This window comes from Mya arenaria, chromosome 5 (assembly GCF_026914265.1).
Source record: "Mya arenaria isolate MELC-2E11 chromosome 5, ASM2691426v1".
NCBI lineage: Eukaryota > Metazoa > Mollusca > Bivalvia > Myida > Myidae > Mya > Mya arenaria.
Window position 1 is genome coordinate 80,569,956 of NC_069126.1, and position 54,371 is coordinate 80,624,326.

A 54,371-nucleotide genomic window follows, 5' to 3' on the forward strand; every position below is an offset into this window, starting at 1 on the left:
CTACACGACCTCCTGTTACTACACCATCTCCTGTCCCTACAAGACCACCTGTTACTACACCATATCCTGCCCCTACACGACCACCTGTTACTACACCATATCCTGTCCCTACACGACCACCTGTTACTACACCATCTCCTGTCCCTACAAGACCACCTGTTACTACACCATATCCTGCCCCTACACGACCACCTGTTACTACACCATATCCTGCCCCTACACTACCTCCTGCTACTACACCATCTCCTGCCTCTACACGACCTCCTGTTTCTACACCTTCTCCTGTCCCTACACGACCTCCTGTTACTACACCATCCCTTGCCCCTACACGACCTCCTGTTACTACACCATCTCCTGCCCCTACACGACCTCCTGTTACTACACCATCTCCTGCCCCTACACGACCTCCTGCTTCTACACCATATCATAACCCTACACGACCTCCAGCTACTACACCATATCATGCCCCTACACCACCTCCTGTTACAACACCATATCATGGCCCTACACGACCTTCTGTTACTACACCATCTCCTGCCTCTACACGACCTCCTGTTACTACATCATCTTCTGCCCTTACACGACCTCCTGTTACTACACCATCTCCTGTCCCTACACGACCTCCTGTTACTACACCATCTTCTGCCCTTACATAACCTCCTGTTACCAAATCATCTCCTGCCCCTAAACGACCTCCTGTTTGCGTTTTTTTTTTCGAATTATTCACAGTAATAAATGTGTGGAATCTAAAACTGAATACAGTCGCTTGACTCGAACTAGATGTAAAGGACCAATTTCTTTATACCAAAGGTAAACAATCCCGCTTGGCTCGATTTTCCGAGGCTCGAGGTATTTTCGCCGGGCCCTGGGAGTTCGAGCCAACGGGGATTGACTGTATTATCCAACGTATCGGGAATAACGGCTTGTATGCATTTCGCTGCTGGCATGTTCTACACTAGGCTATGCTAACTGAATTATGGAAACAGTGTATATATTGGTGAAATGTTAATACATGTACTGAGTTTTGTTATGTTACAAGTGATATTTTGCTTAAGCTTTTAGAAAAGACATCAGTGTGTCTGTGATTTGAATTCAAATTTGTTAAAAGTTCTACAACCGGAGAAAATACCATTTATTCCGGTATAGCGCATATGTCTGGTAATGGACCGATTTTTCAGAACTTTGTTTAAGTTAACAATGTTTTTAAAGTCGTCTCTGTTATCTATCAAAACTTTACTGCACTTGGAGTTTAATAGGTACACTTGTGATCTGCAGAATTTCTGACAAGATTTGTTATACTGTCGAACCCCGTCGTCTCGAAATCCCAGGGACTGGCGAAAATACCTCGAGCCTCGGGAAATTCGAGCCAAGCGGCAATGCTTACGTTCAATATAAAGTAATCGGTCCTTTACATACATTTCGAGCCAATTAAGAATTCGAGCCAAGCGAATTCGAGCCAACGGGTTTCGACTGTATTGAAATATTTGAGCAAACCATAAAATGATTCACCTTTTTAAGTTTACAACGAAGTCGTTAACAACGTTGTTAACTTAACAAAGTTCTAAACAGTCGACCCATTGGCTCCTAACTTGTATACACACAAATTAATAGAATCATTTATTTACTATATGGGATGGCTTTGGTTCAATAACAGCAACGATGTCGGCTCTTTCAAAAAACCTGTAACCTGAACATCTAAACATGATAGTGCTGTATAGAATCGACTTCGGCAAATATCAGGTTGATATTTTAAATAATTGAATGCAATATTATATAACTAAAACATTTGTTAGATATTCAATGACCAGGTGCTGGCTTGTCGGAAACAAGACACCTTAACAAATAGGTACATAATAAGAAGCGTTCATACAGCTAAAGAAGGCCTTCTTGTTTCTGCAGAACTTTAGAAGTATATTATATCATGTCTTTTTGATGCAATTATTTGTGAATAATGATGGTGTATAATTCAAAATTCTTTGTCACGGCATACTTCCGGGCAAATGACGTCAGAAGGACATTTGAGCAAGCTTATCATCAGTAGATACTACCATGTGGAATACATTTTGTCTGTTATAGATTGGAACCACATCAAACTTTATACATTGTGTCTTTAAATTATTAAGTAGAAATGTTGTCAGTCATTTCGTTTTACGAACTACAGTCAGCGACCAGGCGTTTGATTAAATATTAAAACAGGCGAAAATATGAATGATTATCAATACGCATTGGACAACAAATAGTCTTATACGTATAACTTGCAATTTTTCAACGTGGTACGGCGTTTTTCAACGTAGTACGGCGTTCCAAAAAGTACCAATTTCTTGCACAGTCTAAAATTTCCTTATAAAACTATCAAGCTAATATCACTATTTTTATTTCGATAAAACATCTGTTTATTGTTTTGCTATGTTGCATAGAATTCTCATTTTGAAGAGTTTTTGAAGTATTCAATAAACAACATAGATTTAACTTATATTTAAGATTTGAATCTGGGTGTTTTGATTGGCCTGTATATTTAGCTGACCAATAGGCTGAGCGGAATCACTGAGGCATGTCTAAGAGTAAGGATAAGATCAATATTGAATACTGGCTTGAAATGAAATTACTTTTATTATAACCACTTTAGACTCTATGCTAGTTTAAGTCTTCCGAACACAATACTTTTTTCCACTATTTTCAACTAGTATGTTAAAAATCTAATAATTTGCAACTATAAATTACCAAATTCACAGATTCAGACCATATTACTAGTAATTCATTTTACTTTAAGGCAGATTGAAAGTGTGACCATCAAAGTAACACTGACATAAGGTTTTGACATTTTGAAATTCCAAGCTTTCAACTTTGGAAGTTTTCTTCAAAATTATGGAAGTTTTTGTACTTCCAAAAGATCAATTTCGAATGATTTAACCCATTTCTATGGAGTAAAATACTTCCTTTCATGGAATCTCTGACTAAATGAAACACGATACTGAAGCTATAAATGCTGACGATAGTTTGAGAAACTAGGACTTAGTGTCATTTTTACAAACAGTAAGGCCATACCAAATCGTTTCTATGTTTAGCGTTCGCGGACGGATAACTTTGGGCTTCCTGATAGAAAGAACCCATTTAATATGAACAATGATCTTGCCGAATAGATTAAATTTCCTTTTACTATAGTTCCGACTACAATACGCAAGAGTAAAAAAGCAGGCTTCATACTCTGTACTTGTATTCTTTGCTTATACGCACGCACGCAGACACGCACGCACGAACACACGCACACTCACACACACACACACACACACACGCACACGCACACGCACACGCACGCGCACGCACACGCGAACACGCACACGCACGTACACTTACACAAACACGCACGCACGTACGCGCGCACACTCGCACGCACACACACACACACACATACAGACAAATTGCTTCATGACATCCTATGAATATGATATGAAAATCTTTTTTCCAAATCTTGTCGAAGTTGTCGCCAAAGTGCGGAACCATGACGATAACGAAAGCGCCCAGCCCAAAGTACAGATGACAAATGGCTGTCTTGTCGCGACTCAAGTTTAAATGCTACTTGTCATAATAAATATTCTAAATGAAAAGAAATTTCATAATAACAACACCTATTTATGACACTAATTAGCATTTCTCTTATGAATTAAATACGCATCTGAGGTAGAGATATAAGAGAACATGAATTGTTAGCGCAAATATATTGTCTGTTGCCTGAACGTCATACTTGTGGATAACGTCAAACAAGCAAAGGACGAATGCAAAGTTTTGTGAATTTTTTAGGTTTTAATACGTACTTAATTTTACTGTCATTTTAGTTGTTTCGAATGTCTTGTATTCTAGGAGCATGTACACATGTCTTTCTTGCAGTCACATCGAATACGTTTAAAAACATCATGGAGAGGGAAGTATACATTTAAATCGGGATTTGAGGATAGGTGAGCGATTTAGGTCCTTAATTGCACTCTTGGGGAAAAAAGTAAAATCATATGTCATATAACCTGACACATAAATCCGAATTAGAAATGTATTACCAAAAATATTTCAAACTCAGATATATTAAACATATGCAATATATAGACGTCGATAACCATGCAACATTATACAGGTATTGCTATTCTAAATATCTAAACATTTTTGTCAAAACTGTTATTTTGTAACTTGATAACTGCATGCACTTTGTATGGAATATTACTGTTTTTGAATGTTGTAAGGTCCCATGGGGATGGCCCCGACCCCATGGTCCCTATCACGGGGCGAATAAAAGGGGTCCTCGAGATCTCAAAAAGAAAGAAGGAAGGAAATAAAAGCAAAAAATAAGAAAAAGAAATGTATTACCATTGAAAACACATGCAGTGTGGTTGAGTCCCAAATCTCTTGAAACTGTAATACAGTCGAACCCCGATGGCTCGAACTCACAGGGACCGCCGGCGAAAATACCTCGAGCCTCGGAAAAATCGAGCCAAGCGGGAATGCTCTATATTCAGTATAAAGAAATCAATCCATAACATTCAGTTCGAGCCAACGAGGAAATCGAGCCAAGCGAGTGTGATTAAGTCCCAAATCTTCTGAAACTGTAATACAGTCGAACCCCGATGGCTCGAACTCACAGGGACCGCCGGCGAAAATACCTCGAGCCTCGGAAAAATCGAGCCAAGCGGGAATGCTCTATATTCAGTATTAAGAAATCAATCCATAACATTCAGTTCGAGCCAACGAGGAAATCGAGCCAAGCGAGTGTGATTAAGTCCCAAATCTTCTGAAACTGTAATACAGTCGAACCCCGATGGCTCGAACTCACAGGGACCGCCGGCGAAAATACCTCGAGCCTCGGAGAAATTGAGCCAAGCGGGAATGCTCTATATTCAGTATAAAGAAATCAATCCATAACATTCAGTTCGAGCCAACTAGGAAATCGAGCCAAGCGAGTTTGAGCCATCGGAGTGCGACTGTAAGCGTAAAGTGATGAAACTTCCATATACACTATAAGTAACCTCAGTTTAACTGACAGCTGTTGTGATAAAATGGACATATCCAATCCTTTTGTTTTTGTTTCCAACAATTTTCATTGATCAGGATATTTGAACCATCACGGAGACTGATGTCGATTTTTTAGTGGGTGGGTAAGCTTATTCATACTTTCACTCGGGCAAGGCCCATTCGGCGAGTCCTCTGATAAGATTGTTAGTCATATTAGGTTTTTGAAAATAATGCACAGATACAATGTAGTAACTTAGGTTAGAGCTACCCTGGTTCTTTAACGTACACCAGTGTATAGCACTGCCATACGGGACCCTATTTATCATACTCCCCGGCAGACGTTAAGTATGTTTTAGTGGTGCGGCGGGGAATCGAGCCTCCGACCCTGGATTGACGGAAAAGTGTGTAACCACAAGACCAAGGATCCGCCACACATGTCGATTGCACTTGTGTGACAGGCTTTTGATGATATTGAACAAAGAAGTTATGGTTTTGAGCTTAAATTGGTCATTTGATTAAAACCTCCAGTACACGGAATTTCATCACTTCACACATAACACAGCACCAAAAGGTTTAGGAGTTTGGACAAAAATGAAATTGCTTGTTTTTTTCGACCTTTATGTATTTCTATTTCTGATTGATGTTTCAGTGGAAATAAAATATTATTTAAGTTTTTTTCCAAGAGTTAGACTAAGGCCCTAAATAGCTCACCTATTCTCGATCTACTGTAATTCGCACACTGAACGACCAGCATCTAAATATTGTATGAAGTAATTATATTCCAGCACTTACTTCAGTAATAATGTAGGTCGCAATTATATTATGCGCACAACCGTGTACGACAAGGAAGTCGCGTTTACGAAAAATTGATGGAGGACAACATTACCCCAATCAGTTTTCCATAAACGGACCTTCACCCAAACTGCGCCATCTTCACGAACATGTTCGACAACATAAAATTATATAAAAATAAAATACTCAACAACTTTGAAGTTGAAGTTAATATTCATATAGATTGATCCGCCTATGCAAGATGATGGTGGTGTAAAGTTGGGCTGGGGGGTTGGCAGCGAGAGGGTGCCTGAGGGTTTTATGTTCGTCACCCATACACAATTGCAAAGCTGCGAAGAGTCAAACACCTTGTACCATTATGTGGATTTATAGATACTTTGATATTACTTTCTTTTGCAACTAATACCATCCTATGGAAATAGGATGGTATTAGTTACAATAGAAAGTAAAATCAAAGTAAAGACGCTAAATGCAAATGATGTTAAGTGGTTCTGAACTCTCATTTTTTGGACCATTCTAGCCGGACAATCCTTTTTGCAAATGATCACATGGATATCATAACCAGCTTCTTTCTCTTTCATGGTTATTTATAACTGACAGATTAGTTTTCTCTTTCTTTTGATGTAGCTTCCCGGATGCGAGTTTCTATGAATTTTGACAGATTTATGTATCAATGTTTGCACCATAGCGGTAAAAATGGCGACTCTCTCGTCTTATACGGTCGTTATACTCTAATGAAGCGTTTAAATGCAACGGGAGCATTCGCCCGGCCAAAAGGAATTTGCGTAAATCGAATAAATCCTTATAATGACGTTTAACTGCGCGGAATTGTAAATGAAGATGATGCTATTATATCCATGGAAAGTGGTTTCGCGTTGTCATGTAAATAAAAAGCTTGATAAAGGACAAACGCAGCTTAATCACGGAGAAATGATAACAGAATATCGCAGGCTAGTATCAATTGTTCTTTAATAGCGTCATCAAAGAAAAACATCCTGACCGCAATCTGTTTACAACGGCGAGAGAAAGGCACAATGGGTTTAATCATATTTGAACGTTTTATAATACATGTTGTCGTAAAGATGTGTTAAGGAATGACCTGTTTGAATGAAGCCGATCTCATAATGTAACGAGCACGTACCACCAAGGTTGATATAATGCCTGTTGTAGAACGGAAACTTATGCGGTAGAAGAACAGCAGAAATAAAGATGCTGTTGTTGAATGTTCTGCCAATAATTATCATGATAATCACCTTCTCCACCACAACCACAACCACAAACACCATCAAAACAACCTCCACCTCGCCACGACCACCACCAACAATACCTCAATCATCATCATCATCATCGACATAATCATCATCTTCACCACCCACATCATCATCATTACCACCACCACCACCACCACCACCAAACCCACCACCACACCCACCACCACCACCACCACCACCAACACCACCACCACCAACAACAACAACAACAACAACACCAACAACAACAAAAACAATCACAACAACGATAGCAACAACAACAACAACAACAACAATATAAGAACAATCAACATCATCGCCATTATTGTCATCAACATCGTCATCATCATCATCATCATCATCATCATCATCATCATCATCATCATCATCATCATCATCATCATCGACAATTAGAATATTAATTTCTTATTGTAAATAACCAATTTCATATTTGAATTTTAGACGAATGACTTATGCATTGTTTATTTATTGTCCTCGATGTTCTTCGATAAGACTATATAACACGAATCATAAACAACATGAATTACTTTTTGGCGTTCAAATGGCGTTTGTATTCAAGTTATGAATATGTAATGTCGTTTGTCGGCCTGCGAGATATTCAAGGTGGAACAACGTTTGTCTCGCCAGCGCAAGCCTCAATGTCGAACGCGGTTTGTCGAACCATACGACATATCTTTTGTCAGGCAATCGCGGCATGTCGTGTATCTGGCCGGGCGACATGTCGTTTGTAATGCCAGGGCGACATTTCGTGTGTCATGCCAGGGCGACATTTCGTGTGTCAGGCCAGTGCGACATGTCGTTTGTCAGGTCAGTGCGACACGTCGTGTGTCAGGCCATGGCGACATGTCGTGCGTTATGCCAGGGCGACATGTCGTGTGTCAGGTCAGTGCGACACGTCGTGTGTCAGGCCATGGCGACATGTCGTGTGTCAGGCCATGGCGACATGTCATGTGTTTGGCCAGGGCGACATGTCGTTTGTAATGCCAGGGCGATATGTCGTGTGATAGACCAGGTCGCCATGTCGCGTGTAATGCCAGGGCGACATATTGTTTGTCAGGCCAGGGCGACATGTCGTGTGACAGACCAGGGCGACATATCGTGTGACAGACCAGGGTGCCATGTCGTGTGTCAGGCCAGTGCCATATGTCGTGTGTCAGGCCAGGGCGACATGTCATGTGACAGACCAGGGCGACATTCCACGCATAAGGCCCGGGCGACATGTCGTGTGTCAGGCCAGGGCGACATGTCGTGTGTCAGGCCAGGGCGACATGTCGTGTGTCAGGCCAGGGCGACATATCGTGTGTCAGTGTAGGGCGACATGTCGTGTGTCAGGCCAGGGTGACATGTCGTGTGTCAGGCCAGAGCGACATGTCGTGTGTCAGGCCACGGCGACATGTCGTGTGTCAGGCCAGGGCGACATGTCGTTTGTAATGCCAAGGCGACATGTCGTGTGTCAGACCAGGGCGACATGTCGTTTGTAATGTTAGTGCGACATTTCGTGTCTCAGGCCAGAGCGACATGTCGTTTGTTATGCCAGGGCGACATATCGTGTGTCATTCTAGGACGACATGTCGTGTGTCAGGCCAGGGCGACATGTCGTGTGTCAGGCCAGAGCGACATGTCGTGTGTCAGGCCAGAGCGACATGTCGTTTGTAATGCCAAGGCGACATGTCGTTTGTCAGGTCAGTGCGACATGACGATTATCAGGTTAGCGAAAAATGTTGTGTTTCAGGCCAGCGCCACGTGTCGTTTGAAAGTTCAGAGCGATTTGTCGTTTGGTAAGCCAGTGTAACATATCGTATATCTGACCATCGCCACATGTCAATTTTCAGGTGACATGTCGTATGTCAGGCGAGCACCATATTTTGTTTGTCAGGCAACATGTCGCTTCTCCGTACACAGCAACATCTCGTTTGTCAGGCCAGGGCGACACATCGTTTGTTGAGAATAATTCACACAACAAAACAGAAAAACGCAAGTTAGTCGAATCCTGAATCCTGAAACTTTGCTGACAATGCAAGGGAAACAACTCGCAATTATGGAATAAAACGTTTGCCATAAATTGACTTTGCTTCGGGTAAAGGGAGGCAACTACGACAGCACCTGTGTTTTGGCTGGAAACCCAAATAACAATCATTATGCATTCATTATTTATTCATAATGGCAATATATATATATATATATATATATATATATATATATATATATATATATATATATATATATATATATATATATATATATATATATAATCATTGTTATTCAAATTGTTTAAAGAAGCTAAAAAAGCAAAACAATAATACAAACAAACGAAATATATCAATGTTCTGAAATCATAATCCTTCTGTGAATCTGCAGTTACCGCTCGTAATCATAGCTATTTTACATGCATTTGCCAATTTCACTAATTGAAAATATCTCAGTAAAACAAAGCCTGGTTAAAGACCGTGTCTAAACACCGCAGATATAAACAAAACGTATCCAAAAGAGTGTCAAATGACTTTGAATGAATGGATAGTGTGTCAAACTATAATTACACTGTATGGAAATAATGAAAGGAATAAATTCATGTTAAATGGACGACAAACGAAAACAAAATAAGATATTGAATTGCTAAAACAATGATGTGCGAATTTAAACACTTTGATTTGTATGTTAGTATATCGACATGCCATTTCAGATGGATACATTCTAAAGTATTATAACAGAGTGCTATGATTCATAATTCGATACGGTAGAACATATAAAAAGAAAATGCCCTGACGGAATTGACAGCATAGATTAAACATTACCGCTTCCAAACATGGATCATATAAGAACCAGTCGCCCTCCGCGTGTGTCTTCACATAAGACGGACAAATCTCGTGTGTCCGTTAAAAGTCTGCCAGCCATCAAGACAACCTCACTTCACGAGACGCGGGCCCTCGGGCTTTCGTTGGGCGGCCGACACAGCACTACCGGGACCCCTCAATCTATAGGCATGGCTACATACAAGCAAGATCGTTCCAAGCGTGTCAAAGCCGTGTCTTTCAACGAGTCTTTGAATACCGTGGACGATCTGAGTGAAGAAAAATGGACAAAACATTTTAGCGATGTCACATCCAATGTTTCTAGTGAAACATTTGCTAAAGATAAACAAAGAACGCCAGGAAGTCAAACCGAGCGTCCGTGGTTGCACAACCCGGATGTAGAAGTATATAGCATGCCGCTCAGTACAGCGAGATCAGTTCCGGTGGTCCAGTGGCGTAAAATCAGTTCCGTACCGGAAGCGGATGTTCTACGTGACACGGATGACGTTGGTGGCGGAGGAGGGGGCGCTTCCGGTGACATTGACCTCACGCGTTGTTTGAGTTGCGGGGAGGGCGGCCGAATACTGAAGCTGCTGCCCTGTCTACACTCAGTCTGTCAAGAATGCCTGGAGGTTAAACTTCAGGAGCATCCAAGGTTCGTTTCAAAACAATACTTTGCTTTTATTTTATTTTGAAGCTGCACTCTCACAGATAGACAGTTTTGACATTGTTTTTGTTTTTATCTCAGAATCAGCCGATCTTGTCATCAATACCTTCAATTCAGTCATAAGAGATAGCTCACAATAGAACAGATTTCAATTGTTTGAAAAAACGGCCGAAATCTTCAATTTTCGTAACGCGTTAGTAAGGCTTTTAGCCACAAAATAACTTTTCGATAAATATGAAGTACTACTATCCAAGCTTTAGTCAGCCTTCTTATAGCACTGGTGTCCAGACATTTACGCAAAAAAAAAGTTTATTCCAAGACAAACAAATAAAAAATGGGGAAAATGGGAAAACTGTGAGAGTGCAACTTTAAATCATAATTACCAATATTGTGTTTATTAATGATGGTTCAACCAATGGTGTAATTTTAATAAAGAATAAAATATAATTTGTTTTTATCAACCTTAAAATAATAATTGAAAAGTTAATACATCATAATAAAACTAAGAAGGGGATTAGTATATAGGAAAACATTGATTTTCTGTAATAAGAAATGGGCAAGATATATAACGAATATTTAAATAAATAAGATTCTGATTAAACATATTTCTCATTCCTCCTGGTTTCAAGAAATCTATTTATAGATGAACTTTTCAGCCGCTCGTGGTTCAAGTGTGACCTCTGTTCTCGTCAGATTCACATCCCTAGCAACGGCCTCGACGGTTTCCGTGACAACAACTACTTTAACATATCCGACCAATCAGTGACCGAGAATGATCGCTGTGACGTGTGCAAAAGTTGGGTACCGAGTTGTCGTTGCGTGGAGTGCAAAAGTGACCTTTGCACTGATTGTGTCAACGACCATCTTTCGAACGACCTTTCTAAGGAACATTATATAGTAAACGTTACCAAAGAAATGGTGGGGATGTCCGCCAAGGAGACATTTTGCGAGGAACACCATCCTTTTACCCTTGACCTTTACTGCATTTCCTGCTCAGAACCGATTTGTGGTCGCTGTGCAATTGGCAAGCATACCAATCATATTTGTGAAGATATCCAAACGACAGCTTTAAACAGACGGAATGAACTCTTGCAAACCACTCGCCATTCATCAACACGAACGCTACGTGATTTAAGGGACTTCGTGAACGCTTGTAAGAAGGAGAAGGGGAGTGTACAGGATTGCTCAGCGAAAGCTGTAAAAGCTATCCAAAGTCATATACAGCGCTTAAAGGATGAAATGGATGTGATAGGTCAGAAACTGGTTCAGGGTGTTTTAGAAACTGAAGCTGACGTTGTGGCAAGTTTGGGGAGAAAGATGGACGACGGTGAAAAGAAACAAAAATCAGTGCGGACGTCAATAGAAACTGTGAAGAAAATAGCCGAGAAGACCAGGGATCTAGACCTGATTAATTTGTTTCAAGAATTAAAGACAGCCGTTGAAGATGTCAGGAGTTCTAGTAAGCCAACCCCTGTTCAGTGTGTAAGAATGAAATACAAACCAATGTTTCAATCTATCGGAATCTCTATGGGTGGCGTGCGAACGCATACTTATCTAAAGAGGACTTTAGATTATGCGGAAGCTTGTTCACTAAGTTTCCAAAAATTCATCAGCTCTATATGTCCCATAGATGACTCCAAAGCCTGGATAGGCTTCCGGAAGTATGCTCAGATTTGCTGCAAGGACGGAACTCTGGGAATTCGTGTTGACATGGAAGAACCTCTCGTTGCCATAGATACCACCACCTCCGATGCTGTTTTGGTTGCCTGCAAGTCAAGCGTCAAGGCCATAACTTCTAAACACACCCCAAGGTTCCTATTTCGACTTACACAAGAACCGAGTGATATGAAAATTAACGAAGGTGACAATCTCATCATATGTTTCAAGGACGCTAGGCGTGTTGCCATGTACTCTACCCGAGGCAAGCCGTTACATGATTTCGACGTCCGTAACCTTGGATACCGATTTGGTCTCCGCCTGAACGATCCGTGGAAACTTGCAACTGACGAAAACCAGAACACTTACGTAACGGATTTCACTTCTGAAACGGTCGGTGTTTATGACCGACATGGTGAAATTAAGTCGGCCATTTCTACGAACGTGTATCGGAATGCGTCAATGTGTTGTAACCGGGGACTACTTTTTGTCGCGGATTTTAAGCGCGATTGTGTACAAGTGCTTGCAGAGACTGGGGAACTACTTCAGACCTGCCAGACCCTCGGTATAGGGTCCCCTTGTAGTATTGCTGTTGATAAGGCCGGCTGTCTTTGGCTTGGGTCATGGACAGGTCAGATCAAAGTCTACAGCCCGAGATAATGGCAAAACCAAGCCTTTAATTCATATAATATAAATTTGTGCAAAAAAACCCAGTTTATTTTCCTTTCGATGCATTATAATGTTTAACTGATTTGACTTTAATGATGAATAAGCATATGGTTTGTGTACAGATAATTATAAGCGATATTTGGTGTTTATTTAACTAGTGAATTTGTGGCCACGTAGCTGTTAATTATTATTTTTTCTATACAGACTCATAACATTTATCGGCTCGGATCATGTTTTTGTTTTGGTTTTATCTTTAAAAACAAATGTGTTGAACATAATAATGCATAAAAAACAACATCAACTTTTTGGCATTAACCTATAGATAGATTATAAGTATCTTCCATGGCCGAGAGTGTAAGATAGGTTCATTCCGATCCGAGCGTAGGGTGTTTTGCGGAAACGAGGTTTACACGAGCGGCTATGGTATTTGACAGCGGTTATTCACAACTCTACAAACAGTACTTTTATGTCTCCCATGTGTGTCCCAAACAACCTGCATAAATGAACCTGAAGCGTAGTACCTCAGCGCTATACAGACTTGTTCCTCGACTGACAGGCTACAACTTCTGTCTGTTTCCCTAGCTAGGTCCTCTCTCAGCAAATCGGCCAAATACTCTATTCCTCTTCTTCCAAACCTGAACCTTCTTCTCAATTCTTCATCATTTAGGCTTTCATTTAAGTTTATTACTCTAAATTCTCTATTTTTCCGTGGTATATTTACTAAACAGCCAATTACGGCAGCCATTTTGGTTTTCGTTAACTGATTCGTTAAAATTTAAAGTACCTTTTTCGTTAACTTAACGACTAATCTGCCGAGTTAGCGGTCACGCAGCGTGCCCGAGGGTCGGATTTTTCGATCCGGACCGGAAAAACATGATTGATATTTTTTCTTGCATACCTAAAATTATGAATTTATGGAAAAAATGACGTAGAAAACGAACTTTCGTACAATTACACCAAAAAGCGCGTGCTTACTGACGTCATAGAGCGCAGTAATTTTGAATAACTAAAAATAGCTTTTTTTACGATGAATTATTTTCAATTTTAATTTAAAGTCTTGCAAACATATATATTTGATTGCGCTTTATTGAAATGGCATTCTATATCTTTCATAAACCATACAATAGATAAAATAAGAAGTGGCGCGTTGTTGCGCGTGACTCATCTTACATGGGGTATGTAAGATGGGTTTTTCCAGCACTGGTCACATGACCGGAAACACACGTCCGGTATGCAAGAATCTGTTATTCAAATAAGTTATGGATTGATTGCAATGAAGACGAGGATGCTGATCATGATATATTTCGGTTAAAAATCTTCAGAAACACACGACAATTTCATCCACTTGTACTCATTTGCGTGCTTTATGTTATTGCAATAAATACCACAAATGCATTACAGGTTGTTGCTGTTGTTGTTGTTGTTGTTGTTGTTGTTGTACAAATAAACTGCTATTCGGTGTGGGCAATCTTACCACAGTTCAACGTTTGATAAAGCCTATCCGACCACTTGCACCAAATTTTCAAACTCAAATTATTGTTGTTTTTTTAAATAAAAAAAATGTTATAATTTCAAACTAAAAATAATAATGCCAGAAACGTGAAAAAATATGGAAACGGTATGGATTTTTTTTATTAATTTAAAAAAACAACAATAATTTAAGTTTGAAAATCCGTTGCCGGTCTTCCCAACGTTTAACAATTGGTATCAGCAGCTCATCATCTCTCGATCTTTTTTTACCTCAATCGCTTCTTTCTCTACAACTTCTAGTTGTTTATGTTTCCACTAGAAAAATGCAATTAGAGACTGAAGCTGACGTTGTTGCTTGTTATTTTTGCTTACAGTTCACCTTCGTTTGATACAGTAAAAACTCGCTATGTCGAAATCGTTGGGAACTCGGCAAATACTTGGAAATAACGAACAATCGATATAACCGAAATACAAAGCATGTCTAACTCAATCAAACATTGAAAACATCGAGATAACAGAATTCGATTTATCGAGTTTCGACTGTATATAATGTGACATATCGGAAGAGGTGGCATAACTCGTGGCCCTATCCCCTTGCATGTTTGATTGCATAATGTTTATTTCAAGAGTTGTGTTAAACATTGCATTGATATTCTCATTGTTATATTTTGTTTGATATCAATAAACTTTTTTTTTAAATAAAATAATGTGAGTTTTGGGTGCCTGGTGACTCATATCATTCAGGTTTTATTCGAAACTGTCACATGATGTGCACACGTGGTATGTATACAATTACCTTAACGAAAATAAAATTATAAACACGCCTTTTTGGCCTTAAAAAATCTCAACATAGGCTGTTCTTATAGAGTATTTTCAGTAATCTTATTTACATTTTAGTAATCACCCAGCATATACCAAATTTAATAGTTCAGTTTTCGTTTATTGGCAAATAATACTTATCTCTAGTCAAAACAAACATCATCATAGATACACGTATGGACATAAAAAAGAAAAAAGAAAAAACAATCAGATTAATATCTGACAAGTATAAGGTGTAGCTTCACAACATACATATATATCACATATATACAGCAATACATTACATCAAAGGGGTTCATACCGCTTCGACTTTGATTACCATCAAAGATATGTGATAATAGTCTTAATATTAAGAATACTTTTAAGTAATTCGTTTCTATAATAGAATAGTAAATTATTTTATAAACGTAATTCTTGCTCGTCATGTTTAATTATGAATATAAATGGTTATATTTTTACTGGAAAAAAGACATCAATGCATATGGTAATTAATAGTGCTTCACGCGCTTAATTCCTAATTATAATTATATATAGGTTACAACTGGTTTAGATTGTGATGCATGTCTACCGATATTGTATTATATTTACTGCATCGTATACATATCGAATTATTTTATTAAAGGTCATGTTGACCTTATCGAAACGTATTTTGTATAATATTGATAAAAGTTATTCTTCTACTAAGTAAAACCGATGTATTTTTTTAACGCAATAGGTTACGGAAAATATGTAAGGGAAGCTACTCAATAAGATCGTGTTGACAATTGATGTGTGAGTTACCGTTCTTATAATGAGGAAAGCTATTTTATTTAGTGCAGTCATGGTAATGATTTTAAAAGAAGAATACATTGCGGTACAATTGTCCAATATAAAACAAGAAATTAAACTAATATGTTCATCAATTGGAATAGATTAAATGTTATGTTGAATAGTAGCTCAAAGCATAATAATTTATAACATTTAACATTATCATTATGGTTAAGCTGTAATAAGGCAAATCCAAATTACATGAATGATTCATAATTATACACCTTTAATAATAGCTTATGGACACAATAAGACAGTGAAACACATTCTTACTCAGTTTAGTTATAGTCTTAAACATTTCGTTTATTTATCAGCAATAGTATGGCATTATATAGAAGCGTATATCGTATACACTGATGCTGTCTATGATCATTTAGTATGGTCGACTTTTTCTATGGAAGCGTATATCGTATAAACTGATGTTGTGATCATGCGGTCTCGCTGACTTGTTCTATGAGAGCGTATATCGTATATACTGATGTTGTGATCATGCGGTCTCGCCGACTTGTTCTATGGAAGCGTATATCGTACATACTGATGTTGTGATCATGTAGTCTCGTCGACTTGTTCTATGGAAGCGTATATCGTATATACTGATGTTGTGATCATGCTGTCTCGTCGACTTGTTCTATGGAAGCGTATATCGTATATACTGATGTTGTGATCATGCGGTCTCGCCGACTTGTTCTATGGAAGCGTATATCGTATATACTGATGTTGTGATCATGCTGTCTCGTCGACTTGTTCTATGGAAGCGTATATTGTATTTACTGATGCTGTGATCATATAGTCTTATCGACTTGTTCTATGGGAGCATATATCGTATACACTGATGCTGTGATCATGTAATATTGTCATCTGTTCTATGGAAGCGTATATCGTATACACTAATGCTTTGATCATGTAGTCTTGTCAACTTGTTCTATGGAAGCGTATATCGTATATACTGAAGCTGTGACCATGTAATATTGTCGACTTGTTTATGGAAGCGTGTATCGTATACACTGATGGTGTGATCATGTAGTCTTGTCGACTTGTTCTATGGAAGCGTGTATTGTATACACTGATGCTGTGATCATGTAATATTGTCGACTTGTTCTATGGAAGCGTATACCGTATACACTGATGCTGTGATCATGTAGTCTTGTCGGCATGTTTTAAGTCCATTTGACGTGATATATCAAGGTATGTTGTCAATTTTGTGTCGCCTTGTTCACTTATGAGATATTATATCAGACCGTAAGCACGGAATCTTGATATGTAAGGGAAGCAACTTAAAAACGTCGTGTTGACAATGGATGCGTTAGTTATCGTTCTTATAATGAAGAAAATTATAAGATTTACTGCAGTATTACGAAAATATCTTTACGTATCAATAGTCAAATATAAAACAAAAACTTTAGCAAATACGTTCATCAAAGGTTGTATAGTGGATAATTAAACAAAATAGGGGGTTTCTACAATGACTTGGAATTACCCATGTGATCTTTATGTTGCTTTCGGCAAATACAAATGTTCACACAGCTTAACCCCGTTGACTCGAACTCGCTTGGCTCGAATTCCTCGTTGGCTCGAACTTGATGTTAAGGACCGATTTCTTTAAACTAAAGGTAAGCACATGATCACAGCATCGGTGTATAAGGTATATGCTTTCATATATTGCTATATTGCTGCTGATAAATAAACAACACAATCAAACAATTAATCTTGATAACTTAAGACTGTGTTCTTCTGCCTTATTATGTATGTAAGATCCAAGGAGGGACTATAGGCTCCGGGCATGCACATGCTTGTCGAAGTGATATTTTTGTTCAAAAATAAAAACATGCATTTAAAACTGAAGGTGTATGGGGAACGTGTTTCAGGTAAAATTATTCGCCAGTCTTTCTTTTTTTCAAGAGGAAAACACGCATTTAAGCGCAACCAGCATTAACAAAACTCGCGGGAGAGCATGACCCCGAATCCCCCTAGCAAACCGTCCCTGTACATGTATTCTGATGCTACGCCCCTGTTTACGCTTTGTAATCGATGAACGATTCGTTGTAAATCGATATAGAGTGATAGCCTATATTGATCGAATGGTAAGCGAGCCACACAAACAATTCACCGACTTCGGTTTGGTCCCCGACACCGGTGGAAATGTTTCGTTGTGAAATGCAAATGTTGTACATAAAAATGTCACCCTCATATTCATGTTATGATTAGTTACGCATTTGTATTCACTCGACGTATTTAGAACTATATCATTTTAAAATGTTCTGTCCAGACCGCCCGCTTCCCCGACATCTTCATCGTCCCACGATTTACACGATGTACCCCCTAGCACACAAAATAGTTTGAACCCAAGACCCCACCCCCCCCCCCCCCCCTTGCCCCCCTCCCCCGTACTCAATATTGTATATTTTAAGTGTCAAGTAATTCGGTTTTCCGGTAATTCCACCGACCATCCTTTCTATTGCACGTTATGTGGAAATACGTGTTATAAAATATTGGAAGGAACCAAATGACTCCAGCTTATTAAATACATTGTATTATACAAATGCGGCGAACTCAACTATAATCCATCAATGAAGTGTAAATGAAGGTTGTCCACGTATTGTGAAACACGTTGCAAATCTTGTATTTGATATAACAAATCCTGTATTTGTCCTTTCACAAAAAACCTGGATCAAAATATTGACCGCTTTAGTGGGTATAATTCTAGCCATACATTCGTCAATAGTTGTGTGCGCCATATTGCATTTCCGGATTATCGTGCGCATGCGCACAGTTACACAAACCGACATCCATTCCAATAATCAAAATGGCGTGGGTTATAGGATTAAATACGTTACAAATAGTTTTAATACAGTGTTCCTTTCAGGAAATATTTTGTTTGAGAAGTCAAGAAGTGGACAGTTGTAAGTACCTATTACTAAGTATTTCTTATATATAGTTTTATCCTATATTAGGCCTATCGCTCAGAACTTTTATAAAGTTAACGGCGTGATAAACGCCATCGATGTTAACTTTTAAACGTGAACTATTTGCTGATATCTTAACATATTTAATATAAACAAGTAAAGCGGAAACAGAAGTCTAACATCTTTTTAGAAACATAGCAAATCACAAGTTAATCCATTAAATATTCAGAGCAGTAACGATTTGAAAGTTAACAACAATAGCGTTAACAAAGGGGTTAACTTTAACAAAGTTCTGAACACACGACCAGATGTTAACTTTTACTTAAGGTAAGGCATCCGATGTACAAATAAGCTTAAGTATTAACTTTCATTAAGGCCTTTATAAATTAATTGCTAGATTTTCATCCATTTCATTAAATGGGGTGGGGGGTGGGGGGGGGGTAACATTTTACTTTTTATTTCTGAGATGACTGTTTCACGGTTGAATATGTTCTCATGCTCTTTCTTATTGCATATGGGAAAATGAACATGAGTTTCTAGACGAACCACGAACACCTTTGTAACAATTATCTATTTTACATGTGAATGTTTATATCGACACTCTCTGGTATGAATTTCCCTGTCACTCAAGAGGATGTGGATTAGATGACAACAAGGATGAGACTGTTTAGTGGCATATGTATCCGCCTATCACCCAAGATGATATGTGTAAGATCTCCACAAGGATGAGAGTGTTCTAGTGGCATAGGTATCCGCCTATCACCCAAGATGATATGTGTAAGATCTCCACAAGGATGAGAGTGTCTAGTGGCATAGGTATCCGCCTATCACCCAAGATGATATGTGTAAGGTCTCCACAAGGATGAGAGTGTTCTAGTGGCATAGGTATCCGCCTATCACCCAAGATGATATGTGTAAGGTCTCCACAAGGATGAGAGTGTTCTAGTGGCATAGGTATCCGCCTATCACCCAAGAGGATATGTGTAAGATCTCCACAAGGATGAGAGTGTCTAGTGGCATAGGTATCCGCCTATCACCCAAGATGATATGTGTAAGATCTCCACAAGGATGAGAGTGTCTAGTGGCATAGGTATCCGCCTATCACCCAAGATGATATGTGTAAGGTCTCCACAAGGATGAGAGTGTTCTAGTGGCATAGGTATCCGCCTATCACCCAAGATGATATGTGTAAGGTCTCCACAAGGATGAGAGTGTTCTAGTGGCATAGGTATCCGCCTATAACCCAAGATGATATGTGTAAGATCTCCACAAGGATGAGAGTGTCCTAGTGGCATAGGTATCCGCCTATCACCCAAGATGATATGTGTAAGATCTCCACAAGGATGAGAGTGTCTAGTGGCATAGGTATCCGCCTATCACCCAAGATGATATGTGTAAGATCTCCACAAGGATGAGAGTGTCTAGTGGCATAGGTATCCGCCTATCACCCAAGATGATATGTGTAAGATCTCCACAAGGATGAGAGTGTTCTAGTGGCATAGGTATCCGCCTATCACCCAAGATGATATGTGTAAGATCTCCACAAGGATGAGAGTGTTCTAGTGGCATAGGTATCCGCCTATCACCCAAGATGATATGTGTAAGATCTCCACAAGGATGAGAGTGTTCTAGTGGCATAGGTATCCGCCTATCACCCAAGAGGATATGTGTTAGATCTCCACAAGGATGAGAGTGTTCTAGTGGCATAGGTATCCGCCTATCACCCAAGATGATATGTGTAAGATCTCCACAAGGATGAGAGTGTCTAGTGGCATAGGTATCCGCCTATCACCCAAGATGATATGTGTAAGATCTCCACAAGGATGAGAGTGTCTAGTGGCATAGGTATCCGCCTATCACCCAAGATGATATGTGTAAGATCTCCACAAGGATGAGAGTGTTCTAGTGGCATAGGTATCCGCCTATCACCCAAGATGATATGTGTAAGATCTCCACAAGGATGAGAGTGTTCTAGTGGCATAGGTATCCGCCTATCACCCAAGATGATATGTGTAAGATCTCCACAAGGATGAGAGTGTTCTAGTGGCATAGGTATCCGCCTATAACCCAAGATGATATGTGTAAGATCTCCACAAGGATGAGAGTGTTCTAGTGGCATAGGTATCCGCCTATCACCCAAGATGATATGTGTAAGATCTCCACAAGGATGAGAGTGTCTAGTGGCATAGGTATCCGCCTATCACCCAAGAGGATATGTGTAAGATCCCCACAAGGATGAGAGTGTTCTAGTGGCATAGGTATCCGCCTATCACCCAAGATGATATGCGTAAGATCTCCACAAGGATGAGAGTGTCCTAGTGGCATAGGTATCCGCCTATCACCCAAGATGATATGCGTAAGATCTCCACAAGGATTAGAGTGTCCCAGTGCCATATGTATCCGCCTATTACCCAAGATGATATGTGTAAGATCCCCACAAGGATGAGAGTGTTCTAGTGGCATAGGTATCCGCCTATCACCCAAGATGATATGTGTAAGATCCCCACAAGGATGAGGGTGTCTAGTGGCATAGGTATCCGCCTATCACCCAAGAGGATATGTGTAAGATCCCCACAAGGATTAGAGTGTCCTAGTGGCATATGTATCCGCCTATCACCCAAGAGGATGTGGGTTAGATAACTACTTGGGTGAGAGTGTTCTAGTGGCATAGGTATCCGCCTATCACCCAAGATGAAATGTGTAAGATCTCCACAAGGATGAGAGTGTCTAGTGGCATAGGTATCCGCCTATCACCCAAGATGATATGTGTAAGATCTCCACAAGGATGAGAGTGTTCTAGTGGCATAGGTATCCGCCTATCACCCAATATGATATGTGTAAGATCTCCACAAGGATGAGAGTGTCTAGTGGCATAGGTATCCGCCTATCACCCAAGATGATATGTGTAAGATCTCCACAAGGATGAGAGTGTTCTAGTGGCATAGGTATCCGCCTATCACCCAAGAGGATATGTGTAAGATCTCCACAAGGATGAGAGTGTTCTAGTGGCATAGGTATCCGCCTATCACCCAAGATGATATGTGTAAGATCTCCACAAGGATGAGAGTGTCTAGTGGCATAGGTATCCGCCTATCACCCAAGATGATATGTGTAAGATCTCCACAAGGATGAGAGTGTCTAGTGGCATAGGTATCCGCCTATCACCCAAGAGGATATGTGTAAGATCTCCACAAGGATGAGAGTGTCCTAGTGGCATAGGTATCCGCCTATCACCCAAGATGATATGTGTAAGATCTCCACAAGGATGAGAGTGTCTAGTGGCATAGGTATCCGCCTATCACCCAAGATGATATGTGTAAGGTCTCCACAAGGATGAGAGTGTCTAGTGGCATAGGTATCCGCCTATCGCCCAAGAGGATATGTGTAAGATCCCCACAAGGATTAGAGTGTCCTAGTGGCATATGTATCCGCCTATCACCCAAGAGGATGTGGGTTAGATAACTACTTGGGTGAGAGTGTTCTAGTGGCATAGGTATCCGCCAATCACTCAAGATGAAATGTGTAAGATCTCCACAAGGATGAGAGTGTCTAGTGGCATAGGTATCCGCCTATCACCCAAGATGATATGTGTAAGATCTCCACAAGGATGAGAGTGTTCTAGTGGCATAGGTATCCGCCTATCACCCAAGATGATATGTGTAAGATCTCCACAAGGATGAGAGTGTCTAGTGGCATAGGTATCCGCCTATCACCCAAGATGATATGTGTAAGATCTCCACAAGGATGAGAGTGTCTAGTGGCATAGGTATCCGCCTATCACCCAAGATGATATGTGTAAGATCTCCACAAGGATGAGAGTGTCTAGTGGCATAGGTATCCGCCTATCACCCAAGAGGATATGTGTAAGATCTCCACAAGGATGAGAGTGTTCTAGTGGCATAGGCATCCGCCTATAACCCAAGATGATATGTGTAAGATCTCCACAAGGATGAGAGTGTTCTAGTGGCATAGGTATCCGCCTATAACCCAAGATGATATGTGTAAGATCTCCACAAGGATGAGAGTGTCTAGTGGCATAGGTATCCGCCTATCACCCAAGATGATATGTGTAAGATCTCCACAAGGATGAGAGTGTTCTAGTGGCATAGGTATCCGCCTATCACCCAAGATGATATGTGTAAGATCTCCACAAGGATTAGAGTGTTCTAGTGGCATATGTATCCGCCTATCACCCAAGAGGATGTGGGTTAGATCACCACTAGGGTGAGAGTGTTCTAGTGGCATAGGATTCCGCCTATCACCCAAGAGGATATGTGTAAGATCCCCACTATGGGCTAATTTAAAATATAGATTTAAACGGGCCATAGTTCTTCATGGCCTCCCATTAAGGGTAGATAAAATTGGTTTCCTTACTCGAGGCTGATTCACAACAGCTATCATATGTATCAACTTCATATCACTAGCTTATACACAATTCAAAACTAAAATATAACTAAATAAAGATGTTTATTATAAAATCAATACATTGGAAATATGAAACAAAATTATAGAGGAAAATTGTGTGTTTTAGAGTAAGATCGTAATATATATTTCACCGAGTGAGCATTAAAATTTATATTTCACGAGTGGCGTATATAGCCAATAGTGAAATATTCACTCTTGGTGTTCACGAGGTGAAATATATTGCTATCTTACACTGAAAGAAACAATTTTATTTTTCTTTGTACAATATGCCTAAAATAGGAATCAAAAGTCATTTAATTACCTGTGTGCGATGACTTTTGATTTGGAACCGAGTGTGGTCTTAAATTTTAAAACAGTGAAAAAAAAGTTGATATTTTCACTATTTGAAAAAGGGAAATATCAATTTTATTTAACTGATAAACCGGAAAGCATATAATAAAATGTTTTATTTGTCCAATATAACTTAACTGAGTTGCTTGTATTTCATATTTCGCAAGTGATAGAGCGAGGCTATAACCTGAAGGATTCTATGAGGCAGCAGCTAGGAGGAAAGTTTACCATTGGTAGGTATATTAAAAACTATATTATTCATTCGGAACACCTCGGCCATTTTCTCGAGCTTCCCTCTCACCGATATTGTTTCCTTTGCCCGGTATATCCCATATTGGGTCACCTACTAACCACGTAAATTATGATATGCATAGTAAAATTTCATTTAAATATCATGAACGGTTTTTGAATTGTGGGCAAGGTTCATAGCTTATTGTACAACGACGCCGAGGACATATTCACCAAGGCTTAGCAATAACGTGACATTTTTTATAACAACAACAACAACAGCAACAACAACAACAACAACAACACTTCTACTTCTACTACTACTACTACTACTACTACTACTACTACTGCTGCTGCTGCTGCTGCTGCTGCTGCTGCTGCTGCTGCTGCTGCTGCTGCTGCTGCTGCTGCTGCTGCTGCTGCTGCTGCTGCTACTACTACTACTACTACTACTACTACTACTACTACTACTACTACTACTACTACTACTACTACTACTACAAATAATAATAATAACAACACCACCACCACCACCACCACCAACAGCAGCAGCAACAACAGCAGCAACAACAACAACAACACTACAAACAACAACAACATATATGACTTGATATTTATTTAGGTATCAATGACCCCAAATCTGACACGGGCGAGTACCCGGTTCGCAAGACGGAAGTGAAACCTTTCTACATGGACATCTATCCAGTAACAAACGCCCAGTTCTGGTATGTCATGTTTGTATGTCACCTACATATTGGATAATAATCATGCCCAAATTTCTAGAAACATCTTAAGTCCCTTATAGCCGGAAGAAGCTTAGCTCACTATTTATGTTTTGGTTTTATTTGTGTATTATTCACTATTATTAAAAAAAATCAATACATACACATTCATAACAAACATACTTTTGATAAACCATTAACTTGAAAATTCAATAATGGAAAATATTAATTACTGATAACAAGATTCTAAAAGTGTATTTAATGGCTGAAAACGTACAAATATTAAATGATTGGTGAGTGCTAAAAGATTTACAGTGATCTACTATTGTCGCATAAGGAATACTGTGTTTTCTGAACTTTTTTTTGAAATTTTGCTCAATATCCTTTAAAAGAACCATAATTCTTTTTTATATTTATTCACGCTTTTTCTGTAAATTAAACAATTGTATTATGTGTCGTAAATCTTTCTTGGGAGTACGAGTGCATCTTTTATGAAATATTTTATTTAATTGTTTTGATCTTTATGAAAATCACGATACACTTATTTAGTAACATTTTAAGATTAAGTAAAAAAATATAGCTTAATGAGATAACTTCTTAAGATTGTTGCAATTTAGACTTTTCAGGGAATTTCGGGCGATATGAATAAAGATGTCACCGATGTTTTATGATATATGCATACTTGGATATATTTTTACTGATGTATTGGCTTGCAACTATATCCGGCGTGTTTTTGGTTATAACGATTTCAAATTCTGGATACTTAAAGTTGTGCCTACATGTTATTTCAAGAATCTGTAAGCTTTGCCCTTTAGCATTGTGCCTTTCTGCTCTTTGCTTGCAACAGGAAGTACAAGATGTCAAAGAAAAAGTACCGCACTTCTGCCGAGAAGGCCGGCTTCAGCTGGGCGCTTATGTCCTTCTTAAGCGACTCGGTCTTGGACAAATGGACCTCAGCGTCCGCTGACCCGTGGTGGGTTGCCGTGAAAGGGGCTCAGTGGGATAGGGTATGTTTCTTATACATGTCATAATTTCATATGCTTTTAAAAGTACCACTATCATTCAGAATAAAGACTAACTATGATTGGAATATAACCTACATTTACAGCCATTTACAGCTAATGGAATTGCAGATAGGCAATCATTAATTATTAGTCAAGTACAAGGCCTATTCAGTATTAAGAATTTCAACTTAAGCGGGTCCGCGTCACTTATCCGATACACAATCCCTGCGTCAGAGTCTGTGTTGATATTGTGTCAGCCAATGAGGTTGTATTCTTAGTCAGTATGATTACCTTAATTGAGACTTTTCATTGGCTGTTAATGTCTTCGTTGGATATTGGCTACTTAAGTTTCCATTTAATTATTAATACAATTGAAATGTAATATTTACCTATCCTTAGCCCGAAGGACCAGGAACACAGATCCGAAACAAGCTCGACTACCCAGTTGTCCATGTGAGTTACCAGGACGCCAAGGCATACTGCCAGTGGGTGGGGAAACGGTTACCAAATGAAGAAGAGTGGGAATTCGCCGCGAGAGGGAGTTTGAAAGGTATTTGTTTCTGTTGCTCGATGTAAAGCACTGATAAACGGAATACAACTTTCCTGGGTTGAGCCAGTACTAAGTTCATGTACACCATTTTCCCTAAACTTCCCTATAAATGCAGAACACTGGCTAAGGGAGCTACTGGTACAGTGTTTTAACATCTTTCGGTTTGACGCGGCCGGGGAAGTCCCCATGTTTATACAGACCTTTGCAATTTTTAGGATTGACAATTATCAGTTTTTAGATCTCATAATTTACACATAATGTTCCACAAAGTAATATATATATATAGCGTATTCATGAAGTGTCAAGCATCAGTACGGACATACCACGTGGTTTGTGACGTCAAATTTGGTTATACCGTGAAGCAAAAGACAGCTCGATTTGGAAAGGATTATCTCTGTAAGTTTGTTATTTTCATATCAATTTTTATAAAAAATAGCGGAGGCTAAGCGGAAAAATGTACACTATTTTCGGTTACTGAGCGATATGTTAAGAAATTTATATTTTTTTTTCAAAATCGTGGGCAAATGCTGAGCATGTACAAAATATTGTTTGTTATAACGAAAAGCAAATTACGTTTCTGGTCCAAAAAGTTGTTTATATATATATTCACCATGTTTGCCTTAAAACGAAACTCTCGAAATGCATATTCTATCCTCAGGGTATATTCATACTTACAAATGAGGCATACACTATATAGAAATATTAAATGTTTGTATTTTGTTATGACCCATTTGCAACCTATCTCTGATATACTCAAATCAAAAGATTCTAAACCTAATACGTAATAGGCATTACGATTCTCCTATATTATTCAACACATTTTCTTCAACTACTGAGCTTAATAAAGCCAATGGTCAAAAGACAGAAATATAACTTTTCTATTTGTCACTTAAGTGATCACAAATTATCCTGTCTGCTGCCATACTGGTGCTCGTCGAGCTTTTTTGTGGACCTCCAAGGGAGGTCACCTGGTTGACCTGCCTGTCGCCGATGTAGATGGCGGTAGAAACCAGCACTTATGTCACTATTAGATCTGCTGGAGAGTATGACACAATGACTACTGGACTCTGTATCTGGCGGCGGTGTAGGCGAGTCACCATCTGATTCCGCACTGCCCGATGTTCCAATTGGTTAATGTGGAGTTGTGAGTAAAAGCTTCCTTGTAGTGTTTTTAGTGGCACCCTTCTTGTCCTCACGACACACACGGAATACAGGAACATCTGCATGTGGCTGCGCTTTAACCCTGTACACGAATTAGCCCCAAACAGCGGCAAGTTTGTGCTTTCCTGAAATCCAACATTCTACACCAACACATGGTCGCCAGAACAATACTTAAGTGAAAAACTACAAAAACGAGCTCAGTAGCAAAACATTCACAAACAAAAAACATGGAACAACAACACAAAACTCCACAAACAGCACAGTGCAGATATACTATATAAAACAACTAGGTATGTTTATCAAGAATTGTTAGGTAGCGCCTTGGAACGGTCAGTAAAATGTTAATTTACTGGGGGTTTAAAATAGTTTACGTGCACAAACCTTATTCTTATCCCAACAAACCTGAATAAAGAAAAATCGTAAAAGTTAAATCTTATCGAAGTAATTATTTACTTGAGGAAAGTTAATAATAAATCAAATAATAATAAACTAATAGGTTAACCCCAAGTACTTCAATGATTAGAAATTCAAACTCTTATCTGCAGACGGAGGTTTTCAGTTCAGATTACCTTATCCAAAAACTTTTCAAAGATACGATGCAGTCATTGTTTGAATTTATGAGACAATAAAAGGTTTAAAACTGTGTTATCACAGAGTTTCATAATAAAAAAGCATCATTGTACTAAAACAAACTAAAAAAAATAGAAGCGTCATATATTAGCTGATCTTTTCTTCAATGACTCCTATGTAATACATTTTTTGAAGAAAATGACGTCACATGCCAAAACATTCCGAGCCAGCCAAAGACGGTTTTAAAGATAGCATAATCTGCAAAAATTTCATAAAATCAAGGGACTGAAAGTTTAGTAGAGTCAGCCAAGGCCGGTTTTAAAGTTAACATGAATCTGCATTTTTCCCATAAAATCAAAGGACTGAAAGCTTTGTTATGTAAGGATGCTATATTCAACCCAATATTTAGTTTCAGGAATTCACCTTAAAAACAAGAAGGCAAGTACTCTTCAAAGTATTGCCATTATATTCACGGTTTAAATAACATCCAAGTAATTCATTGAGTCTATCTCCCCAAATACCTGCTGGAAACATTTTAATTTTACGAATTTTCTTTACAACATCACCATAAAAAGCGAGATAAGCAATTCTAATAGCAATCAGAGATTTAAGACTTCTTTTGTACTTTGATCATTGGCACCCATTTGAATGCCAACTGTTTGCTTATATAAAGATTTACCGAATTTTAGAAAATAATTATGAAGTACAAAATTTAAAACTTCAATTACATCTGTGCATGTCCAATAGATATATTTACCTGAATCTTAATCTTAATCTTTTTTTCTCTAACTCTGTGGTCATACTAATGCTTGGCTTTGTGAGCGCTATTTAGAGCAGACTCATTGGTATCTTTATACGAGGTTGAAGCCCGAACATGAGCTGAACTGTTGATAAACCATAGACTCGTGCACGGTTGCATTACTAAATGCGGGATAGCGTCTTTCCATGCACCATTCTTGTCATTCGGAAGAGTACCAAACATGTTTATTAGTGTCTCGTTATACCGCTCGCACTGTCCGTTGCCCTGTGGATGAGTAGTCCGCGTCTACCGTATTCCAGCGCTGTATGAACATGTAAAGAAGTTCGTACCCCTGTTACTATGCAGCTTTATTGGAAAGCTTAAAAAAGCACAAATAACTTGTCAAGTAAGACTCTCGCAGTTGTCTCGCCGTTTGATTACGCGAGGGAATGGCCTGCCCGAGCGCGTAAAATGATCACTGATTATGAGTAAGTTCTCGTAACCACCTTTTAAGACCTCAAACGACAATCAATGCACAGCATCTCTAAAGGACTCCACGACTTGATGTTCATTAGATCTGCTGCTATCGGTTGAAATTGTCTTCCGGCGAACATAATTCGCGCTGTTTGACCCATTTCGAAGCGTCGGTGTCCGTGCCAGGCTAATAAAACTATTCTATATGAAGAGCGAGAGTTCTGTCACGGCCCTGCTGGCGAACTGACTCTGGTAAAACAACTTGCTTTACTTTCTCACCCTTTTGAGTGGTGATATGTACAAGAATACCTTCCTGAAGTGACAGACGTTAACAAACACGCATGCATTTCAATCTTCCAGGCGAAACATGTTTTCCGGCCACAACATGACCAAGACAAACAAGATAGCGGACCTCCGAAAGGACAATATCTGCTTTTTGACCCTTGACCCAATCTTTAGAAAACCTGAGGAAATACAGGGTTATCTAAACTTTCGTCGTTTATAAGAGATGATGCAATGGAGAGCGATGTACCGACAGAATGCAAATTTCCAAAAGCTATGACGACATGTACATCAATACTTTGAGCCATATACATGTATAGTCACTGTCGTCGCTAGAGGAAGTTCGTTGCCTATATAACGTGTTAGCGTCAAAGTTTCTCCTGTCGGGCCGGTAAAATATCTTGAAGTCATACACAGCAAGCGCAGTGATCCACTTTTGGCAATAGGCATCAAGCTTCGCAGCAGTCTGGACATAAGTGAGTGGGTTGTTGTCCGTAAAAACCTCGAATCGATCGATCACCATACCAGCAGTCGTGGAACTTGTCACAGAGGGCCATTTTCACTGCCGAGAATTCCAGCTTACTTGAATGACAGTTTCGCGCAAGTGGTTTGCTGATCATCTCACCAGCTAAGGACTAGTTTCTTTGATTTCTGATTGGCATCGGAGTTTCAATCGAGGAGGTTATTTGCTCTATAAACTTCCGGTAGTATCCGACAAAAACAAGAAAACTGCGAACCTCATTAATTGTCTTAGAGATAGGCCTGTTTCGCATTGTTGCTGTCTTTGCGGTATCTGTCTTCATGCCTTCCTCGGAGACAACATGTCCAAGATAAGTAACTTTCTTTCTTAGGATCTCTCACTTGGAGGCATTGAGTTTTAACTTGTGCGATCTCAACTGCTGTAATACAGACTAAAACCGTTCCAGATGTTCGTCGAACGTGGAAGAAACGTTATCGAGGTATATAAAGCAATGTTTTAGGTTCAACGTAGCCATGCAACGTTCCATCAGCCTCTGAAAAGTTGCTGGAGCGTTGGAAATGCCAAAAGGCATACGATCGCCTCAAAAAAGCCTAAATTACTAATCTGAAACGCCGTTTTCAGCTTCATACATATCAACCTGCCAGTATCCACCCTTGAGGTCCAACTTGGTGAACTATTTGGAACCAACAAGAAGATTCAGAGTAACGTCCTTTTGTGTCCTCGAATTCAATTTCCGTTAGGCAATACAGAAAAAGATGGTTCCATTTTTCTTGCAAACGATCACAACATTTTAAGCAAACGGCTTTTGGAAGATCGTATGGCTTCAATGGACAGCATCTACTGCAGATGTTCACGTATTTATCTATCAGTCCTGGAGGTACTAGCCTATTGAATTCTTTGAAGGGCTCCGGGGTGTCAAGATTGATATGGCCTAAGTCTAGAGGTCCTAGGGATAATACCCTTTTCCATTACAATAAGATAATTATTATCTTCAACTTGTCTCTTCTTAGTGTTATCCATATGCCCTAAATCTACCATAATGAATTCCTGATTCCTTTGGCAGGTGGATTGTCTTCTGAAAACTTATTTGAAGGCTCGGGCAACCACGAACTCAACACTTTTGCTTCCTGAAGAACGCAGAGATTAGAACTAGGTCTAATATCCATCACCTTGCAGACATGTGGTATACGAGATAAGGTACTTTACATGAAGAAGTTTTACCCAGTCTCACTACTCTCGGAGATACACCAATCCTAGTTGATGCCGTGGGAGATTGTTTAGTTACTGCCGTAACACGACCAGAATTCTTCCTGATTATACCCGAAATAGTTATTGTTTCAAAAGGCTAAACCTGTAAAGGCCTTCTATTTGTATTTCTCACCGTCCCAACCGGAATATGGGCAGCAATAGCCATATCAGCAATGAGCCTTTCAATGGGAAGGGTATTACGTTCAACATTAGACAATAGGAGTATAAAGTTGGTATCAATAATCACAGGTACAGTCAAGTTGTATTCCGTGTTATTTACAACCAAGACTGTGGCAACGCTTCCTTAGTGATATGAGGAACTTCATTATCCGCTTCAACATAACCCAATTATGGTATATCATTACCATCTGCCCCCGTCATACGTAACTTGTATATAGTATGAAGTTCAGACAAAGGTATCATCTCTTCAAAGAAAACTTCACTGACTGTTGTACTCATTGACACGCTATCATTCAAACCCCTTAACATGAATACCATTCCATTTCTGAGGGCTTTTATTCAAGTTGTCACCATTCTGCCCCTTGATAGGGACACCTTCATCTTCAAAACATTCTCTCTGGTTACTTTCTTTAAATCAGCTGCTTTTTCTTCCTTTATTTTTTTTATTTTTTCGGTCTCTATTATTTTCCCGAACTCCTGAATTCTTATAGTCTTCATATTGGCTGATGTTTAATGAACTTTCTGATAGTAAATAATGGTATGTTGTTTCAATTCTTGATTCCCCAATTCCCGCCCAAACCCATTTTCAATCTGACTTTCTTCTCGCTCTAAGTCACTGTTGATGTTCTATATACCTGCAACACAATTCATCTAACACCAAACCCCCATTTAATGATCGTCTCATTCTGTCCCACCTCATCTGATAGAAATTTACAAGATACTATCCTCACTCGCTCCTTTTCAAAACCTTGCCTATAACAGTTTCATAAAGTCAGACACCCTGATTTCTGTTCCCAAGTGTAACAAAGTTATCCTAGCTTGATCTTTCAATGGTTTTTGTAGCCCCTGTTTTATAACTTCGAATTTAAGTATATCGTACTCTTTGAACTCTTCAAACGTCGATTCTTTTTTGAGAACTGGATCTCTTCCCGAAAATGGTTCAAAAGTAAATTTCACATTCTGAATCTGAATGATACGTTGTAGAGTCCAATACTGGCTTAAACACCATATTCAGATTTATGTTATCTTTAACAAGGGGCTTACCTGCTCAATTCGCGCTATATATATCATCCGTGATCTTGGTTTTTCCATAGATCTTGTCGTCTTTTTGCGTTTTGTCAAAATCCACGACAATGTGAGTCGTTCTGCTGGATGCAGACACATAACGCTCTAAACTAGATGAGTATACTTGAAGATACACATTCTCCTCTTATTTTTGCAAACTATCTTCTAGTTGATTCCATGTGTATCTTAAAACTGTGTACTCTTTATTCACTTCTAATTCTTGTATCTTATCTTCCAACTTTCTAGTCTCAAGTACGAAGTGAGGTACAACTAGTTCGTCAATTGTCACTAATGACGTGTCTTTCTTAGTGCGGGAATAGATTGCTATAGCTCCTGATGTCGAGTATGAATAGCAATTGCTCTTTGCCTTTATTCGAATATGAACTCTTACTCTTTATTCCGTCTCTTTTTTCTTGCAATTTAAGAAGTTCAGCCTGAACTCGTTCCTCTTCTGGACGATTTCTTTCTCTCATCACATCCATCATTGAGTCCCTTAAGCTGTAGGGTAAACCACCTTCAGCAAAATAAAAAAAAAACTTCCATGTTCACTAGCACTGTTTTAATAACACACTTTCAGGAATACTTTACAAATTTAACGCTTTCTTATTTCAATGTTTGAATGTTAAAGCACGTTAAATGTCCACTTTTTTATCACAAATCACCATTCAACAGTTTATTTAGATCACCACTAATCACAATCACTTCCGTTAGCAGCATCGACATGAACACCCTGCATATCAATCATAACAATAGTGTAAAAGCAAGTAACACAACAACAATCACCAAAGTCTATCAAATGTAAAAAAAAATAAAAAATAACAAAATATACAAAGACATGGGCACACAATGAGTTTATTGCTTGAACTTGATGTGTTCCTTTTTACTTTCAGCAATTTCAGGTCAGGATTACTTCTTGCGTAGCCCAAATTTGTAATTCCGTTTTATTTCCAGTATTTTCAGGTCAGGATTACTTTCTTTTACAGCTCTAGATTTAATTCTGTTTTCATTTTGAGCATTTCCTGGTCAGTATTACTTATTAGTTCAGCCCTCAATTTGTTATTATTTTTTTTATATTAGCATTTTTAAGGTCAGGATTACCTTTTTTGGGAGCTTGAGCTTTGTTTCTCTTTGCATCTTCTGTTTTTCTGAACTCATTATCTCGACGTTAAATGCGACGATTTTCATTTCCAGCAAATTTTAGAGCAGGATTGCTCCTTTTCTTTTATTTCTACACTTTAAGATATCCCAGTTTGGAAAGACATGCTTGTTTTTACATTTCACTCCACTACAACGACTATTGCCTGTGCTCTGTGATGAACAATGTCCAACAATAATAACTGCATCCAAGTGATATGCAGTGTGATGATCTATATAATTATATTATTTTCATTCAAACTTGGTTGAATTCTGTTGTCTACAAGGCGAGCTGAATGTTTCACCCCCGGATTCTAACTCTACATCTGGAGTATAATTTTCAGTTTTTAATACAAGTACCACGCAATAAAATTCAGTTTGAGTAGCCCAAGTATTATTGTCCGCCCTTTTAGACTGAGCTATACATAGTGTCATAGTTGTATTGGGAGGCAGGCGTAAAATCAAAAGTTGTGAATATCTACACATATGTAGCACGCACTTGTCTAATGTGGTTGAAAAAAGACTCGTCACCACACACAAAATATAATATACAACGAAAAAACAGTTGCCATCCGCTCGGACTGTTGCACAATTAGCTGGCTGGTCTATTGCACATGGTTGATTGGTGTTTCTAAGGTTTTTAATTACGTTGAGTCCTGCATTAAACAATTCATTAATTTATAAAAAAACATTTATTTTGCCAGTTAATATCAACACTGTTGAAAACTATTTTTGTTCATCATCAATGCATGCTATCTTACCCTGTGAACTACTATCACACATTTTATGTAAGTGACTGAAACATGGCTGCACAGTTTTATCGATATTTTTATTACGGAAATTCTTTACACTTTCTGTAACGTTTTCAGGATAATCATATGATATGCTCGTGTCCTTTTCTAAGGAATGAATGGGTAATTTTCATGGGTTATGTTCCAGACTTGCTAACAGACTTTTAGTGGAATTCCTTGGATTATAGTTTAATTTCTTCCATCTTTCACTGTTTTTCTTGTTGTCACTGTACGTACAGGTTTTCGAATTCAATGCGTAGATGACCGTCTTCGTGTCCTCTGATTATCAATTCGTTTATCATAGTATTGAGTTTTTAATAGTGGCATTTTTATGTCCTGATATTAATATATTTATAAACATTTACATATATGTTTCATACAAATTCAAATAGCTGTGGCTTTTAATACTTGAAAAGTGATGTACATAAATGTTTAAGAGGAAAAGCAACTTGGAAAATGAATTGTATATGGTTAAGGTTAATGGAAAGTAAGGAAAGGAATTGCGAAAGGTTTTATGGAAAACAGTCATAATGAATAAAAAATGATTCCAAGTTGGTTCGTGATATGAAATGCAACGCAATAGTGCTGCTATAAAGGATTAACCTTCAAGCGATTTATTGCACAATTTTCTGCAGAGATAGCCTTTATAATAATCTTAAAATTGTTGAATAGAATATGGTCTGTACTTTTCAGTGACTTGAACATACAGACAATGGTAAAATTAAGATAGTACAAACTGAACACGTTTGTGGTAAACATGATGATTTCAAGCAAAAAAAAAACAACAATTATAACATAGAAATGTGAACAGCAATATTAAATGAATATTTGGTTATCGTAGTTTTAAAAGAACTATAAGTACAAGTTTTATTTATTTAATTGTCAATTTGGACTTTTTTATGAACTGAAAAGAGAAAAGACAACCTCCGAGGAAATAAAAGCGCTCTCTCTCTCTCTCTCTCTCTCTCTCTCTCTCTCAAATCTACAAACCATGGTTCCGCCTGGCCTCATTGGTAATAACATTAAATATAAAGTAAAACAATTCTATAGATAACACTGTTCACCATCTGGAAATTTAAACTGTCAATATAGTGTATGTGCTAATGATATTGGAAACATTTGGCATTCACTTCACAAAGTAATTAACTACAATATATTATACATGTATATGGTACTACTTATACTAGGTCCAAAACTCGATTGAACAACTATTTGTTTGCTAAAAACAATGCATAACAATATTATGATTTTAAATTTATTGGATCCATTATTTGCATGAACACATTGTTCCCTTCAACACAATATTTCCCTATGGCAAGTACATTTAACTTTTAACGCCCACTTCTTTGTTAAAGAATTGCAAAATACCAAACACACCTGAAAGAGAAGACTATTAAGCTTAAACCATGATTCGATCTATATACAATCTAAACACATTTTAGAATTTTACAACACTCACTGAAACTAATGTGAAAGTAATACTGTTCGTGATTGACACATGCAGGATTATTACAGTACAACACCACATATGTTACTTGTTTTAGGACAGTCACATGCAAAACCCAAAGCCAAATGAGAATACATAACATGTAATCAGGAAGCCTGATGGCAAAAGCTATTACGTACATGTTAGATATTTTGACCCATTTCCAATTGCATTTTATTTGCAAGAATCATGCATATGCATTTTTGACAAGTTACCTCTAGATTTTTCATTGCAAAATGAAAAGTTTTTTAGTTTTTTCGCAAATATTGGTCCAAATATATTTTGGTCATTCCGCACTAAGGCTTCAGGATAATGGTTTAGTTTCCAGTGCCCGTTTATAGGAGACAGAGTCTTCTATGCAACATTGATAAAAAACTGATAAATAAAAGGCTAAAACGGACGACATGTTCTACTGGCTACATATATATATATTTAAGCATAAAACTATTGGAAAATTTGCAATCAATTTTGTATTCAATATTGTATTGTAAATCAACTATATTGCAAGGACACCGAAACATAAGGAAAATATGCAACATACTGTGGTAAAAAAATCTGAATAGCCAGATGAGCCCACCATTAGATTAATGTAACATTTCTATAGCCTTAGACTGGTTGGAAAATCTGATTAAGTAGAAAACATGTTTCTATTTTACGAACAGTTATACCCATTTTACAAATCTCAATAATATTTAATAAACTGTTATTTAGATTTCAATTGATTTTCTATTTTAGGTTACAGTGACTTTGACCTTAAGGGCCCCAAAAGAAATTCCATAAAAAGTCTCGATAAATGATTTCTATAGGCTAAGTTTGGTTACAATATGACAATTGTATATTCCGTTTTAACTGTTTTTACATATAAAGTTAGGTCAAGATATGTCAACCCTTACTAGGGTTTAGTCAAAACCAATAAATATGGAAGGCAGCCAATGGTCTGAGATGGTATAACCATGAGTCACTGTTATGTGTTCATTTAACGATATTAGGCAAGTAACAATGAGTAGGCACTTCCAAACTGGTGCAATTTGCCCTTTAAGATAACCCTTTAGTTTTCGTATTACCGGCAGCCCTCGTCACATTTTCGTAGGTCTTAAAGCCTATTTACAACATCTATCCGGAAGCTTGCCGGTGATAGCCGAGTTGTTACGATTGTCAAGTGCTTGTGTCCATAGCTCTGAGATGTTCTAGTTAAACGATACATTAAGGTGTACTTTATCTTAAATGTCTACAAGTGTACATCTTAGCCGATAAGGAATGTGGCCTTAATTAGTATGCCTAGTTATTTCGGCTATGTCAGACAACCTTTAAAACTTGTTTACTTACTTGCGGGTAGGGTTGGTTAAATAACTTAATTGTATCATATTAGGCCGATTGTTCAGAGCTTTGTTAACATTAGCAAAGTGATTAACGATATCACTGTAAACGTTAACGTTTTGATGATGTGCTCACATATTTAGATATAAATAACTAGAGCTGAAACAGTTTAGGAATACAACAGATCACAAGTGTATCCGTCCTGAACAATCGGCTCACTCTCATATTGCTCTGTATGGTACGTAGTGTGCGTGTATTGAAACAGCATTGATGTTTTCTAAATGCAGCTTATCGCAGCGTAAACTGGCTAACGTTCTTAATTAGAATTAAAAACATAAACGGAAACATAAAAATACTATATAAATATTGATTGCCTTGAAGGTGGCACTGCATACTGTCTGTCTGAGGTAAATACTTTCGCCCTAAGCGAAGCCGAGGTTGACAGTGTGTTCCGAAGGTTGATAATATGCTTTCACTTCAAGACAGTCAATATTTTTTTTATTATAACGAACAAACACTCACATGACGTCAGAGCGTAACAGTGCGACAGAGGATTATAATGGGGGATGTAGTCGAAAATATTGACCTTGCGTTCTTACTATATGTTCTATAGAAATCAGGTTTTATAATCACGATTCACCGAGATAAAGTCTGGATTGGGACACTTAAACATAAACAATGTTAAAGGATGGTCTTAGATTTATACTAGTAGATAACAGCCTTATATTCGGTTCAGTGTTCTGATAAAGTAACTGTCGCATTCATTGTTATGGATAATTTTATTACCAACATGATGTTCCACACTGTAATTTTCTTCCTTGCGTCAACTGTTACATACGCGTTTGTGTTGGATGACGTATCGCCAACCGGAAGCAACGGGTATGTGTTTTGTAAAATGTCAATTTTTTTTCGTTCAGGTCATTTTATGACCTTATATAACATTGAATTTTACAAATCAGGTTCAAAATCAAAATGTTAAATAATAATTATGATAGTGCCTGTATGCCATTTTGGACATCCTTTTTGTAAAATCAACTTGATTTTATTTAAATATTATTAATATGCTTTTCAGAGGCTCAAAGATATTTTATTTTCATTTAAAAAAAAATACATAAGCTTTTTCAGGTCTAACTGAGTACGATTCTGAATATGTTGTCTCATTTGTGAACAGTCTGCCGGCACTGGCAGAGCCACCGTTACGGATTGGATCTTTCAACATCCAGGTGTTCGGTATTACAAAGTTCTCCAACAAACCTGTCGTGGACATTCTTGTTCAGGTAATTTTTACAGAAATAGTGTGCGTAGATATTTTAAAAGATAAAACTTGTTTGCATGTATGTAGGTCTAAACCAAGAAGGAACGGTGCATTCGAATAAGGAAATGGGTGGCATTATCGCTTGCTTCTGTCCCCCATCGATGCCATTTGCTTGACGGGATTCAAGGACGTAAGTTTACGAAGGCTCATATTTTGCACGTCACGTTCAACTTAAATAAAAAGGCATTGTTGAAATGTCGTTTATCAAGAATGTAAACCTGAAATATTACAAAAAATATTCATGGAAAATAGGTATATAAATTGTTAAATAATAAGTGATAATTTTTAAACTGTTTACTTTTCTCTTTTTGAATTTTCGGAGAGGCCGCATCCTTCACTAGTGCTTATTTCTTTTTCTATCCACATACAAGGAATGTGGTTACAAAATCTTTAATGCTAAGATATGCGGTCGTATTATTTTTTTCTATGAAAGTCATGACGAAATGCCGAACAATGTGGAAAATCGCAATATTTCACATTGTAAATCTATCTTTATCCAGAATGATGAATTTTGGGGTGCTATAGAATATGTTTGGAATATATTTGCATTATATTTGGATCGTATCTTATCATTACATATTATTTTTTTAACCTAACCTTTTCGTCCTGAGTCTGAGCTTGAACTGGTGAAACTATTACATATAACTTGAATATCTTTTGTCAAAAATATAGTTAAAGAAAACAAATTTTGTAGCTTTTTATAAATTTGCTCGTCTTAAGTCCGAGCCTTAAGCTCAAACTCAGTGACGTTAGTTTATGAATCATAGTCCGTTGACTACGAATTTTAAATTCAGATTCTAAGCAGATACGACATAGTTCAAATACTTGAAATCCGGGACTCCCATCAAACGGCGTTCGAGGGACTGCGGGTGGAGTTGAACAAATATGTATCTGGGTAAGTCGGGATTTCATTCCAAGATTTTCTTTTAAGAGTAATATGAAAAACAATGCCAGTGCAAATGAATATAAGCGTTACAAGTAAATATGAGAGGAACCACTCAAGATCGCAGTTAATCCTCGCAAAAAGACAAATCTTTAAAATTAAATTTAAAAAAATGAAATAAAGAAAACAACAATAGTTTAAAAAAGCTAATGCGCTCTTACGCCGTTTCAACTTACGTTAGTATTAGTTATCGTCCCTATTTTGAATGGAATATATCAAAAGCAAGTGTAGCTAGCCATTATATTCAAAATACGAACGATAACAATTTACTATTTGACATATTTTGTCGCACTGCGCTCCTTACTGAGTCTGATTATGTAGACCGTACTGACTTATTTTATCAATATCAAGGCGTCTGGACATTTTTAAAAGAAATAATTTTGAAATTTCAAACGCGAAACAGCGATTTCATTGGCGAACAAAGAAGGACAAACCATAAGTACATTTTCGTGAAACCGTCATGCCTACAATTAGTTTGGTTTATTTACACATCTAAAGGATACCATATGCAACTTACAGAAGGTTCGGACCCAGCGCAGTGTACGAGAAGGTGGTCAGCGAAAGGTTAGGTCGAACCGCAAGCAAGGAGCAGTATGGCTTTCTGTACAGGTATGGTGCTTAAGTAAAACGGTAACCTGATGGAGAACTTTGAACGTTTTCTCAAATGTGACTTCAATATCATTGCTTTCACCCATAAAATTGATGTTCGAAACTATGCAATACTTCTACAAGTGTTAGTAATACGCATGCATCAAGTTAATCATGTATTCTATTTCTTTCCATGCGTTATGGTTTGAATGCAGATATATTTGTATACCAAATATTGGAATGATAAATTTAGAAATGCAACTTACTAAAATATAGTAAAGGTAAATTATACACTACAAAAGCAAATCACATAATCATGTGATCACAGTTAATATATCTAACAGCGTACAGTATTTAATGACGTCAGGTTTACCCGTTTATACATGATAAATATTCCCCTTAATTTTATTCTTTCAAACATGAATCATCCTTACCCTTGTCCTTCCATATACATGTGCATGTATCATGACTTTGATAGCGTAGTTCAAAGCAGCGTTATGTTCGCCATCATCTTGGCTTCATATGTTTCCATGTGACTCGTCACCTATGTACGAGTATTTTCGTACATTTCTAGGCCGTCTCGGGTGACGGTTACAGATACGTACCAGTATCACGACATTCATGACCTTTTTGAACGGGAACCATTCTCAGTCAAGTTCAATTCGCCGACAACAGGTTAGTCGCATTTTTGAGTGGGAACCATTTTCAGTCGGGTTCAATTCGCCAACAACAGGTAAGTCCTGTTTTTGTGCTCAAACCAATATCGGTCAAGTTTCATTCGCCAACAGCAGCTTAGTCCTATTTTCGAGTGGGAACCATTTCGGTCAAGTTTCATTCGCCAACAACAGGTTTGTCCTTTTTGCGAGTGGGAACCATTCTCGGTCAGGTCTCATTCGCCAGCAACGGGTTAGTCTCGTTGTTTCAGTGCTGTAGCCAGACTTAAAAAAACACCGAGGCAGAATGGTCTACGGGGGTCCGGGGGCATCCCCCCGGAAAGTTTTATTTTGCAAGAAGCGATTTCCTGCATTCTGGAGTATCTTTGGTCGATGGTTTGTTTACATTCAGGCAACAGAAGTAAGTCGAAAAGAGTTATTTTTAGAGCTATAGAAATTGTAGCTACGGCACTGTGTTTTAGCGGGAACCATTCGCGGTCAGGTTACATTCGCCAACAACAGGCCAGTCTCGTTTTTGAGCGGGTACTATCCCGGTCAGGTTTTATTCGCCAACAATAGGCCAGTCTCGTTTTTGAGCGGGTACTATCCCGGTCAGGTTTTATTCGCCAACAAAAGGCCAGTCTCGTTTTTGAGCGGGTACTATCCCGGTCAGGTTACATTCGCCAACAACAGGCCAGTCTCGTTTTTGAGCGGGTACTATCCCGGTCAGGTTACATTCGGCAACAACAAGTTAGTCCTGTTTTTGAGCGGGAACCATTTACAGCCAGGCTCCATGTGCCCACTACAGGTTTTCTCTTGGTATATTTAGCTTATAATACTGCGGTTCTCTTAGCCGAGATATAGACCTCGGTTTTATTCTCACAATAGACCGTCTAAATTCAATGGTTAAAACATAATTATAACACTTTTTAATGCATGTATTTTTCAATATTTTTATTATCTTCCTGTAGGTGTTTCTTTACATTGCTCAGTCTTTGACATATGTTTGGTCAATCAACATTTTGACCTTGGTCAAGTTAATCTAACATTGTGGAGACTTTCTTTTTTCACCAGTGTATGAGGACACCATGTTGAGTGCCGCAATTGCTTTGTGCGCTTTCTTTAGCCTCCGGGGGTTCTCCCATAAAAAAATATTTTGAATAAGTTATCTAAACTGTTATCCGACAAACTCACTCGCACGGTTCAGGCATTCAGGATTTCGCTGTGTTTGCCAACCAACTTTATTTCAGTCATTCATAATTTCTCTGTGTTTGCAAACCATATTCATTTCATTCATTCACGATTTCGCTACTGTTGCCAACCAACTTTATTTCAGTCATTCAGAATTTCTCTGTGTTTGCCAACCATATTCATTTCTTTCATTCACGATTTCGCTACTGTTGCCAACCAACTTTATTTCAGTCATTAAGGATTTCGTTATGGTTGCCAACCACATTCAACCTTCAGCTGCCCGTGAAGAAATGGACAACTTGACCAAAGTCTACACTGCACTTCTGCGGCATTGGCATTTGGAGGTAAGATCAATTCACTTTGGATATTGTCAAACTTACCGTGCAGTGAATAATTTACGTTAATTGAATTATCGTTGTAATATATTCGCACACTCTTAATGCACGATACTCCTGGTTTCCGGTTTGATATTAAATTTAATGCTTTACCAACATAGCCAACATAGCAACCGTTTTTCATGTATTTTGTCAAACAAGTTCAATATAATCCAAGTTCCTTGAAACGTTCGGTTTAATGAGGGAAAAAACAAAAACATGCATCAACGAAAATACCTTTTCAATGAACAATTACCTAGCATCATATTTTGCTTGTTAACATTTCAATGCGGTTTATTCTTGAAAACCACATACTCTTCTATGGCTAATTTCCAAATATCGCTTTTGATTTAAAATCGACTTTGAATCGCTACTCGCAAGTCAAACAACATGTATTTCTGGCAGTGTCTGATAAGACGACAATGGCGTTTTGAAATATACGACTATGACTGTCTTTTTCTGGCATAACAGAGTCTTTTTCATGATTGTTTATTACTTTCAAAAAAATTATAACAAGTATGTAGCAACATGGAGTGTCAACAACATATGGTCCATCAGTGCTTGTAGTGTTTTAATGGTGAGAAAATTGGATGTCAGTAGTGAAACCAAATATGGTTTCGCATATCCTTATCTAGGCGTAAACGAATTTAGAATAAGGGTGCGGGGGTGCACCCGCCCCTCACCCCTTAGAATTGTCAAACGTTTACATGTCAATATCGAAATACAGTATTAAAAAACACCATTTCAGACAAACAATAGGTAACTTTTTCACAGACAGAACACATATCACCTTAACTATTGTTGAACTATATTTTTATTTCGGTTTGGGGAGACGGGTTCACGTCAAAAGTTGCACCATTAAGTTGCACACCCTCAAATGCTTTATCACTCAACCGCCCAGCCCTGCTAGCCTAAGAATGGTATATTCTGTATCTGTTTTTGCAATATGGGTTGATATATAAAAGTCAGATTGCGTTATACACTTTTATTCAACATTTTCTACAAGCAAATCGATTTGTATACATATACAGCACATAGTAACAACCTGCACTGCAGGTAAAACAGAATAGTGAATAGCACAAATTTACATAGAGGTACAAACATGTACATACGATAGCACTATTATACTTATCAGCAGCATATCACATATTCACTAATATTAAAATTTATACTATCACTTTTAAGTTTTCATTCTGAAACTAAGTGGGATAATGTACCCATAAATGCTCAACACAGAATAACAAAAATTCAGTGAAACTTGAGATATAATAAATGAAAAATGCGCTTAAACATAAGTCATCCAGAATTGCGCCTCTTTATCAAACCTTTTCACATTTGTCTAGTTCTTTTTTTTAGATTGCATATATACTGTAGCTATCGTACCAAAAACATAATATAAATAACTTGTACATAACAATGAGATTCTAACGTGATGGTACAATAACTTAAACAACAGCACCACTGGCCGATGCCAACGCTTGTCTGGTGTTTCTTAATGCGTAACTCAATAATTAACAATTAACTTTACCAGAGTTATTGGCCTTGTTACGCATATGTGTATTTGTACTGAGAACATTTGTACCAAGTTCCATTTGACACTCTTGGTTGAAAAAGCTTTTTGACACGGATTCCAACGACTACAACCCCATTCGACACAACGGCTATCACAAAAACTATGACTTTTATTCTAAACAAAACAGTTGAGCTAACAACGACATTAAACGTTCTGTTTGCACTTAATGGATACGAGTTTCCAATAAACATTCACTCGACGGACATCTTTCTGATGATGTCAGATATTTTTTGGTACATCGTATTAACCACCATGGTGCCTCGGTGGCCGCTGAGGAATGGTCATGGTCGTCGCCGTAGGACAGATCTTACGCAGCGTTTCTAGCTTACACTGCTTGCTACTGACCTTCTTCACGTCTACCAGCGTTTCAAGTTTACACTGCCTGCTACAGACCTTCTCCACGTCTACAAGCTTTGCTTCAGAGAGCTCAAGGATCTTAGAAGAAATGAAGCAATCAGCTTGTGGCTCGTTCGAAGATAGCACTGGGTCACTCTTGCATTTGTATACGTTCATTTCAAAGAGATGTCGCCTGTCCCGCACCGTGGCTTTTGTCATCGACGGTAAAAAGGCGTGATCCACCATTTCAGACTGGGCGTCGGACACATACCTTTCCCTTCCCTTCTGCGACAGGTTCTTCGTTATCTTCACAATGGTGTCGTAATCAATGGCCATTTCACCCCCGATGAAAACTGCCTTTTCGGTTGACAATGCAAGCCTTTGACAAAACACAATCAGACTCTCAAGGGTCCTTGTCTTGTCCCTAGATTGAGAAAACATCGTGTATTTCCAGGACACGAGTGAAAATTCTTTCACAACGGACCTGTCATTCGATGGCATCAGGGATAATACCTGCACACTGGGGAGCACCATTTTGTATGTGTCAAGTTCCGGCAGCGGGCCAAATCTGTTCACATTAACCTGTTGTTCATTCATTCTAATCCTATTATTGTCATACAAAAGAACTGTCCCGTCGGCCGAAGGGACATAATACTGCCCATAACCCCTCACAGCGTTCATTGTCATCGCCTTATCATCACCGGGGAGTAGACAAATGTCGGGCGAAGAACCCTCGATGATTCTCTCTAGATATGGGCTCCTTTCAGATGTCTTCAACGAATTGAGCCCTCTGCGTGACGAGTTGAAACTAACGATGGACAAATTATCACGTCCCATTATCTCTGTAAAAGAATAAAACTTATCTAATTATGAAGCTCTATTAAAATGTATTATGGACTGATGTCACATACATTGTAATAAATAATGAATACACAAGAAATGCGCAAAACGGGGATTTCCATTTTTCTGGGTTTATTGAGATGTACCCAGATATCAAGTGCACATATTGCTAAATTGATGTTCAGTCATAAGTGATATCCTTTTATTACAAGCGGTCAATCCGGTATACTGCATTCTTTTACAAACAAAAATCGTCCATATAAAATTATATAATTACTTACAGCGAAATTAAACGAACTTAGTATGAATAATAAACCACAAATACCTGTATATATGATCGTCTGTAGTTCTCCAACACTTTCACTATCTAATAATTACAGCTTATGTATCGATTTTTCTGTAATTGATTTTTATATTAACTTATATATATTTTGTAATTTATTTTACACAGATATATCATCCATCCGCCTGTTCTCGCCTTAATGCGTAACGCACGCCGCTCACTTCTCATTAAATACTTTTTTAAAACCTACGTCATAATTCGTTCTAGAAGGTTTGGAAATAAAATCTCCAATGGAAATACCGTTAGAAACCCATTTAGGAAAACCAGCATTTCGCTGTGCAAAAAAAAACCCACAACGTAATCATCTATTGGACCATTGCATGTTTTACTGCAGTCGATTCTGTGGGATCCCAGCTAAGCTATATTTTACTTATCTGTAATCGTTCGTCACGTATTGCTTTAGTAACAATGATACGGTTATAAAATATCGGTGTTATAATAGCCATATGATTAATTTTCTTTGCCGTTTGTTTGCACATGTATACAGGCATTATTGATAACTATATTATAAATTTGGATATTTTCTCAGGCTTGTTTGTTTCTCATTTATTCACAATTTATTTTATATATTATCTAAATGACTGAAATTCTATAAATAAAACTATTTTTATGTATGCAGTATATTTCAAATAGTTGGCATGATCTTTTCTTACACTAAGAACAGATGATTATCATAAAGTTTAACAAGGAATGCTAGTATTTTGAGAAACGTATTTAAAAGAAATGAATATACAAGTTTTCTGTCATCCACAAGATCTAAAATATGTAATATCTTATAGGAATAAATATTGTTTATCGGGCTTACATACTGGAGATAAATGCATGTCTAAAACGAAAGTATGAAATGGGAATTTCCGAGAGATGTGCTCAGATAGTTTGTAACCTGAGGTAAGAACAGTTTTCTGTCACTTGAGAGTCCCATTTTTTAAACAGTCCAGTGGCGGTTCTAGCAGGCGGGGGGGGGGGGGCGGGTTGCCATGCGCCCCCCCCCCCCTTAAATCGGTACGTTAACAATAAAAACGCTCAGACATATACAAAATACATATAAAATATATATATCATTAATAACTTTATATTATATATGATTGATACTACAAATAATGTATTTATATAGTGTTTCGTTACGGTTGTGCCACTCAGTTATGTATTATTGGACATGCCATCGCTTCTTTACGGTTTCAATTATTTGTAAGGTAATTGGTGGTATTCAGTATAGGTCTTAATTGGATTGAAGAACGATGGGGCTTATCGGATTGTGTGATAAAAATTAAGAACATAAACATTGTATGAAGTCAATAGTGTATATCGTTATGATTGACATGCGTGGCAGATTGAATAACTCCCATGGAGCTTATAATTATAATATTGTTAAAATAAGGTTAAAATAGTAATTCCATGTCAGTACACTCTAAGAATGAACCCTCTTCCATAATGGCATAGCTCCATGTAGGCCCGGAATCTCAAAAAAATGTATTTTAATATGTTTGAAACCCACATATTGCATTAAACACATTCACCGGTGGAGCATTCCTCGAAAAACACATCTAACAATCCGGGCTCATGTACATCTATGACCACTAATAAACCTGGCCTGCACATCAATTATGGTCTATCTACGCCCCCCTAACGAACCATGCCTACGCACCAATCTAGTCTATGTACGACCACTAGCAAACATGGCCGGCACATCAATTACGGTCTATCTACGGCCCCCTAACAAACCTTGCCTACGCACCAATTCTAGCCTGTCTCTAACCAATAGCAAACCTGGCCTGCACATCAGTTATAGTCTATATACGCCCCTCTAACAATCCTTGCCTACGCACCAATTGTAGCCTTTCTACAACCACTAGAAAACCTGGCTTGCACATCAATTATGGTATATTTATGCCCCCCTAAACAACCTTGCCTACGCACAAATTCTAGCCTATCTACGCCCCCCAAATAAACCGGGCCTACGCACCAATTCTAGCCTATCTACGACCACTGGCAAACCGGGCCTACTTATCAATTCTGGTCTATCTACGACCACTAACAAACCGGGCCTGAACATCAATTATGGTCTATCAACGTCCCTTGTCAAACCGGGGTTGCAAATCAACCCTTGTCTTTCTACGCTCCCTAATAAACCGGGAATGTACATCGATTCTTGTCTTTCTACGCCCTCTAGCGTACAGGGCTTGCACATAAATTCTGGTCTTTTAACGCCCCTATCAAACCGGGCATGCACATCGATTCTTGTCTTTTTACACCCCTTGCAAACCGGGTTTGCAAGGAAATTCTGATATTTCTACGGCCTCCTAGCAAACCTGGCCTGCACATCAATTCTGGTTTATCGACGCGAGCTAACAAACCGGCTCAGCATATCAATTCTGGTCTATCTACGCCCTCTAGCAAACCGGGTTTACACATCATTCCGGTCTTTCTACGACATCCTAGCACACCGGGCCTGCACAGCAATGCTGATCTTTCTTTGCCTCCTAGCACACCGGTCCTGCACATCAAATCTGGTCTATGTCCGCCTTCTAACAAACCGGGCTTGCAAATCGTTTCTGGTCTAGTTATGCCTCCAAGCAAACCGGACCTTCACAACAATGCTGGTATATCTTCGCATCCTAGCACACCGGTCCTGCACATCCAATCTGGTCTATCTCCGCCTTCCAACATACCGGGCTTGCAAATCAATTACATATGATCTAGTTACGCCCCTTTACAAACCTGGCCTGCACAACAAATACTGGTATGCCTTTGCCTCCTAGCAAACCTGGCCCGCACAACAATAATGGTTTATCTTCGCCTCCTATCAAACCTGGCATGCACAACAATTCTGGTCTATCTACGCCTCCTAGCAAACCTGGCCTGCCCAACAATTCCGGTATGTCTACGCCTCCTAGCAAACCGAGCCTGCACACCAATTCTGGTCTATCTACGCCTCCTAGCAACCGGTCCTGCACACCTATTCTGGTCTATCGACGCCACCTAGCAAACTGTTTCAGCATATCAATTCTGGTCTATCTACGCCCTCTAACAAACCGGGCTTACACATCAATTCCGGTCTTTCTACGACTTCCTAGCACACCAGGCCTGCACAACAATGCTGGTCTATCTACGCCTCCTAGCAAAACGGACCTTCACAATAATTATCATGGTATATCTACGCCCCTATTCATCGAAAATAATACCTAAGACACCGTTTGATAAAACATGAATGTTTAAAAGCAACGTTGATATAGGACTTTAATTCCCAGATTAAAATCTTGTTACTGCAGTGTTGATTAGAGGATGTGCAAATTAGTAAATGGTATAACTAACTATAAGACAATTTCAGGACGTGATTATAGGTGGCGACTTTAATGCAGACTGCAACTACCTGCGCCTAAGTGACTGGAAGAATATCTCGCTGAAAAGTGACTCCAGATTTACCTGGCTGATTGATGACGATATCGACACTACCGTTTCACAGTCATCATGCAGCTATGACAGGTAATGTTGGAGGACATTATCTTGGTTTTACAGTGTATCTGAGACTTACACAATGTTAAAAATGCTTGGTTAGTGAATGATGATGATTATGATGATGATAATGATGATGATGATGATGATTATCATGATGATGATGATAATGATGATGATGATGATGGTGATGATGATGCTGCTGATGATGACGATGATGATGATGATGATGATGATGATGATGATGATGATGATGATGATGATGATGATGATGAATAAACATTGTGTATTTGAGTGAACATGTTAAAATTTGACCATTTCATATATAAAAAGTTTTTAATCGTGATATACCCTGATATAGGTTCAGGGGTTTGGTACAGAAACCGATTCTACAAAACGAAAGAGAACAAAATTAATGCCCACCTACCTACCCTATTTTTTCGGAGATGTTAGTGGAAATATTCAGGGCGTAATGGTTACTTCTTATGTGTGTTTTCTTGTCAAAGGTAACCATGTAACCTCTGAAGTAATTTAGTACATGTAGTTCATTTAAATTATATTCATACTGTTTGCGAAAGGTTTGTGATAGCAGGGAGCCTTATGGCAGATTCGGTTGTTCCGGGAAGTGTCCATGCTTTTCGCTTTGATGAGGAAATGCATTTCAACAAAACAATGGTGAGATACATTTATTATTCATTTCGTCATTGTTAAATGTACGTATCCTTATCCCACTCGTACTAGTTGATAACGTATAGACTTTAAGGGCTTAGCGTGCAAGATTGTTGTAATGCCTTCTATTTCTATATTAAGTGTTAACCATCTTGTACTAAGCCCTTGAATTTTCGCAGTAAAAAAAACGCATAACCATAAGTACAATGAACACTAAGGGATTGATGTCAATAGCATAGAGAAAAGTTATACAATACACTAAAAAACAAGGTGTGTGAAGTTGGAGTGTAGCACGAAGATCGTACAACAACACTAAAATGAATGAATTGGTCGACCTGGACAGTGCATTGTCGATGTACGGTGTACGATCCAGGTTGATCAATTCAGTGATTGTAATGTTGATATAAGATCTACGAGCTACGCGCTAACTTCATACACCCCCCAAAAGCACTATTTCGGACTAAACCTTGTAAAAGGGATATGCTACGGTTAGCTTGAAGAATGGCATAATATGAAAGAGAATGCTTTTGTATTGATTTTTTTCAAAAATACCTTAATGATTAATATTAAGACTACTATGAAAGTATTCAATTTAACCCAAGCCACCTGCCAACATTTAAAACCATTTTAATTTCGGTTATAAAGGAGGGGCGATAGTCAAAAGGTTGTGCCCCTAAGTTATGCCCCTCTGTAACGTTAATTCCAGGATCGTCCCCTGCTGGCAATTGGAACTTCTGTGAATTCTGTAAACTCTTATTATGAGTATAAAGAAAATGAAAATTATTTCATTAATCAATTAAATAGTATTAAACCTCCATAAAATGTGTTTTTCATTCAGGCATTGGCAGTCAGTGACCACTACCCCATTGAACTACAACTAGAAGGCAGTCGTAAGGATTTGTAATGATTTATTGAGTTATACGCGTTGCATTTGGTGTGAGAAAACATTATGCTTAACTCGTATTCAACATCTTGTTGTAGGTCAGACACTAATTAACAAATTATATTATCAAAATAAATACTGTTTAATCAATTGACCAATTTGCACGCAAGAAAACACTGATTTTTAGTCCTTCCAGCCCACCAATAACATACATGTGTAGCAAGCTGTACTAAACATTAAACAACGTTGGAAAATATGCGTTTCCTCGTAAGAAAAATATAATTGGATGAATGTAACCACTGTATATTCGGTAGTTAATCGTTAACTGATCGAAATTGTTTTTGGCGTTATGTCACTTGTGATGTTTATATTGATTTAAGATGATTATTAAACTTATGACTAAGATTAAAATAAATTAAAAACACCGATCCTCAAAAGTGATCCTTTGGAAGCAGAGAGTTCCTTCTTACGTACTAAACATTATATATATATGTTTGTCAATGTACTTTGTTAATAATGTTTGGCGCAGCAATAACGAAAACCCCATGCAATGACGTTCAAGAATCACTATGTTATTCTTCCTTGTACCGAAATCCAACAAAGTAAGTACATAAAATGAGATGAAATATACAAGAAATGACGATTTTTTACAAATGTCTGTTGCTAAATATAATTAAAAATGTTATATTTTCAGCTCACGTACAAACACAACAGGGTCTGAGGACATCGATATCCTTCACCATCGTTGACTCTCATCAAGTTTCTAACGTCAATGACGTCAGAAGTATCTACCATACGCCTTCCTGCGCCAGCTCAGTTTTTACGACCAAATTGCAGATGGAGGCCTCACATATGGACTTTGTCACAGCACATACTACGGTTTCTGATGATAAATACATCATGTCCAACTTAATGGCGTTCCGCTCGTCGTGTCCTGGAACTGTTTCTGCGGAACTACTAAGCATGACGGATGGATATTTAAAATCTGCATTCATTACGCATGCGCCGCCGGATGTTTATGGACTGATTTATTCAGTTCGGAAAGAAATATTTGATATCCTTATCAAATGTTCATTGCAGCCACCTTACACATGTGAGCTGACAATATCAAAGCAGCTTAGCGGTCATTAAGCGATACAGGCGACCGTTAATTGATATTCACATTTTGTAGAACCATAGTGTTGGCTAATTTAAGAAATCTAAGCATTTTTGATAGCTCCATTAATCACCATGTTCGATTTCCACGCCTGGCCCCAATTTCTCGAAACTTAAGACCGTTATAATAGGATTAAGCTAAACCCACTATTTTTGTTTTTCATTGTTTGCACTTTATATACGTCTTTAAAACTTTGAATATTTAAGATAGGAACGTTACGCTTATCACAATAAACTATTTTCACTTATCAAAATTCACTATTTGTATGTATTTTGGCTAAGTGAAATATGCAACTTAATCCTGTTAAGCTCAAGAAGTTTCGAGAAATTTGGCCAGATGATCTGATGTACTTGATGTATCATTCAAAAGTGTATTGCATGATGAAAACTAATAAAATAAAAATAAAATCGTTACTGAAAAAAATGTATTTTTGCTTTCATTTCAACTGAGATTGTAGGTGTGATAACTTTTTATGCGGTCAAAACGGTGTGTTAACATTATTTCATCGTTATATTCATTTATTCTATCTACATACTTTCCATCTATTTTAAACCATTTCAAATGGCACCAAAATATTACGTGGTTACAAGGAATTCAACTTTCACATGATGGCACATCGAATACCTTAATGAATTCCCACCATTGGACTGCATGGTCGAATACAAAAATTAAAACTTCTTTTAACATTTGGAATTTTGACATGGGGAAGCAAAATCAGCGTTTTATTTCGAATTACCTTATCATGTTATACACCATTTAAAAGCCTCGTCTATGCAAACTCGAATATTTCAAAATAAATTCCGTCAAAATCCGTCAGAGTAATGACCCTTAGACAATTATGTTCATTGGCATGGGTTATATATTAAACGTCTGTTGATGTAATTTTAAAGTCTAATTTTCTTCAGATTTGTTAAAAGTGGCCTTTCGTGAAGAAAGTTTTTTTCAAAATAACTTAAGCCTAAAAATCAAATATTTCAAGATCTTTGTTATTTTATTGATAAGGATAATTGTTGCCTCTGAAATCTAATTTAAAAATATTAGAAACAGGAGAACATTTGTAAAGGCTTGGTTCTGCATTATTTGAAACTTTAAGAAGATCAAGAGCTATCAAGCTATCACTACCCGCAACACAAATATTTTTCTCATAGTTAAATACCGACATTGAACTCATTTATTTTAAACGGGGCGTTTTAAAACAGTGTACATAATTTATATATCAGCCATTTTTGGTGTCTTATATGAAACTACATAAAAAGTGCCATCAACTTATGTTGAATGATCGGAAATATTATTTATAGATCTTGTCATGTTCTGTCTGTCTGTTTTATTGTGCGTTTTTTTTTTAATATTTCTTACTGACATACTTCATAACATGATCTTAAAGTGTGTGTACTAGTAAATTAAGAATATATTCCAGACTATTGGCCTCAATTACTTTGAAATGAATACTTTTGCTTAACACCCTTAGTCATGATTTTAATAAAAATATATCACTGATGAACAAAATCCTCCTACCATTCGAAGGTATTTATTGCTTTGAAAATTTAACAACATACAATGGTACATATGGACGGATTAGTTGAACAAACCAATGTTAAGAAAAAATAGAAACAATAAACAAAATGGCACAACATTGAAACGGTTATAACAGTCTCTAGGTGTTGTCACTGAGCAGTTCGAACATCAGAAGCGCCTTCTGCCGGCCCTGAAGCCGGGGATATTTCCGGGAGCTACTTGGTTCTTGCGGAGTACCTTTTCGCTACTAGGTCGTTCTTTCGCTTTGTCAGCTTCGCCACCGGAGCATAGCACAATAATCGAGCCAATGATCAGCAAGATCTTAAGGGTTAGAACATAACATGTATGCTTATAATTAATAAATGAGTTCAGGAACAAAACAGCAATATTTGCTTCAAATTAGCGAACACCAAATGATATGTGCAATGGTATTCAGTGTTACTGTTTATCAATGTCCATACAAGGGGTTGTATAACAGAAGCATCTTAATAACTAGTGTTACCATTTTCTATGAAATGGTGTCTAGTCTATATTTTAAATGCAGAAAAAGCATTTAAGAGTATCTCTTACTACCAGTGGAAATAACAGGTAAGGAAGTTGTTCAATCTGGTGTAATGTTACCAACCATTCTGTCATATAGCAGCAAAACTTCAAAAGAAACATGAAGGCCCTAGCGAGAACATTCTCATTGGTCTGTTTAAACAATGGGAACATTGTTTTCCTCGTCCTAAAGTTATAAATATGTAGAAATAGTCCTCGGTAGTTTAATGATACAATAGAAACTACAAGGTCAAGCTCAGTAGCGATTTAAAAAAGACCATTTTAAGCCCTAAGATACACTGAGCGAGGGACGAACAATGTACAAACAAAACTGACAGACCGCATATTCATCAAACTATATTTATCAATAAATGTCAATGTCGACTCTTTGGAACGGCCAGCGACCCATGTGTTCACCGGGATTTAAATGTATTTATAGCTTTTTGACATGATTAGTTTTAAATTAAATTAAGTACACATATAAGTATGAGGCCAAGATTCAATAAAGATCGTAGGCTTAAGATCAAGGCCTAGCCTCGTTTTTGGTGTTTTAAAGCTAAATATCGGAATGACAATAATCGCATTCATTTTGCCCGTAACTTTACGGATGAACATAATTACTCTTAAGCAGCACATGGTTTAAGACTAAGATATCTTTTAAATGAAGAATAGGGACCACAAGTTTCGCAGCGAGACGGAATGTTACTAGAATTTCCATCGATGACTTTAATATTCCCAAAGCTTATGGAGTCAAAATCAGTTATTCAATATAATTCAATAGTGTAAAACTGCTGAAAACCTAACCAGATAGGGGCAAATATCCAAATCGATCACGTGCATTCCGAACCAAAGAGGGGGTAAACATCAGATTAAGTTCACGGTCAAAGTTAAGTTAAGCTAAAATATAAACTACATAAGCAAATCACATACTCATTTGATGACTTCAATATAGTTTACATTGAACAGTTTTTAAT

The 54,371-nt window shown here is 37.9% G+C and overlaps 4 protein-coding genes across 4 annotated transcripts; 3 read left to right on the forward strand and 1 right to left on the reverse strand.

Moving 5' to 3' along the window:
• The first annotated feature begins 9,637 nt into the window (after nt 1-9,637).
• On the forward strand, nt 9,638-14,208 carry LOC128234933 (uncharacterized). The gene is made up of 2 exons (XM_052949581.1): nt 9,638-10,502; nt 11,171-14,208. Exons 1-2 carry the CDS (start codon nt 9,862-9,864, stop codon nt 12,828-12,830), a joined length of 2,301 nt encoding a protein of 766 aa, XP_052805541.1. The 5' UTR covers nt 9,638-9,861; the 3' UTR covers nt 12,831-14,208.
• A 4,512-nt stretch (nt 14,209-18,720) lies between these two features.
• LOC128236004 (inactive C-alpha-formylglycine-generating enzyme 2-like) lies at nt 18,721-30,935 on the forward strand. The gene is made up of 6 exons (XM_052950786.1): nt 18,721-18,835; nt 23,761-23,826; nt 24,444-24,546; nt 25,391-25,550; nt 25,947-26,097; nt 30,868-30,935. The coding sequence occupies exons 1-6, from the start codon at nt 18,739-18,741 to the stop codon at nt 30,933-30,935; spliced, it is 645 nt and encodes a 214-aa protein (XP_052806746.1). The 5' UTR covers nt 18,721-18,738.
• Nucleotides 30,936-37,723: 6,788 nt separating this feature from the next.
• On the forward strand, nt 37,724-51,746 carry LOC128235312 (deoxyribonuclease-1-like). The gene is made up of 10 exons (XM_052950128.1): nt 37,724-37,904; nt 38,197-38,302; nt 39,135-39,235; nt 39,803-39,892; nt 40,446-40,546; nt 41,947-42,059; nt 48,510-48,664; nt 49,213-49,309; nt 50,142-50,193; nt 50,881-51,746. Exons 1-10 carry the CDS (start codon nt 37,795-37,797, stop codon nt 51,315-51,317), a joined length of 1,362 nt encoding a protein of 453 aa, XP_052806088.1. The 5' UTR covers nt 37,724-37,794; the 3' UTR covers nt 51,318-51,746.
• LOC128235314 (uncharacterized) lies at nt 43,060-45,337 on the reverse strand. The gene is made up of 2 exons (XM_052950129.1): nt 45,164-45,337; nt 43,060-44,840 (listed from the first exon to the last, which is right to left on the reverse strand). Exon 2 carries the CDS (start codon nt 44,833-44,835, stop codon nt 43,906-43,908), a length of 930 nt encoding a protein of 309 aa, XP_052806089.1. The 5' UTR covers nt 44,836-44,840; nt 45,164-45,337; the 3' UTR covers nt 43,060-43,905.
• Nucleotides 51,747-54,371: the final 2,625 nt, after the last annotated feature.

Bases quoted from the DNA above. Each gene is read 5' to 3' on its own strand.
- LOC128234933 (XM_052949581.1), top strand. From the start codon at position 9,862: ATGGATCATATAAGAACCAGTCGCCCTCCGCGTGTGTCTTCACATAAG. The intron at 10,503-11,170 runs GTTCGTTTCAAA...TGAACTTTTCAG, and splicing joins AAACTTCAGGAGCATCCAAG to CCGCTCGTGGTTCAAGTGTG.
- LOC128236004 (XM_052950786.1), top strand. From the start codon at position 18,739: ATGGCGTGGGTTATAGGATTAAATACGTTACAAATAGTTTTAATACAG. The intron at 24,547-25,390 runs GTATGTCATGTT...TGCTTGCAACAG, and splicing joins GTAACAAACGCCCAGTTCTG to GAAGTACAAGATGTCAAAGA. The intron at 25,551-25,946 runs GTATGTTTCTTA...ACCTATCCTTAG, and splicing joins AAGGGGCTCAGTGGGATAGG to CCCGAAGGACCAGGAACACA.
- LOC128235312 (XM_052950128.1), top strand. From the start codon at position 37,795: ATGGATAATTTTATTACCAACATGATGTTCCACACTGTAATTTTCTTC. The intron at 38,303-39,134 runs GTAATTTTTACA...TTTTAAATTCAG, and splicing joins TCGTGGACATTCTTGTTCAG to ATTCTAAGCAGATACGACAT. The intron at 42,060-48,509 runs GTAAGATCAATT...AGACAATTTCAG, and splicing joins TGCGGCATTGGCATTTGGAG to GACGTGATTATAGGTGGCGA.
- LOC128235314 (XM_052950129.1), bottom strand. From the start codon at position 44,835: ATGGGACGTGATAATTTGTCCATCGTTAGTTTCAACTCGTCACGCAGA.